Source organism: Urtica dioica, chromosome 6 (genome assembly GCF_054948205.1).
Source record: "Urtica dioica subsp. dioica isolate 48M chromosome 6, U.dioica_male_clone48M_v1_H2, whole genome shotgun sequence".
Classification (NCBI taxonomy): domain Eukaryota; kingdom Viridiplantae; phylum Streptophyta; class Magnoliopsida; order Rosales; family Urticaceae; genus Urtica; species Urtica dioica.
The window spans coordinates 29909858-29981946 of NC_142761.1; the positions used below are offsets into that span (position 1 = coordinate 29909858).

General features: G+C 44.0%; 1 protein-coding gene and 4 pseudogenes across 1 annotated transcript; 4 read left to right on the forward strand and 1 right to left on the reverse strand.

The window, feature by feature from the left end:
• The first annotated feature begins 12161 nt into the window (after positions 1–12161).
• On the forward strand, positions 12162–13798 carry LOC149393602 (cytochrome P450 78A5 pseudogene; annotated as a pseudogene).
• Positions 13799–28966: 15168 nt separating this feature from the next.
• On the forward strand, positions 28967–30603 carry LOC149393603 (cytochrome P450 78A5 pseudogene; annotated as a pseudogene).
• Positions 30604–36105: 5502 nt separating this feature from the next.
• Positions 36106–37742, forward strand: LOC149393604 (cytochrome P450 78A5 pseudogene; annotated as a pseudogene).
• Positions 37743–43248: 5506 nt separating this feature from the next.
• On the forward strand, positions 43249–44885 carry LOC149393605 (cytochrome P450 78A5 pseudogene; annotated as a pseudogene).
• A 13549-nt stretch (positions 44886–58434) lies between these two features.
• On the reverse strand, positions 58435–59157 carry LOC149393606 (uncharacterized). Its single transcript, XM_089618090.1, has 2 exons — positions 58812–59157; positions 58435–58475 (listed from the first exon to the last, which is right to left on the reverse strand). Exons 1-2 carry the CDS (start codon positions 59155–59157, stop codon positions 58435–58437), a joined length of 387 nt encoding a protein of 128 aa, XP_089474216.1.
• Between the last annotated feature and the right edge of the window lie 12932 nt (positions 59158–72089).

Genomic DNA, 72089 nt, shown 5'->3' on the forward strand with positions numbered 1-72089 from the left:
GTATAAATAGAAGCAGCGGCACAGAACGAAGCACGGACTTTTTACACACTTTCTTTCACTTGAAATCTCTAGAAAACACTGCTCTCTTGTATTAGATTCGTCTGTATAAAGAGAAAGTCTTGCCTAAATCACATCTGTACTCGGAGCCCTCGTACTCGGAGTCTGTGTATTTTCGTGAGATATTGTTGTACTAATTTTACAGGTCAACAATTGGCGCTAGAAGGAGGGGGACCAGCTGAAGAATATGGCTAGTTCGTCCGCACCCGTGAACGCTGTCTCTAACCAGGAGACGGAGATAGAGCACCATAACCGCACCCTGCCTCTCACCTCGGAAGAAATAGCTGAACTCCTTCCGGAACCCAGCCTCGAAGAACAATTCAGACAGATGCAAGAGCGTCTCTCGGTCTTAGAGGCAAATAACAGAGAATTGAAGAGAAGGCTGCAGGCGAAAAGGGTCACACTGCGAAGCGCGATAGTGATCCCAGATGAAGAGCCCTCACACCGATCAGGGAAAAAACCCATCGGGCAAGATCCGCAGGTTAAGAAACCTCGGAAACATGCTAGAGATCGGTATGAGAGGATGAAAGATGATTCTGAGTCCGAGAAGGAGCAGTACAGTCAGGAAAAGATTCCTGATCGGTACCAGCCCATCATGGACAAAGGACATTCAAGCACTTTCAGGCACAGCTTAGAAAGCTCGGAGACCGAAGACAGTGCAAGCACCAACAAAATAAATCTTAGAAGATTGGAACGTCGGATCGAAGAGGTAGCCCTAGGTCAGAAGGAGTCTGTTCCGAAAGTCGGAGAAGCTATCTCCCCTTTCACGGCCCGCGTGTTAGAACACCCGTTGCCTGATCGTTTTAGGATGCCAAGCATCCCAGTATACGATGGAAAGACCGACCCGGGAGACCATATAGACACATTTTCCTCTTGGATGCCGCTGCAAGGAGCCGGACCAGAAGTCATGTGCAGAGCTTTCTCTATCACTCTGACTGGCTCAGCCAAAAGATGGTACAGAAAATTAAAGCCAAACTCCATAGGATCCTGGAAACAGCTATCTAGAAAATTCATGGAACAGTTTGTCGGCTCCAGCTCAGGGAAAACTCCCAAAGAAAGACTGCTGGCGGTAAGACAAGCCCATGACGAGTCTCTAAAAGATTTTATTAATCGCTATTTGGAGCAAGCTCTTCAAGTTGACGATCTGAACAAAGACTTTAAGCTCTTCGGGATCTCCTCCGGCGTCCGAACAGAATCAGAATTCTGGTGGTCACTTCAGAAGACTAGTCCAAGGGATTACAACGATTTTCTGAAGAGAGCTCAGAAATATATCAACGCGGAGGAAGCAAGGCTGGCGACAAGAAAAGCAAAGCCGCCAAAGAGCTACCGAGAAGAGCATAGGGAACGACATTCTGAGGACAACCGCCCACCGAAGAAGAGCCGGTCGGGAGCAGGACCTCTGAAACCTTTTTCTAGTAAGTTCGATAAATATCATAAGCTCAATGCCCCGATAGAGGAGATATTTAGTCTTACACAGGACAAGGAAGATTTCCCTAAGCCAAGGCCGATCAAGAAAGATATCTCAAGGAGAGATAAAACAAAATATTGCGCTTTCCACGCGGACATCGGTCACCGCACTGCCGACTGTTTCAACCTCAAAGAAGCCATAGAAGCTCTAATCCGAAGAGGAGCGTTGAAGAAATTCAAGGCCAAGCAAGGGGAACAAGAGGAACAGAAAGGTGAGGCGTATGCCGAAATCTCACTCATAGTCGGAGGACCACATGTGGGAGGAACTTCAAGGAGCGCTCAAAAGAGCTATGTAAGGGAAGCCTACGCAGGACCCCGGCAGATCTTGTTTACAGCCGAGCAGAGGCCTAACAAGATAGCCAAATCTAGCTCGGAGCCTATCACCTTCACAGAAGAAGATGCTCTTATCGGTGGGTGATGTATCCTCACAACGATCCATTGGTCATTTCGGCTCTTATCGGCAACAGGAATGTACACCGAATTTTGGTGGACACTGGAAGTGCTGTTGACGTGCTCTATGAAGACACGTTCAATAAGATGGGTCTTAAGCAAGACGCTTTGGCTCCCTCCCCTGAAAATTTCTACGGCTTCACAGGAGATTCAATCCAGCCTAAGGGATTAGTCTCACTCCCAATAACTGTGGGAGAGAGCCCGAGGAGTAAAACCACCAACACAACGTGGATAGTGGTCCCCGGAAAATCTTCGTTCAATGCGATCATTGGCAGGCCGACCTTGCAGTCCCTCGGGGCCGTCGCGTCGATGGAATATTTGAAGATGAAGTTCCCTACCGAGCACGGGGTAGGTGAAGTAGTCGGAACTCAGGCTATCGCAAGGAGCTGCTATGCGAATTATCTCAAAGAGAGTCAGGACAAAGATGTCCACAAGGTTATGATGATCGACTCAGATTTCGACCCACGCCTCCCGAGCCGAGAAGAAATTGGCCCAGGAGACGAAATCGAGGAAGTCGCCCCAGATCCAAAGCAACCTGAGAAGAAGCTCAAGATTGGAAAATATCTTGAATCAGGTACCAAAAGTAACTTAATTACTCTCCTATCTAATAGCTTAGATATATTTGCCTGGTCACAGTCCGACATGACGGGGATAGATCCTCAAATAGCATGTCATAGGTTAAATATAGATCCTAAGAAAAACCTATCAGACAAAAGAGAAGGGCTTTAAACTTCGAAAGGTATACAACCCTAAAAGAAGAAGTAGACAAACTGATTTCTAACGGATCAATAAAAGAAACTAAATATCCTAAATGGGTAGCCAACCCCGTCCTGGTCAAGAAACCTAACGGGAAATGGAGAACTTGTGTGGATTTTACAGATCTGAACAAGGCTTGCCCTAAGGATAGTTTTTCTATGCCGAGAATAGATCAGTTAGTAGACGCCACGGCAGGCCATGAAATCCTAAGTTTTATGGATGCCTACTCTGGCTACAATCAAATCCCTATGTATGATCCCGACCAGGACCACACGACATTCATAACTGATCGGGGGCTATACTGTTACACGGTAATGCCTTTCGGGTTAAAAAATGATGGAGCAACATATCAAAGATTAGTAAATCGAATGTTCGCCGAATTACTCGGGATTACGATGGAAGCATACATCGATGACTTGTTAGTTAAAAGCCGAAAAATAGTTGAACATACGAATGATCTTAGAAGATCATTTGAACTTTTAAGGCAATATCGCATGAAACTAAACCCTCTAAAATGTACGTTTGGTGTCTCTGCAGGTAAATTCTTAGGTTTCATCGTTCATGAACGAGGCATTAAAGTGAATCCAGAAAAGATCACAGCCCTATGGAACATGAGACCACCACGAAACATCAAAGAAGTGCAAAAACTGACAGGATGCATAGTTGCATTAAGTCGCTTTATCTCTCGGTCTACCGACCGAAGTATTCATTTCTTCAATATACTCAGAGGCTCCAAGGAATTTGAATGGACCAAGCAGTGCGACGAGAGCTTCGAATCTCTAAAGGAACACTTGGCATGGCCTCCGACTTTAAGGAAAGTGCAGGAAGGAGAGCCCCTGGAGATCTACCTAGCCGTCTCGGAACATGCAGTAAGTTCAGCGCTGATCAAGAATGAGGGAAAACACCAGGTCCCGGTTTATTATACTTCGCGGCGCCTTAACGAGGCGGAAGGAAGATACCCGGAACTCGAAAAGCTAGCTTTCGCCCTCGTCACTGCTTCTCGGAAGCTAAAACACTACTTCCTCGCACATCCGATTACGGTCCTCACCAATTTCCCACTGCGCCAGGTGCTGCAAAAGCCTGACGTGTCCGGAAGGCTAATGAAATGGTCAATTGAGTTGACACAATATGACATACACTTCAGCCCCCGACCAGCAATTAAAGGGCAGGCAGTCGCTGACTTCATTGCAGAGTTCACATATAGGCCAGTTGAATTCCCGATTTGGGACATGTATGTAGACGGAGCAGTCAACGAAAAGGGGTCCGGGGTCGGAATTGCGCTATCCAGTCCAGAAGGAGACAAGGTAAAATTCGCTTTAAAATTCGATTTTAATACTTCGAACAATGAAGCTGAGTACGAAGCTATGATACATGGGTTACAAATAGCAAAAGATTTAGAAATCAAAAAGCTCAAAGTATATTCGGATTCTCAGTTAATTGTTAATTAAATGAAATGTGAATTTCAGGCAAAAGGCGAAAAGATGTCGCTATATGCCGAGAAAGCTAGAAACCTAGCAAGCAAATTCGAACTTTGCGAGATCACCCAAGTCCCAAGGGCCATGAACGAAGAGGCCGACGCATTAGCAAAGCACGCCACTCAAGGATCAGACTCGGAGTCAATCCCAGTGATCAAAATTGGGCAGCCCAGCATTGAGCAAGCCCCCCATGTGCTTCAGGTCGAGCGACGAAAGTATTGGCAAACTCCGATCAGGGAATACTTGCAGCACGGAACTCTACCCAAAGAGAAAAATGAGGCTAGAAGTTTGAAGTTCAGAGCTGCCCGATATTTCCTCGAAGGTCAGAATCTCTACAAAAGGGGATTTTCCCGAGCTCTACTCAAATGTCTAGATGAAGACGAAGCCGAGTACACTCTCAGAGAAATCCATGAAGGGATATGCGGAAGTCACATCGGATGCGAAGCATTGGCACAAAAGATCATCCGACAGGGACTCTACTGGCCAACATTAAAAACCGATGCTCGGCGCATGACGCAAAGATGCGTCAAGTGTCAAAAGTCTTCAAACATACCGAGGCTTCCACCTAACCCCCTCATCTCTCTCTCATGCCCGATCCCGCTCGCAGAATGGGGAATAGACCTAATCGGAGCTTTGCCAACAGGCCGAGGCGGATGCAGGTACGCGATTGTAGCCATCGACTATTTTTCAAAATGGGTTGAAGCCGAGCTCTTAAATAAAATAACGGCCCATGCAATTGAGAAATTCGTATGGAAAAATATCATTACTCGGTTTGGAATACCAGTCAAAATTGTATCCGACCACGGAACTCAGTTCGACTGTGATTCCTTCAAAGGTTTTTGTGAAAAATATGGCATTAACAAAGTTTTTTCTACACCAGTCAGACCACAGTCCAACGGATTGGTGGAGGCCGTCAACAAAACAATAAAACACGGCCTGAAAACTAAGTTAGACGAGCAAAAGTCAGAGTGGGTAGATATGCTCCAAGAAGTCCTCTGGTCATACAGGACCACCGAGCACTCCGCAACTGGCGAAACGCCTTTCTCCCTCGCATACGGTTCTGACGCGGCCATACCGACCGACGTCTTAATACCAACAATGAGAAGAGAAAATTACTCAACAAAGGTAAACAACGACATGCTTGAAATTAGTCTAGACCTGTTAGAAGAAAAAAGAGAAAACGCCATATTAAGAAATCTAGCTAACCAACAAAAGGTTTCTCGGTATTTCAACAGGAAAGTCCGACCAAGATCATTCAAAGTCGGCGACAAAGTCCTCAGAAGAGTTTTTCTCCACACCAAAATCCACCAGGAAGGAGCCTTCAACGCAAACTGGGAAGGACCCTACATCATCCGAGAAGACTTCGGAAACGGGGCCTACCGACTACAACAGTTGAGCGGCGATATGGAGAAAAACCCCTGGAATGCTGAGCACCTTCGCCGATTTTACGTTTAAGTTTTTTACTTGTTAAATTTTCAAAAAGCGGCTTGGTCGCATGTATCGCGTTTACATTTTCAAAAAGCGGCTTGGTCGCATGTATTGTGTTTACAATTTCGAAAAGCGGCTTGGTCGCGCGTACTTATAAATTCAAGTAATTTTCTATCTTTCGATCTTCTACTCGGAATTATATATGATTTCAAGTAATCACGTACTTATGATTTCAAGTAATTGTTTATCTTTCGTTCCTCTACTCGGAATTACTTATGTTTTCAAGAAATCACATTATGTATTATTTATCACATTATGTATTAATTATCTTTCATTTCAACAAAGTAAACTGGGCGGCTAGATAACTAACAAACAGTTTTTTAGAAAACTTAAGATTCAAAATATACCTAGTTATACTTTACTTTGCTAAAATTTTGAAACTCAAGTAAATTTACACAAAATATAGATCCAACCAAGGATCAATTGTTCAAAACCCGAAAGGGTAAAACAAAAATTACATAATAAAGATCCGACCACGGATCAATTGTTCAAAACCCAAGCGGGTTAGCAGAAATTGAAAAAACAACAAATATAAACTCTACTCCTGGTCGCCTTCTTCGCTGGCCCTTGACTCCGAGTCGAGATCGAGGTCCGTCGCATCCATAGTAGGATTCTTCGGACCAAGGAGCCGAACAGCCTCGGTCATTCCAGCGGTATAGAGATCATCGCGCATATCACGATAATCGTCGGAAGCTTTGTACTCTTCCACCGTCGCTAAGCGAGCAGCCTCAAGGTCTTCTCGGAACTTCCGGGTTAGCTCAGACCTAACCTTGGCCGTCTCATCCTTGGCAGCATCTCTCTCCTTGAGGAATCGATCATTCCTTTGTCTCAGGGAAGTGAGCTCGGAGCCTAGCAGTCCGACGAGACCGGTCATACTGACAAAACTATGCAACGATCAAAAGGTCTGCCACAATGAGTTATCAAAAAGGGGAAAAGATGCCGACTAGATGAGTAAAAACGTACCGAAACCGCCAAACTGGTGGCCTGGTTAAGCCTCTCCAAAGGCTCGAACCTGAGAACCTCCTGAACCTTCTCGGCAGGAAAACGCTCGCGGAGGAAAGTGACAACCGGAGCCAGAGGATCAGAGGCAGAAGAAGGCTCGGCCAGGTTCTTTACCGGAGAAGAGCTCGGAGGCTCCGAAACCTTCGAAATAGACGAGGCCGCCCGCTTGCTGACAGCCGAAGCCTTAGAAGCCTTGACACGTTTCGGATTGGGAGGGATCAGCTCGGGAGCGGATTTCTTTTTCGCCATCTGGGCAATCTCTGTTAAGAAAAAAAAATGAAAATGAGAGAAGAGTGGAACATATGCAAGTTGATAAAGGGCAAGTAGAATACTTACTTGAATAGGGGTAATAATAATATTGGTCGAGCAGGTCTGGGTCCGACAACAAAAACATCGACCGATCAGCCTCTGAAAGATAAAAAATCTCTGAGTGGAGTGGTCGCTCGTCCTCGGGGTATTGCGGAAGGGAACCTGGAACCAAACATAAAACATATGAGGAAACCAGAACAAAAACCTGGCTCAATTTATCAAATAAGAATTCTGAACCAGAGTCACACCCAGTTCCGAGAACGGAGCCCTTATGGGGCACCTTTCATAAGAAGCGTTCCCTTCAACCCAAAAGAAATGGTCTTTCCAATTTTTCTGGCTGGTCGGAAGGCGAGTAACCACCTTAGACTGATCATCATTGGCCCGAGCATAATAGTAACCATGCTGCCCTGGGGCCGACTTAAACGAGTAGTATTGCGAAAAATCTTGCAAAGTGACAGAGCGATCATAAATTTTCGCCCATAGCACGGCCATCCCGACGAAGATCTTATACACATTGGGGACGAGCTTGGTAGGAGAACAACCCAGGTCGGAAACGAACTGGGAAATGAGAGGATGCATTGGCAACCCCCCGATCACGTTCAAAATAGCCTTATTGAACGCAATCTTTCCGACAGGAGGCTGATCGGCTCTCTCGTGTTCCAAAGGTGCCGAGAGGATAATTCCATCAGCTATCTCAAATTCCTCCCTCAGCCCTTGTATATATTTCTCGGTAACCCGAGAAGTCCAAACCTTGGCCGAAAACTGGCCGTCTTTCCGTTCAAAGACCAAGGCCTCATCCTCTTCCTCTGGGAGATCAACCCCAAACGTCCTCCCACTTGGACCCGGAATGCCTTGAGAAGAGCCCTCTCCTCGGTCCTGTGAAAGAGATAGGCTCGTTGAATCTCGAGATTCCGACCCGCTCTCCCCCGAAGAGGCGGACGAAGACGATATCTCCACAACCATGGTGTCCCTACACGACAGGGAAGACGAGTAAAAAACCCTTTTCTCGTTATCAACCCCCTCGGACTCAAGACTGGGAGGCACGCATGATTCATCAAAGGCCATTACAGGGCGGTCCCATCCGATCTCTGGAATATGATACCAGACGCGACTCCTGAGAAAAGGAAACGAGGACCCATCCGACAAGATAACGCTATCGGGATCGGGCTCCGATCGTCGAACAACGCGAGGGTCAAAACTCAGATCAGGACGCGCAAGTCCTCCCATAGCCCTAAGGAAGTTAAGAAACTAAGATCCCTAAAGTCCGAAGGGTCCGAATACGAGAAGTAAAAGAAAATACAGATCGCCGAATAACGATCTCAAAGCAAAAGGGATGTATCAGATCAATGATAAAAAAGCCTTACCCACAAGATTGGAGGTCAGAAGATCCGAGTAAAAAGCGAGAGAGCTAATAGCACGGTCCGAATAAGCAGATCAAGCCGAGAACGCTCCGAGACTAAAATTTAGAAGAAAAAGCAAAATGAATTCAAAATTTGAGAAAAGGCCTTATATAAAGACCACACGAACGGCAGGGATTAAGCTTGTCCAAGAAGCCAAACACATCTGACCGTCAAAACAAAAGACGCTACGGTTCGGTAATGCCAAAAATCAAACGACGTCGTACGATGTCCTGCAAAAAGAAAAAAGAATGAGAATTCTACTCGGATCGTTCCGAGGCAAGTAAGCAAAGATGAACACGGTCATGAATTAAACCGAAATAGTTCCTTACCATTTTTGCTAATAATACTAAGAAACTGGAGGGCAGCTGTTACGGGATAAATTAGTCGGACTCCGAGCAGAATAGTCGGACTCCCGAGCAGCGAGAAGAATCCAGCACCGAGCTCGGGTTAAGTAAACCTAAGGGCCATCCATTGAAAAGGAACGAACCGTTCATAAGTTAAGAACGAAACCCACCGATCAGAACTTCGAAGAGAAGAGAAGAGCGTGGGTCAAAGACTAGTCAAAATCAATAGAAAACATGTTTCAAACTCTAAAACGCACACATTGACGGTTCAGGAACCATACGAAGAGTATTAACCGTCCACCTCAGCGTGGGGCAGTTACCCAAAACCGTCCAAAACGTGGGATTGATCACCCCACGTTCCTCAGAATAACCGTCAAAGACACGACCAGACGAGTATAAATAGAAGCAGCGGCACAGAACGAAGCACGGACTTTTTACACACTTTCTTTCACTTGAAATCTCTAGAAAACACTGCTCTCTTGTATTAGATTCGTCTGTATAAAGAGAAAGTCTTGCCTAAATCACCTCTGTACTCGGAGCCCTCGTACTCGAAGTCTGTGTATTTTCGTGAGATATTGTTGTACTAATTTTACAGGTCAACAAACAATATGGAAAATAAAACTCTTTTCATTTCAATTTTTGTGTATTTGTAATATATCTTATAATCACGAGTGGTAAAAAAGATAGTTCGCTCATGCTCTTAGGGATCCTAACGAGATCCTACGTTACGTATACTTTTTGGAATCCTGAACCATCAACTAAACTCTATACCTCTCTAAAAAAACGCCGTCTAAACTTTTTTTCTTTTACGTGGATCCTACAGGTATCTTAGCGGATGAATAGACAGCGATCAAAACGCACCGCTATACACTTTTTTTAATGCGTTTTATTAGAGCCTCAAAACCACTATTTTTCTCAATGGAAAATGGATATGCCTTGCCCAACCAAGTTTGTACAAAATATCGTTGGAAGTTAAGCAAAAATACAATGTACCGGATAATTAAAAATTTCGATATAAAAAAAATGATATAACTTACATTAATTTAGATCTACTACTACTTTTCACTAAAAACAAATACCATTTCCAGAAGTTTCAATAAAAAGGAAAGAAGCACAAAAGAACCAAACGTATACTGAACAAATTAAATTAGTAGAAGAAGGGAAAAAATATTACGGAAAAGAAATCATCGGCAATCATTACATTAATTGCAAGAGTGAAATGAGAAAAAAGATGTTGTGTAAAAAGAGGTGACACCAAGTTTTCTTATAAAACGCATGACTGGTGAGATTCGGCGCATTGAATCGCATTTGCACAAGTATATGCTCATTTACTAGATATACTATTAAGATTATAATCCTCGAACTTAGCGTCGCTAATTGAAATGATAACAATATAGCGACGTTAATATCGTCGCTAAATAGTTTCCCGCGAAATTACTGACGACAGAAAATAATTAGCGACAATATAATCGTCGCAAAATGTCTTCGCCGCCAAAATTTGGAATTTTTAGCACCAAATTTTCATACTATTTTAGCGACGATCTTATCGTCATTAATAGCATGATTAACGACGATATATTAGCGACGACTTAATCGTCGCTAATAGTTTCGGAGGTAAATGTTATATTTCTTGTAGTGAGTTCATATAAGTCCTTGTTTGTACTATTGACTACTTGATAGTTAAATCATTTCCCCTGGCTGAGAGCTCCCAGATGTAAGTGACGTTGCACCGAACTGGATAACCATATTGTGTGCTTTTATTTTTACGCACTGCTTATTTCACTATTCATTATCTGTGTTAGAGCAAGTTGTCAGACACATTAACTCTACATTGCGTGCGATCATCCTCTTCTAAAAAAGAATTTCATAAAGAAAAAAAATCTAAATACAAACACAAATAGTACACTAGAAAATGAAATAAAAAAAAGATAATATCAACAATATGGAAAATAAAACTCTTTTCATTTCAATTTTTGTGTATTTGTAATATATCTTATAATCACGAGTGGTAAAAAAGATAGTTCGCTCATGCTCTCACGGATCCTAACGAGATCCTACGTTACGTATACTTTTTGGAATTCTGAACCATCAACTAAACTCTATACCTCTCTAAAAAAACGCCGTCTAAACTTTTTTTCTTTTACGTGGATCCTACAGGTATCTTAGCGGATGAATAGACAGCGATCAAAACGCACCGCTATACACTTTTTTTAATGCGTTTTATTAGAGCGTCAAAACCACAATTTTTCTCAATGGAAAATGGATATGCCTTGCCCAACCAAGTTTGTACAGAATATAATTTCAAGTGTCGTTGGAAGTTAAGCAAAAATACAATGTACCGGATAATTAAAAATTTCGATATAAAAAAATGATATAACTTACATTAATTTAGATCTACTACTACTTTCACTAAAGACAAATACCATTTCCAGAAGTTACAATAAAAAGGAAAGAAGCACAAAAGAACACAACGTATCCTTAACAAATTTTTTTTTTTTGAGGGAGTATACTGAACAAATTAAATTAGTAGAAGAAGGGAAAAAAAATTACGGAAAAGAAATCATTGGCAATCATTACATTAATTGCAAGAGTAAAATGAGAAAAAGATGATGTGTAAAAAGAGGTGACACCAAGTTTTCTTATAAAGCAATGGTATATATTTTGAAATAAAAGAAACCTTGACTGGTGATATTCGGAGCATTGAATCGCATTTGCACCAGTATATGCTCATTTACTAGATATACTACTAAGATTATAATCCTCCCCGAGAGAAAGTATATACGGTAGTACTTGGCACAAACTAATACCATATCACAAGAGGAAACGAACACAAGAAATAGCCAACGACGTAAGTTGACTGGATTCACAAAGAAAGAAGAAGAAAAAAGAAAACGAATAAGCAATAATTGGCAATCATTCACTGATAGCAGAAGTAAAATGAGACACAAGTCAGTATGCATAAATCGAAGGAGTGACACCTAGTTTTCCTATAAAGCATGGTATTATTATGAAATTATAGAAGGCTTTAATGGTGTAATTCGGAGCATTGAACCGTATTTGCACCCATTTACAACATACTATTATGTATTAAGATTATGATCATTCCCGAGAGAAAGTAATTACCATCTATATAGATCTGCAAAGAAAGAAATAGAAAAGTAAAGAAAACGAAACGATCATAATTTATGTGAAGTAATAAAGGCAATAAATGAAATATGACCACGGTTAATTAGTAACAATAGAGGGCGTGCATGTTTTTGAGTCTAGGGTTAGTTGAAAGAAAGGCATGCATGAGCGAGCGAGCGAGCAGTATATAAAGAGCGCAGTGGAGTGATCTCAACACACACTCTTCTCTTCTCTTCTCGACTTATTCACTCATCTCTTCGCAACCCTAAAACCCAGCAGCAAGAGCCATGTCCACGTCGGACATCAACTACGACCTTCTTCTCCTCCCTCACATTGTTCAAACGGCATGGTCGTCGTCGTCGTTTGTGGCGTTGGCCGCGGCGTTCCTGTCGGTGGCTGCTCTGGGCCTGTGGCTGGCACCGGGGGGGCTTGCGTGGGCCCTTCTGAAGGCAAAGTCCAAGATACGGGGCCCGCACGGATGGCCCGTGACGGGGCTGCTCTCGGTGTTCACTCAGGCGACGCCCCACAGAGCCCTTGCCTCGCTGGCTGAGAGGCTGGGAGCGAAGCCGCTGATGGCGTTCTCGGTGGGTCTGACCCGGTTCGTGATATCGAGCCAGCCCGAGACGGCAAAAGAGATTCTGGGGAGCTCGGCATTCGCGGACAGGCCTGTGAAGGAGTCAGCTTACGAGCTTCTGTTCCACCGAGCCATGGGGTTCGCTCCGTACGGAGACTACTGGCGCAGCCTGAGGAGGATCTCGGCCACCCACCTTTTCAGCCCGAAGAAGATCGCGGACTTCGGAGGGTTCCGGCAGAGAACGGGGATGAAGATGGCGGAGCAGATCACGGGGTCCATGCTCAACCAAGGCCATGTCCAAGTGAAGAACATCCTCCACTTCGGCTCCCTTAACAACGTGATGATGACCGTGTTCGGGCGCACATACGACTTCTCGGGCGCGAGAGACGACGAGGCTGCCGAGCTCGAGGCCATGGTCGCCGAGGGCTACGAGCTCCTGGGCATCTTCAACTGGAGCGACCACTTCCCACTCCTCGCGCGCCTCGACCTCCAGGGAGTGAGGCGCCGATGCAAGACCCTCGTCGGCAAAGTCAACTCTTTCGTCGGCAACATCATCAAGGAGCACCGCGACAACCAGGTCGGCGACGACAGGGTCGGGGACTTCGTGGACGTCCTCCTCGATCTCGAGAAGACCGACAACACCAAGCTCAGCGAGTCCGACATGATAGCAGTTCTGTGGGAAATGATCTTCCGTGGGACCGACACCGTGGCCATCCTGCTGGAGTGGGTCCTGGCCAGGATGGTCCTCCACCCCGACATCCAATCCAAAGTGCAGGCCGAGATCAAGTCAGTCGCCGGAGACCGCCCCGTCACCGACTCCGACATCCCCAGAATGCCCTACCTCCAGGCCGTCGTCAAGGAGACCCTCAGAGTCCACCCCCCGGGCCCGCTGCTCTCGTGGGCCCGCCTCGCCATCCACGACGTCCACATCGGCGACGCCCTCGTCCCCAAGGGCACCACCGCCATGGTCAACATGTGGTCCATCACCCACGACCCCGCTGTGTGGGCCCAGCCCGAGCAGTACCGCCCAGAGCGCTTCCTCGACGAGGACGTCCCCATCCTCGGCTCCGACCTCAGGCTCGCTCCCTTCGGTGCCGGCAGGCGTGTCTGCCCCGGCAAGGCATTGGGCCTCGCCTCCGCCCATCTCTGGCTCGCCCAGCTCCTCCAGAACTTCCACTGGCTCCCCTCCGACACCCACCCCGTCGATCTCACCGAAGTCCTCAACCTCTCCATGGAGATGAACACCCCTCTCCTCTGCAAGGCCATCCCCACCACCACCGCTTAATTACTTACTGTCTTTTCCTCTCGTCTCCCCTTATTTAAATTTTAAACGGGCTTATCTTGTCCTTTACCTACTTAGCTTGCTTGCTTGCTTTCTTGGCTTCTGGACTATCAAATTACCTCTTCGTGGGTATTAATATAAGCCTATATATGTCCCCTTAATACGCATATCAATGGAAATGCTTTTTGTTTTCTTCTTTTAATCTTATTTTGATTGCTTTTTTATCATCTAACTTCTAAAATGCATATATCAAAATACACAAACATATAATGGCTCTGACGGCTTCGATAATGAGAGTGATGATGATGACTTCTCCCAACTGCTGCCCACTAACCTTCTTTCTCTATGGTCTATAACTTTCGAACTATTGTGTTTTATTGTTTGTTGATGTTATATGTTCCGGTTGAAACACCCCTACTATTATTTGTATTCAACCTCTGCTACATCTCTGGTATGTTTGTTCAAGACTAAGTTCAGACCTTGTTGTTTGTTGTTATATCGGCTGTTTGCTTTAGTTCTCTCATATACGATCAGAGTGTTTGCTGTTTCCTCCCTCTGTCTTGGTTGATCCTTGCCTTTTGTATGTTTTTGAGGCAATCAGAGGGAGAGGCGTCATGAGGGTCATTTATTTTGACATTTTTTTTTTTCTGGTCATGACGTTTGGTTGAGAGCTGCTCTGGACGTGCTTGCCTAAAAAATAGCCAAGGGGAAGATTGTTGTTACGTTATATGTTGGGTTTATTTTTTAGTGCAAGATGTAAGGAAAGATGTCGGTCTTCATGCTCCAGCTTCTGCTGAGACATCATTCCTCTTGTGCGCAGACTGTAATCCGGCAAGTTTTCGGTTTTTCCAGATTGCCTTGCTCGTGACTTTATTATGCAATATTCTTGCGAGTATGGGTAAGGAAACCTTAGATACACTGACAATATTCTTGCGAGTAATTCTGGCAAGACTGAATGTATTTTCTCAAAGAGTGGAATTGAGAAGGATCTCAAATTCAGGGGGAGTCCCTGGTCTAGGTATTCACTAGTGGTAATAGTTTCTAGGGCTTTGATTTTGTGTTGTAATCATATAAGACCTTGCTTGTATTATAGACTATTATATAGTGAAATCCTTTCCACTGACAAAATGCCCCCAGACGTAGATGATGTTGCACCGAACTGGGTAACCATATTGTGTGTCTTTTCTTTATTGCACTGTTTGTTGTTTATCCATTATCTGTGTTCAAGCAAGTTGTCGAACACATTGTATGCGACATCTTGTCTTTGTGACTAATCAGAATTTTACAAGCAGAGACAAAGAGAATTGAGGATTGAGAGAAAGAAATAGGGAAAAATTTAGATTTTCGATATCTAGCATAGAACTTGAATGTAACGGTATTTTTCGCTCAAATTTGGAGAGGCTGTTTTGTGTGTCGTTGCTTCCTTAATAAGGGTGATAAAGGTGATTGAATTCCTTCATAATCCGATTTTCTCTATAGATACCTAATTTGTGTATTTAACCAATTGGTAAGATTGTTCATCTTATATGCCACTTTTTATTGATGGTGATTATTCTTAACCCCTTTTTAATGGATATTACAGCTTTGCTTAAGTATTTCATTGATAAGTGGAAAGTGTCTTAAGTTCTCTATGGTCCCGTAATATTTCACTTTTTTTCTTGAGCATTTCCACCTTAACATTATTGTGTTCATTGTGTTTGATTGTTTTTGTTTTGTTTTTATTAACTTTGTTTGTATGTTTCGATTGAATTGCTTACCTTGACTGATTTGAAGGTGCACAATAAAGTTGGGAAAATCATATTCATCAATTTTTTATTTAACAAAGTATGTTTGGGTGGAAACTTGGTATGCATTCATACAACACAATAACATAAGTAGAATGCTTAAATTAAGCATCTCCCACTGCAAAACGTCTCCAACCTTTCTAAATTTGTAAAAAATTAGCTTAGGAACTACGATAATATATATATATATATAGCTTTTTATTAGTTATAAATTATTCAAATTTTTTTGTGTATTTCAAATATATCTCATAATAACGAGTCGTAAAAAAGAGAGTTCGCTCACACTCTCAAGAATATTACCGAGATCTACGTTTGCGTATACCTTTTTCAACCCTGAACCATCAACTAAATTCCAAAGCTCTCTAAAAAATGCCGTCTAGACTTTTTTGACTTAGATCCTATAGGTATTTTAGTATATGAATAGACTGCGATTTTTTAAAATTGCCATCTAAAAGTTTTAATACCACTTGTTTTGACAGCGACCAAAATAGGACGCTATGTACACCTTTTTAGGGCATGTTTGGTAGTTCACTCAAAATTTTTTTGTTTTCATATATTTGTAGTTTAAATTTTTTTTGCAGTTGTTTCCAAATAACTGTTTGGTAATGATTTCAGTTTTTTTTTTTTCAGTTTTTTATAATTATAGTGTAATAATTCACATAAGAATTAGGCGTCGAGATATATACTAATTGAAAGTCTTTGCTGCAAATATAATGGTCGTACCTTTAGTAATAATGATTGTTCACAAGTTCATCGAAAAACACCGTTTCTCTTTGTAGTCAATACAACAAATATCAAATTTTGATACCTAATGTTGACTAAAATTAGTAAAAACTCATGTGCTCGACGAGAGGATCACGACCAATTAATAGTTTGTAAAATGGAGTTCCGATTGTTTAAAGTTTGCCATAATTGTAAAACTTAAGTTTTACAGGGAACGAAAACAAATTCGATAATCAAACGTGAGGAAAATGAAATGATGTTGAGAGGAGAGAAGAAGATGTCAAGATGATATATTAAAAAAAAGAAAAAAAAAGTTAAAAAAGTTGAGTGAAAAAATTAGAAAACACCTAAAAACTGTTTTCTGATTTTCTTCAGTAAAACAGAAAACAGTTTGAAAACTTTTTGAGTTGTATTCTGAGAATCATCAAACAAACAGTCAATTCAGTTTTTTCAAAAAACTGTTCAAGTTAAAAAAAGTCAAAAACAGTTTTCAAATAAAGAAACAAACAAGGAATGAACCCTATTTTTTTAGTAGTGAATTTCTCAATGGAAAATGGATATGCCTTGCCCAACCAAGTTTATAGAGTATAATTTCAAGTGTCGTTGCAAGTTGTGCAACAATACAATGTACCGGATAATTAAAAATTTCGATATAAAAAAATGATATAACTTAAATTAAGTTTGATCTAATACTACTTTTCACTAAAAACAAATACCATTTCCAGAAGTTTCAATAAAAAGGAAAGAAGCACAAAAGAACCCAACGTATACTGAACAAATTAAATTAGTAGAAGAAGGGAAAAAAAATTACGGAAAAGAAATCATCGACAATCATTACATTAATTGCAAGAGTAAAATGAGAAAAAAGATGTTGTGTAAAAAGAGGTGACACCAAGTTTTCTTATAAAACGCATGACTGGTGAGATTCGGAGCATTGAATCGCATTTGCACAAGTATATGCTCATTTACTAGATATACTATTAACATTATAATCCTCGAACTTAGCGTCGCTAATTGAAATGATAACAATATAGCGACGATAATATCGTCGCTAAATAGTTTCCCGCGAACTTACTGACGACAGAAAATAATTAGCGACAATATAATCGTCGCAAAATGTCTTTGCCGCCAAAATTTGGAATTTTTAGCACCAAATTTTCATACTATTTTAGCGACGATCTTATCGTCGTTAAAAGCATGATTAACGACGATATATTAGCGACGACTTAATCATTTCCTGAAGTGAGTTCATATAAGTCCTTGTTTGTACTATTGACTACTTGATAGTTAAATCATTTCCTCTGGCTGAGAGCTCCCAGATGTAAGTGACGTTGCACCGAACTGGATAACCATATTGTGTGCTTTTATTTTTACGCATTGCTTATTTCATTATTCATTATCTGTGTTAGAGCAAGTTGTCAGACACATTAACTCTGCATTGCGTGCGATCATCCTCTTCTAAAAAAGAATTTCATAAAGGAAAAAAAATCTAAACACAAACACAAATAGTACACTAGAAAATGAAAAAAAAAAGATAATATCAACAATGTTACGGGATAAATTAGTCGTACTCCCGAGCAGCGAGAAGAATCCAGCACCGAGCTCGGGTTAAGTAAACCTAAGGGTCATCCATTGAAAAGGAACGAACCGTTCATAAGTTAAGAACGAAACCCACCGATCAGAACTTCGAAGAGAAGAGAAGAACGTGGGTCAAAGACTAGTCAAAATCTATAGAAAACATGTTTCAAACTCTAAAACGCACACCTTGACGGTTCAGGAACCATACGAAGAGTATTAACCGTCCACCTCAGCGTGGTGCAGTTACCCAAAACCGTCCAAAACGTGGGATTGATCACCCCACGTTCCTCAGAATAACCGTCAAAGACACGACCAGACGAGTATAAATAGAAGCAGCGGCACAGAACGAAGCACGGACTTTTTACACACTTTCTTTCACTTGAAATCTCTAGAAAACACTGCTCTCTTGTATTAGATTCGTCTGTATAAAGATAAAGTCTTGCCTAAATCACATCTGTACTCGGAGCCCTCGTACTCGGAGTCTGTGTATTTTCGTGAGATATTGTTGTACTAATTTTACAGGTCAACAATTGGCGCTAGAAGGAGGGGGACCAGCTGAAGAATATGGCTAGTTCGTCCGCACCCGTGAACGCTGTCTCTAACCAGGAGACGGAGATAGAGCACCATAACCGCACCCTGCCTCTCACCTCGGAAGAAATAGCTGAACTCCTTCCGGAACCCAGCCTCGAAGAACAATTCAGACAGATGCAAGAGCGTCTCTCGGTCTTAGAGGCAAATAAAAGAGAATTGAAGAGAAGGCTGCAGGCGAAAAGGGTCACACTGCGAAGCGCGATAGTGATCCCAGATGAAGAGCCCTCACACCGATCAGGGAAAGAACCCATCGGGCAAGATCCGCAGGTTAAGAAACCTCGGAAACATGCTAGAGATCGGTATGAGAGGATGGAAGATGATTCTGAGTCCGAGAAGGAGCAGTACAGTCAGGAAAAGATTCCTGATCGGTACCAGCCCATCATGGACAAAGGACATTCAAGCACTTTCAGGCACAGCTTAGAAAGCTCGGAGACCGAAGACAGTGCAAGCACCAACAAAACAAATCTTAGAAGATTGGAACGTCGGATCGAAGAGGTAGCCCTAGGTCAGAAGGAGTCTGTTCCGAAAGTCGGAGAAGCTATCTCCCCTTTCACGGCCCGCGTGTTAGAACACCCGTTGCCTGATCGTTTTAGGATGCCAAGCATCCCAGTATACGATGGAAAGACCGACCCGGGAGACCATATAGACACCTTTTCCTCTTGGATGCCGCTGCAAGGAGCCGGACCAGAAGTCATGTGCAGAGCTTTCTCTATCACTCTGACTGGCTCAGCCAAAAGATGGTACAGAAAATTAAAGCCAAACTCCATAGGATCCTGGAAACAGCTATCTAGAAAATTCATGGAACAGTTTGTCGGCTCCAGCTCAGGGAAAACTCCCAAAGAAAGACTGCTGGCGGTAAGACAAGCCCATGACGAGTCTCTAAAAGATTTTATTAATCGCTATTTGGAGCAACCTCTTCAAGTTGACGATCTGAACGAAGACTTTAAGCTCTTCGGGATCTCCTCCGGCGTCCGAACAGAATCAGAATTCTGGTGGTCACTTCAGAAGACTAGTCCAAGGGATTACAACGATTTTCTGAAGAGAGCTCAGAAATATATCAACGCGGAGGAAGCAAGGCTGGCGGCAAGAAAAGCAAAGCCGCCAAAGAGCTACCGAGAAGAGCATAGGGAACGACAATCTGAGGACAACCGCCCACCGAAGAAGAGCCGGTCGGGAGCAGGACCTCTGAAACCTTTTTCCAGTAAGTTCGATAAATATCATAAGCTCAATGCCCCGATAGAGGAGATATTTAGTCTTACACAGGACAAGGAAGATTTCCCTAAGCCATGGCCGATCAAGAAAGATATCTCAAGGAGAGATAAAACAAAATATTGCGCTTTCCACGCGGACATCGGTCACCGCACTGCCGACTGTTTCAACCTCAAAGAAGCCATAGAAGCTCTAATCCGAAGAGGAGCGTTGAAGAAATTCAAGGCCGAGCAAGGGGAACAAGAGGAACAGAAAGGTGAGGCGTATGCCGAAATCTCACTCATAGTCGGAGGACCACATGTGGGAGGAACTTCAAGGAGCGCTCAAAAGAGCTATGTAAGGGAAGCCTACGCAGGACCCCGGCAGATCTTGTTTACAGCCGAGCAGAGGCCTAACAAGATAGCCAAATCTAGCTCGGAGCCTATCACCTTCACAGAAGAAGATGCTCTTATCGGTGGGTGATGTATCCTCACAACGATCCATTGGTCATTTCGGCTCTTATCGGCAACAGGAATGTACACCGAATTTTGGTGGACACTGGAAGTGCTGTTGACGTGCTCTATGAAGACACGTTCAATAAGATGGGTCTTAAGCAAGACGCGTTGGCTCCCTCCCCTGAAAATTTCTACGGCTTCACAGGAGATTCAATCCAGCCTAAGGGATTAGTCTCACTCCCAATAACTGTGGGAGAGAGCCCGAGGAGTAAAACCACCAACACAACGTGGATAGTGGTCCCCGGAAAATCTTCGTTCAATGCGATCATTGGCAGGCCGACCTTGCAGTCCCTCGGGGCCGTCGCGTCGATGGAATATTTAAAGATGAAGTTCCCTACCGAGCACGGGGTAGGTGAAGTAGTCGGAACTCAGGCTATCGCAAGGAGCTGCTATGCGAATTATCTCAAAGAGAGTCAGGACAAAGATGTCCACAAGGTTATGATGATCGACTCAGATTTCGACCCACGCCTCCCGAGCCGAGAAGAAATTGGCCCAGGAGACGAAATCGAGGAAGTCGCCCCAGATCCAAAGCAACCTGAGAAGAAGCTCAAGATTGGAAAATATCTTGAATCAGGTACCAAAAGTAACTTAATTACTCTCTTATCTAATAGCTTAGATATATTTGCCTGGTCACAGTCCGACATGACGGGGATAGATCCTCAAATAGCATGTCATAGGTTAAATATAGATCCTAAAGAAAAACCTATCAGACAAAAGAGAAGGGCTTTAAACTTCGAAAGGTATACAACCCTAAAAGAAGAAGTAGACAAACTGATTTCTAACGGATCAATAAAAGAAACTAAATATCCTAAATGGGTAGCCAACCCCGTCCTGGTCAAGAAACCTAACGGGAAATGGAGAACTTGTGTGGATTTTACAGATCTGAACAAGGCTTGCCCTAAGGATAGTTTTCCTATGCCGAGAATAGATCAGTTAGTAGACGCCACGGTAGGCCATGAAATCCTAAGTTTTATGGATGCCTACTCTGGCTACAATCAAATCCCTATGTATGGTCCCGACCAGGACCACACGACATTCATAACTGATCGGGGGCTATACTGTTACACGGTAATGCCTTTCGGGTTAAAAAATGATAGAGCAACATATCAAAGATTAGTAAATCGAATGTTCGCCGAATTACTCGGGATTACGATGGAAGCATACATCGATGACTTGTTAGTTAAAAGCCGAAAAATAGTTGAACATACGAATGATCTTAGAAGATCATTTGAACTTTTAAGGCAATATCGCATGAAACTAAACCCTCTAAAATGTACGTTTGGTGTCTCTGCAGGTAAATTCTTAGGTTTCATCGTTCATGAACGAGGCATTAAAGTGAATCCAGAAAAGATCACAGCCCTATGGAACATGAGACCACCACGAAACATCAAAGAAGTGCAAAAACTGACAGGATGCATAGTTGCATTAAGTCGCTTTATCTCTCGGTCTACCGACCGAAGTATTCATTTCTTCAATATACTCAGAGGCTCCAAGGAATTTGAATGGACCAAGCAGTGCGACGAGAGCTTCGAATCTCTAAAGGAACACTTGGCATGGCCTCCGACTTTAAGGAAAGTGCAGGAAGGAGAGCCCCTGGAGATCTACCTAGCCGTCTCGGAACATGCAGTAAGTTCAGCGCTGATCAAGAATGAGGGAAAACACCAGGTCCCGGTTTATTATACTTCGCGGCGCCTTAACGAGGCGGAAGGAAGATACCCGGAACTCGAAAAGCTAGCTTTCGCCCTCGTCACTGCTTCTCGGAAGCTAAAACACTACTTCCTCGCACATCCGATTACGGTCCTCACCAATTTCCCACTGCGCCAGGTGCTGCAAAAGCCTGACGTGTCCGGAAGGCTAATGAAATGGTCAATTGAGTTGACACAATATGACATACACTTCAGCCCCCGACCAGCAATTAAAGGGCAGGCAGTCGCTGACTTCATTGCAGAGTTCACATATAGGCCAGTTGAATTCCCGATTTGGGACATGTATGTAGACGGAGCAGTCAACGAAAAGGGGTCCGGGGTCGGAATTGCGCTATCCAGTCCAGAAGGAGACAAGGTAAAATTCGCTTTAAAATTCGATTTTAATACTTCGAACAATGAAGCTGAGTACGAAGCTATGATACATGGGTTACAAATAGCAAAAGATTTAGAAATCAAAAAGCTCAAAGTATATTTGGATTCTCAGTTAATTGTTAATCAAATGAAATGTGAATTTCAGGCAAAAGGCGAGAAGATGTCGCTATATGCCGAGAAAGCTAGAAACCTAGCAAGCAAATTCGAACTTTGCGAGATCACCCAAGTCCCAAGGGCCATGAACGAAGAGGCCGACGCATTAGCAAAGCACGCCACTCAAGGATCAGACTCGGAGTCAATCCCAGTGATCAAAATTGGGCAGCCCAGCATTGAGCAAGCCCCCCATGTGCTTCAGGTCGAGCGACGAAAGTCTTGGCAAACTCCGATCAGGGAATACTTGCAGCACGGAACTCTACCCAAAGAGAAAAATGAGGCTAGAAGTTTGAAGTTCAGAGCTGCCCGATATTTCCTCGAAGGTCAGAATCTCTACAAAAGGGGATTTTCCCGAGCTCTACTCAAATGTCTAGATGAAGACGAAGCCGAGTACACTCTCAGAGAAATCCATGAAGGGATATGCGGAAGTCACATCGGATGCGAAGCATTGGCACAAAAGATCATCCGACAGGGACTCTACTGGCCAACATTAAAAACCGATGCTCGGCGCATGACGCAAAGATGCGTCAAGTGTCAAAAGTTTTCAAACATACCGAGGCTTCCACCTAACCCCCTCATCTCTCTCTCATGCCCGATCCCGTTCGCAGAATGGAGAATAGACCTAATCGGAGCTTTGCCAACAGGCCGAGGCGGATGCAGGTACGCGATTGTAGCCATCGACTATTTTTCAAAATGGGTTGAAGCCGAGCCCTTAAATAAAATAACGGCCCATGCAATTGAGAAATTCGTATGGAAAAATATCATTACTCGGTTTGAAATACCAGTCAAAATTGTATCCGACCACGGAACTCAGTTCGACTGTGATTCCTTCAAAGGTTTTTGTGAAAAATATGGCATTAACAAAGTTTTTTCTACACCAGTCAGACCACAGTCCAACGGATTGGTGGAGGCCGTCAACAAAACAATAAAACACGGCCTGAAAACTAAGTTAGACGAGCAAAAATCAGAGTGGGTAGATATGCTCCAAGAAGTCCTCTGGTCATACAGGACCACCGAGCACTCCGCAACTGGCGAAACGCCTTTCTCCCTCGCATACGGTTCCGACGCGGCCATACCGACCGACGTCTTAATACCAACAATGAGAAGAGAAAATTACTCAACAAAGGTAAACAACGACATGCTTGAAATTAGTCTAGACCTGTTAGAAGAAAAAAGAGAAAACGCCATATTAAGAAATCTAGCTAACCAACAAAAGGTTTCTCGGTATTTCAACAGGAAAGTCCGACCAAGATCATTCAAAGTCGGCGACAAAGTCCTCAGAAGAGTTTTTCTCCACACCAAAATCCACCAGGAAGGAGCCTTCAACGCAAACTGGGAAGGACCCTACATCATCCGAGAAGACTTCGGAAACGGGGCCTACCGACTACAACAGTTGAGCGGCGATATGGAGAAAAACCCCTGGAATGCTGAGCACCTTCGCCGATTTTACGTTTAAGTTTTTTACTTGTTAAATTTTCAAAAAGCGGCTTGGTCGCATGTATCGCGTTTACATTTTCAAAAAGCGGCTTGGTCGCATGTATTGTGTTTACAATTTCGAAAAGCGGCTTGGTCGCGCGTACTTATAAATTCAAGTAATTTTCTATCTTTCGATCTTCTACTCGGAATTATATATGATTTCAAGTAATCACGTACTTATGATTTCAAGTAATTGTTTATCTTTCGTTCCTCTACTCGGAATTACTTATGTTTTCAAGAAATCACATTATGTATTATTTATCACATTATGTATTAATTATCTTTCATTTCAACAAAGTAAACTGGGCGGCTAGATAACTAACAAACAGTTTTTTAGAAAACTTAAGATTCAAAATATACCTAGTTATACTTTACTTTGCCAAAATTTTGAAACTCAAGTAAATTTACACAAAATATAGATCCAACCAAGGATCAATTGTTCAAAACCCGAAAGGGTAAAACGAAAATTACATAATAAAGATCCGACCACGGATCAATTGTTCAAAACCCAAGCGGGTTAGCAGAAATTGAAAAAACAACAAATATAAACTCTACTCCTGGTCGCCTTCTTCGCTGGCCCTTGAGTCCGAGTCGAGATCGAGGTCCGTCGCATCCATAGTAGGATTCTTCGGACCAAGGAGCCGAACAGCCTCGGTCATTCCAGCGGTATAGAGATCATCGCGCATATCACGATAATCGTCGGAAGCTTTGTACTCTTCCACCGCCGCTAAACGAGCAGCCTCAAGGTCTTCTCGGAACTTCCGGGTTAGCTCAGACCTAACCTTGGCCGTCTCATCCTTGGCAGCATCTCTCTCCTTGAGGAATCGATCATTCCTTTGTCTCAGGGAAGTGAGCTCGGAGCCTAGCAGTCCGACGAGACCGGTCATACTGACAAACCTCTGCAACGATCAAAAGGTCTGCCACAATGAGTTATCAAAAAGGGGAAAAGATGCCGACTAGATGAGTAAAAACGTACCGAAACCGCCAAACTGGTGGCCTGGTTAAGCCTCTCCAAAGGCTCGAACCTGAGAACCTCCTGAACCTTCTCGGCAGGGAAACGCTCGCGGAGGAAAGTGACAATCGGAGCCAGAGGATCAGAGGCAGAAGAAGGCTCGGCCAGGTTCTTAACCGGAGAAGAGTTAGGAGGCTCCGAAACCTTCGAAATAGACGAGGCCGCACGCTTGCTGACAGCCGAAGCCTTAGAAGCCTTGACACGTTTCGGATTGGGAGGGATCAGCTCGGGAGCGGATTTCTTTTTCGCCATCTGGGCAATCTCTGTTAAGAAAAAAAAATGAAAATGAGAGAAGAGTGGAACATATGCAAGTTGATAAAGGGCAAGTAGAATACTTACTTGAATAGGGGTAATAATAATATTGGTCGAGCAGGTCTGGGTCCGACAACAAAAACATCGACCGATCAGCCTCTGAAAGATAAAAAATCTCTGAGTGGAGTGGTCGCTCGTCCTCGGGGTATTGCGGAAGGGAACCTGGAACCAAACATAAAACATATGAGGAAACCAGAACAAAAACCTGGCTCAATTTATCAAATAAGAATTCTGAACCAGAGTCACACCCAGTTCCGAGAACGGAGCCCTTATGGGGCACCTTTCATAAGAAGCGTTCCCTTCAACCCAAAAGAAATGGTCTTTCCAATTTTTCTGGCTGGTCGGAAGGCGAGTAACCACCTTAGACTGATCATCATTGGCCCGAGCATAATAGTAACCATGCTGCCCTGGGGCCGACTTAAACGAGTAGTATTGCGAAAAATCTTGCAAAGTGACAGAGCGATCATAAATTTTCGCCCATAGCACGGCCATCCCGACGAAGATCTTATACACATTGGGGACGAGCTTGGTAGGAGAACAACCCAGGTCGGAAACGAACTGGGAAATGAGAGGATGCATTGGCAACCCCCCGATCACGTTCAAAATAGCCTTATTGAACGCAATCTTTCCGACAGGAGGCTGATCGGCTCTCTCGTGTTCCAAAGGTGCCGAGAGGATAATTCCATCAGCTATCTCAAATTCCTCCCTCAGCCCTTGTATATATTTCTCGGTAACCCGAGAAGTCCAAACCTTGGCCGAAAACTGGCCGTCTTTCCGTTCAAAGACCAAGGCCTCATCCTCTTCCTCTGGGAGATCAACCCCAAACGTCCTCCCACTTGGACCCGGAATGCCTTGAGAAGAGCCCTCTCCTCGGTCCTGTGAAAGAGATAGGCTCGTTGAATCTCGAGATTCCGACCCGCTCTCCCCCGAAGAGGCGGACGAAGACGATATCTCCACAACCATGGTGTCCCTACACGACAGGGAAGACGAGTAAAAAACCCTTTTCTCGTTATCAACCCCCTCGGACTCAAGACTGGGAGGCACGCATGATTCATCAAAGGCCATTACAGGGCGGTCCCATCCGATCTCTGGAATATGATACCAGACGCGACTCCTGAGAAAAGGAAACGAGGACCCATCCGACAAGATAACGCTATCGGGATCGGGCTCCGATCGTCGAACAACGCGAGGGTCAAAACTCAGATCAGGACGCGCAAGTCCTCCCATAGCCCTAAGGAAGTTAAGAAACTAAGATCCCTAAAGTCCGAAGGGTCCGAATACGAGAAGTAAAAGAAAATACAGATCGCCGAATAACGATCTCAAAGCAAAAGGGATGTATCAGATCAATGATAAAAAAGCCTTACCCACAAGATTGGAGGTCAGAAGATCCGAGTAAAAAGCGAGAGAGCTAATAGCACGGTCCGAATAAGCAGATCAAGCCGAGAACGCTCCGAGACTAAAATTTAGAAGAAAAAGCAAAATGAATTCAAAATTTGAGAAAAGGCCTTATATAAAGACCACACGAACGGCAGGGATTAAGCTTGTCCAAGAAGCCAAACACATCTGACCGTCAAAACAAAAGACGCTACGGTTCGGTAATGCCAAAAATCAAACGACGTCGTACGATGTCCTGCAAAAAGAAAAAAGAATGAGAATTCTACTCGGATCGTTCCGAGGCAAGTAAGCAAAGATGAACACGGTCATGAATTAAACCGAAATAGTTCCTTACCATTTTTGCTAATAATACTAAGAAACTGGAGGGCAGCTGTTACGGGATAAATTAGTCGGACTCCGAGCAGAATAGTCGGACTCCCGAGCAGCGAGAAGAATCCAGCACCGAGCTCGGGTTAAGTAAACCTAAGGGCCATCCATTGAAAAGGAACGAACCGTTCATAAGTTAAGAACGAAACCCACCGATCAGAACTTCGAAGAGAAGAGAAGAGCGTGGGTCAAAGACTAGTCAAAATCAATAGAAAACATGTTTCAAACTCTAAAACGCACACATTGACGGTTCAGGAACCATACGAAGAGTATTAACCGTCCACCTCAGCGTGGGGCAGTTACCCAAAACCGTCCAAAACGTGGGATTGATCACCCCACGTTCCTCAGAATAACCGTCAAAGACACGACCAGACGAGTATAAATAGAAGCAGCGGCACAGAACGAAGCACGGACTTTTTACACACTTTCTTTCACTTGAAATCTCTAGAAAACACTGCTCTCTTGTATTAGATTCGTCTGTATAAAGAGAAAGTCTTGCCTAAATCACCTCTGTACTCGGAGCCCTCGTACTCGAAGTCTGTGTATTTTCGTGAGATATTGTTGTACTAATTTTACAGGTCAACAAACAATATGGAAAATAAAACTCTTTTCATTTCAATTTTTGTGTATTTGTAATATATCTTATAATCACGAGTGGTAAAAAAGATAGTTCGCTCATGCTCTTAGGGATCCTAACGAGATCCTACGTTACGTATACTTTTTGGAATCCTGAACCATCAACTAAACTCTATACCTCTCTAAAAAAACGCCGTCTAAACTTTTTTTCTTTTACATGGATCCTACAGGTATCTTAGCGGATGAATAGACAGCGATCAAAACGCACCGCTATACACTTTTTTTAATGCGTTTTATTAGAGCCTCAAAACCACTATTTTTCTCAATGGAAAATGGATATGCCTTGCCCAACCAAGTTTGTACAGAATATAATTTCAAGTGTCGTTGGAAGTTAAGCAAAAATACAATGTACCGGATAATTAAAAATTTCGATATAAAAAAAATGATATAACTTACATTAATTTAGATCTACTACTACTTTCACTAAAAACAAATACCATTTCCAGAAATTACAATAAAAAGGAAAGAAGCACAAAAGAACACAACGTATACTTAACAAATTTTTTTTTTTTTTTTTTGAGGGAGTATACTGAACAAATTAAATTAGTAGAAGAAGGGAAAAAAAATTACGGAAAAGAAATCATTGGCAATCATTACATTAATTGCAAGAGTAAAATGAGAAAAAGATGATGTGTAAAAAGAGGTGACACCAAGTTTTCTTATAAAGCAATGGTATATATTTTGAAATAAAAGAAACCTTGACTGGTGATATTCGGAGCATTGAATCGCATTTGCACCAGTATATGCTCATTTACTAGATATACTATTAAGATTATAATCCTCCCCGAGAGAAAGTATATACGGTAGTACTTGGCACAAACTAATACCATATCACAAGAGGAAACGAACACAAGAAATAGCCAACGACGTAAGTTGACTGGATTCACAAAGAAAGAAGAAGAAAAAAGAAAACGAATAAGCAATAATTGGCAATCATTCATTGATAGCAGAAGTAAAATGAGACACAAGTCAGTATGCATAAATCGAAGGAGTGACACCTAGTTTTCCTATAAAGCATGGTATTATTATGAAATTATAGAAGGCTTTAATGGTGTAATTCGGAGCATTGAACCGTATTTGCACCCATTTACAACATACTATTATGTATTAAGATTATGATCATTCCCGAGAGAAAGTAATTACCATCTATATAGATCTGCAAAGAAAGAAATAGAAAAGTAAAGAAAACGAAACGATCATAATTTATGTGAAGTAATAAAGGCAATAAATGAAATATGACCACGGTTAATTAGTAACAATAGAGGGCGTGCATGTTTTTGAGTCTAGGGTTAGTTGAAAGAAAGGCATGCATGAGCGAGCGAGCAGTATATAAAGAGCGCAGTGGAGTGATCTCAACACACACTCTTCTCTTCTCTTCTCGACTTATTCACTCATCTCTTCGCAACCCTAAAACCCAGCAGCAAGAGCCATGTCCACGTCGGACATCAACTACGACCTTCTTCTCCTCCCTCACATTGTTCAAACGGCATGGTCGTCGTCGTCGTTTGTGGCGCTGGCCGCGGCGTTCCTGTCGGTGGCTGCTCTGGGCCTGTGGCTGGCACCGGGGGGGCTTGCGTGGGCCCTTCTGAAGGCAAAGTCCAAGATACGGGGCCCGCACGGATGGCCCGTGACGGGGCTGCTCTCGGTGTTCACTCAGGCGACGCCCCACAGAGCCCTTGCCTCACTGGCTGAGAGGCTGGGAGCGAAGCCGCTGATGGCGTTCTCGGTGGGTCTGACCCGGTTCGTGATATCGAGCCAGCCCGAGACGGCAAAAGAGATTCTGGGGAGCTCGGCATTCGCGGACAGGCCTGTGAAGGAGTCAGCTTACGAGCTTCTGTTCCACCGAGCCATGGGGTTCGCTCCGTACGGAGACTACTGGCGCAGCCTGAGGAGGATCTCGGCCACCCACCTTTTCAGCCCGAAGAAGATCGCGGACTTCGGAGGGTTCCGGCAGAGAACGGGGATGAAGATGGCGGAGCAGATCACGGGGTCCATGCTCAACCAAGGCCATGTCCAAGTGAAGAACATCCTCCACTTCGGCTCCCTTAACAACGTGATGATGACCGTGTTCCGGCGCCCATACGACTTCTCGGGCGCGAGAGACGACGAGGCTGCCGAGCTCGAGGCCATGGTCGCCGAGGGCTACGAGCTCCTGGGCATCTTCAACTGGAGCGACCACTTCCCACTCCTCGTGCGCCTCGACCTCCAGGGAGTGAGGCGCCGATGCAAGACCCTCGTCGGCAAAGTCAACTCTTTCGTCGGCAACATCATCAAGGAGCACCGCGACAACCAGGTCGGCGACGACAGGGTCGGGGACTTCGTGGACGTCCTCCTCGATCTCGAGAAGACCGACAACACCAAGCTCAGCGAGTCCGACATGATAGCAGTTCTGTGGGAAATGATCTTCCGTGGGACCGACACCGTGGCCATCCTGCTGGAGTGGGTCCTGGCCAGGATGGTCCTCCACCCCGACATCCAATCCAAAGTGCAGGCCGAGATCAAGTCAGTCGCCGGAGACCGCCCCGTCACCGACTCCGACATCCCCAGAATGCCCTACCTCCAGGCCGTCGTCAAGGAGACCCTCAGAGTCCACCCCCCGGGCCCGCTGCTCTCGTGGGCCCGCCTCGCCATCCACGACGTCCACATCGGCGACGCCCTCGTCCCCAAGGGCACCACCGCCATGGTCAACATGTGGTCCATCACCCACGACCCCGCTGTGTGGGCCCAGCCCGAGCAGTACCGCCCAGAGCGCTTCCTCGACGAGGACGTCCCCATCCTCGGCTCCGACCTCAGGCTCGCTCCCTTCGGTGCCGGCAGGCGTGTCTGCCCCGGCAAGGCATTGGGCCTCGCCTCCGCCCATCTCTGGCTCGCCCAGCTCCTCCAGAACTTCCACTGGCTCCCCTCCGACACCCACCCCGTCGATCTCACCGAAGTCCTCAACCTCTCCATGGAGATGAACACCCCTCTCCTCTGCAAGGCCATCCCCACCACCACCGCTTAATTACTTACTGTCTTTTCCTCTCGTCTCCCCTTATTTAAATTTTAAACGGGCTTATCTTGTCCTTTACCTACTTAGCTTGCTTGCTTGCTTTCTTGGCTTCTGGACTATCAAATTACCTCTTCGTGGGTATTAATATAAGCCTATATATGTCCCCTTAATACGCATATCAATGGAAGTGCTTTTTGTTTTCTTCTTTTAATCTTATTTTGATTGCTTTTTTATCATCTAACTTCTAAAATGCACATATCAAAATACACAAACATATAATGGCTCTGACGGCTTCGATAATGAGAGTGATGATGAGTACTTCTCCCAACTGCTGCCCACTAACCTTCTTTCTCTATGGTCTATAACTTTCGAACTATTGTGTTTTATTGTTTGTTGATGTTATATGTTCCGGTTGAAACACCCATACTATTATTTGTATTCAACCTCTGCTACATCTCTGGTATGTTTGTTCAAGACTAAGTTCAGACCTTGTTGTTTGTTGTTATATCGGTTGTTTGCTTTAGTTCTCTCATATACGATCAGAGTGTTTGCTGTTTCCTCCCTCTGTCTTGGTTGATCCTTGCCTTTTGTATGTTTTTGAGGCAATCAGAGGGAGAGGCGTCATGAGGGTCATTTATTTTGACATTTTTTTTCTGGTCATGACGTTTGGTTGAGAGCTGCTCTGGACGTGCTTGCCTAAAAAATAGCCAAGGGGGAGATTGTTGTTACGTTATATGTTGGGTTTATTTTTTAGTGCAAGATGTAAGGAAAGATGTCGGTCTTCATGCTCCAGCTTCTGCTGAGACATCATTCCTCTTGTGCGCAGACTGTAATCCTGGCAAGTTTTCGGTTTTTCCAGATTGCCTTGCTCGTGACTTTATTATGCAATATTCTGCGAGTATGGGTAAGGAAACCTTAGATACACTGACAATATTCTTGCGAGTAATTCTGGCAAGACTGAATGTATTTGCTGAAAGAGTGGAATTGAGAAGGATCTCAAATTCAGGGGGAGTCCCTGGTCTAGGTATTCACTAGTGGTAATAGTTTCTAGGGCTTTGATTTTGTGTTGTAATCATATAAGACCTTGCTTGTATTATAGACTATTATATAGTGAAATCCTTTCCACTGACAAAATGCCCCCAGACGTAGATGATGTTGCACCGAACTGGGTAACCATATTGTGTGTCTTTTCTTTATTGCACTGTTTGTTGTTTATCCATTATCTGTGTTCAAGCAAGTTGTCGAACACATTGTGTGCGACATCTTGTCTTTGTGACTAATCAGAATTTTACAAGCAGAGACAAAGAGAATTGAGGATTGAGATAAAGAAATAGGGAAAAATTTAGATTTTCGATATCTAGCATAGAACTTGAATGTAACGGTATTTTTCGCTCAAATTTGGAGAGGCTGTTTTGTGTGTCGTTGCTTCCTTAATAAGGGTGATAAAGGTGATTGAATTCCTTCATAATCCGATTTTCTCTATAGATACCTAATTTGTGTATTTAACCAATTGGTAAGATTGTTCATCTTATATGCCACTTTTTATTGATGGTGATTATTCTTAACCCCTTTTTAATGGATATTACAGCTTTGCTTAAGTATTTCATTGATAAGTGGAAAGTGTCTTAAGTTCTCTATGGTCCCGTAATATTTCACTTTTTTCTTGAGCATTTCCACCTTAACATTATTGTGTTCATTGTGTTTGATTGTTTTTGTTTTGTTTTATTAACTTTGTTTGTATGTTTCGATTGAATTGCTTACCTTGACTGATTTGAAGGTGCACAATAAAGTTGGGAAAATCATATTCATCAAATTTTTATTTAACAAAGTATGTTTGGGTGGAAACTTGGTATGCATTCGTACAACACAATAACATAAGTAGAATGCTTAAATTAAGCATCTCCCACTGCAAAACGTCTCCAACCTTTCTAAATTTGTAAAAAATTAGCTTAGGAACTACGATAATATATATATATATATATATATATATATATAGCTTTTTATTAGTTATAAATTATTCAAATTTTTTTGTGTATTTCAAATATATCTCATAATAACGAGTCGTAAAAAAGAGAGTTCGCTCACACTCTCAAGAATATTACCGAGATCTACGTTTGCGTATACCTTTTTCAACCCTGAACCATCAACTAAACTCCAAAGCTCTCTAAAAAATACCGTCTAGACTTTTTTGACTTAAATCCTATAGGTATTTTAGTATATGAATAGACAGCGATTTTTTAAAATTGCCATCTAAAAGTTCTAATACCACTTGTTTTGACAGCGACCAAAATACACCGCTATGTACACTTTTTTAGGGCATGTTTGGTAGTTCACTCAAAATATTTTTATTTTCATATATTTGTAGTTTAAAATTTTTTTGCAGTTGTTTCCAAATAACTGTTTGGTAATGATTTCAGTTTTTTTTTTTTTTTTTTTTCAGTTTTTTATAATTATAGTGTAATAATTCACATAAGAATTAGGCGTCGAGATATATACTAATTGAAAGTCTTTGCTGCAAATATAATGGTCGTACCTTTAGTAATAATGATTGTTCACAAGTTCATCGAAAAACACCGTTTCTCTTTGTAGTCAATACAACAAATATCAAATTTTGATACCTAATGTTGACTAAAATTAGTAAAAACTCGTGTGCTCGACGAGAGGATCACGACCAATTAATAGTTTGTAAAATGGAGTTCCGATTGTTTAAAGTATGCCATAATTGTAAAACTTAAGTTTTACAGGGAACGAAAACAAATTCGATAATCAAACGTGAGGAAAATGAAATGATGTTGAGAGGAGAGAAGAAGATGTCAAGATGATATATTAAAAAAAAGGAAAAAAAAAATTAAAAAAGTTGAGTGAAAAAATTAGAAAACACCTAAAAACTGTTTTCTGATTTTCTTCATTAACACAGAAAACAGTTTGAAAACTTTTTGAGTTGTATTCTGAGAATCATCAAACAAACAGTCAATTCAGTTTTTTCAAAAAACTGTTCAAGTTTAAAAAGTCAAAAACAGTTTCAAATAAAGAAACAAACAAGGAATGAACCCTATTTTTTTAGTAGTGAATTTCTCAATGGAAAATGGATATGCCTTGCCCAACCACATTTATAGAGTATAATTTCAAGTGTCGTTGCAAGTTGTGCAACAATACAATGTACCGGATAATTAAAAATTTCGATATAAAAAAATGATATAACTTAAATTAAGTTTGATCTAATACTACTTTTCACTAAAAACAAATACCATTTCCAGAAGTTTCAATAAAAAGGAAAGAAGCACAAAAGAACCAAACGTATACTGAACAAATTAAATTAGTAGAAGAAGGGAAAAAATATTACGGAAAAGAAATCATCGGCAATCATTACATTAATTGCAAGAGTGAAATGAGAAAAAAGATGTTGTGTAAAAAGAGGTGACACCAAGTTTTCTTATAAAACGCATGACTGGTGAGATTCGGCGCATTGAATCGCATTTGCACAAGTATATGCTCATTTACTAGATATACTATTAAGATTATAATCCTCGAACTTAGCGTCGCTAATTGAAATGATAACAATATAGCGACGTTAATATCGTCGCTAAATAGTTTCCCGCGAAATTACTGACGACAGAAAATAATTAGCGACAATATAATCGTCGCAAAATGTCTTCGCCGCCAAAATTTGGAATTTTTAGCACCAAATTTTCATACTATTTTAGCGACGATCTTATCGTCATTAATAGCATGATTAACGACGATATATTAGCGACGACTTAATCGTCGCTAATAGTTTCGGAGGTAAATGTTATATTTCTTGTAGTGAGTTCATATAAGTCCTTGTTTGTACTATTGACTACTTGATAGTTAAATCATTTCCCCTGGCTGAGAGCTCCCAGATGTAAGTGACGTTGCACCGAACTGGATAACCATATTGTGTGCTTTTATTTTTACGCACTGCTTATTTCACTATTCATTATCTGTGTTAGAGCAAGTTGTCAGACACATTAACTCTACATTGCGTGCGATCATCCTCTTCTAAAAAAGAATTTCATAAAGAAAAAAAATCTAAATACAAACACAAATAGTACACTAGAAAATGAAATAAAAAAAAAGATAATATCAACAATATGGAAAATAAAACTCTTTTCATTTCAATTTTTGTGTATTTGTAATATATCTTATAATCACGAGTGGTAAAAAAGATAGTTCGCTCATGCTCTCACGGATCCTAACGAGATCCTACGTTACGTATACTTTTTGGAATTCTGAACCATCAACTAAACTCTATACCTCTCTAAAAAAACGCCGTCTAAACTTTTTTTCTTTTACGTGGATCCTACAGGTATCTTAGCGGATGAATAGACAGCGATCAAAACGCACCGCTATACACTTTTTTTAATGCGTTTTATTAGAGCGTCAAAACCACAATTTTTCTCAATGGAAAATGGATATGCCTTGCCCAACCAAGTTTGTACAGAATATAATTTCAAGTGTCGTTGGAAGTTAAGCAAAAATACAATGTACCGGATAATTAAAAATTTCGATATAAAAAAATGATATAACTTACATTAATTTAGATCTACTACTACTTTCACTAAAGACAAATACCATTTCCAGAAGTTACAATAAAAAGGAAAGAAGCACAAAAGAACACAACGTATCCTTAACAAATTTTTTTTTTTTGAGGGAGTATACTGAACAAATTAAATTAGTAGAAGAAGGGAAAAAAAATTACGGAAAAGAAATCATTGGCAATCATTACATTAATTGCAAGAGTAAAATGAGAAAAAGATGATGTGTAAAAAGAGGTGACACCAAGTTTTCTTATAAAGCAATGGTATATATTTTGAAATAAAAGAAACCTTGACTGGTGATATTCGGAGCATTGAATCGCATTTGCACCAGTATATGCTCATTTACTAGATATACTATTAAGATTATAATCCTCCCCGAGAGAAAGTATATACGGTAGTACTTGGCACAAACTAATACCATATCACAAGAGGAAACGAACACAAGAAATAGCCAACGACGTAAGTTGACTGGATTCACAAAGAAAGAAGAAGAAAAAAGAAAACGAATAAGCAATAATTGGCAATCATTCACTGATAGCAGAAGTAAAATGAGACACAAGTCAGTATGCATAAATCGAAGGAGTGACACCTAGTTTTCCTATAAAGCATGGTATTATTATGAAATTATAGAAGGCTTTAATGGTGTAATTCGGAGCATTGAACCGTATTTGCACCCATTTACAACATACTATTATGTATTAAGATTATGATCATTCCCGAGAGAAAGTAATTACCATCTATATAGATCTGCAAAGAAAGAAATAGAAAAGTAAAGAAAACGAAACGATCATAATTTATGTGAAGTAATAAAGGCAATAAATGAAATATGACCACGGTTAATTAGTAACAATAGAGGGCGTGCATGTTTTTGAGTCTAGGGTTAGTTGAAAGAAAGGCATGCATGAGCGAGCGAGCAGTATATAAAGAGCGCAGTGGAGTGATCTCAACACACACTCTTCTCTTCTCTTCTCGACTTATTCACTCATCTCTTCGCAACCCTAAAACCCAGCAGCAAGAGCCATGTCCACGTCGGACATCAACTACGACCTTCTTCTCCTCCCTCACATTGTTCAAACGGCATGGTCGTCGTCGTCGTTTGTGGCGTTGGCCGCGGCGTTCCTGTCGGTGGCTGCTCTGGGCCTGTGGCTGGCACCGGGGGGGCTTGCGTGGGCCCTTCTGAAGGCAAAGTCCAAGATACGGGGCCCGCACGGATGGCCCGTGACGGGGCTGCTCTCGGTGTTCACTCAGGCGACGCCCCACAGAGCCCTTGCCTCGCTGGCTGAGAGGCTGGGAGCGAAGCCGCTGATGGCGTTCTCGGTGGGTCTGACCCGGTTCGTGATATCGAGCCAGCCCGAGACGGCAAAAGAGATTCTGGGGAGCTCGGCATTCGCGGACAGGCCTGTGAAGGAGTCAGCTTACGAGCTTCTGTTCCACCGAGCCATGGGGTTCGCTCCGTACGGAGACTACTGGCGCAGCCTGAGGAGGATCTCGGCCACCCACCTTTTCAGCCCGAAGAAGATCGCGGACTTCGGAGGGTTCCGGCAGAGAACGGGGATGAAGATGGCGGAGCAGATCACGGGGTCCATGCTCAACCAAGGCCATGTCCAAGTGAAGAACATCCTCCACTTCGGCTCCCTTAACAACGTGATGATGACCGTGTTCGGGCGCACATACGACTTCTCGGGCGCGAGAGACGACGAGGCTGCCGAGCTCGAGGCCATGGTCGCCGAGGGCTACGAGCTCCTGGGCATCTTCAACTGGAGCGACCACTTCCCACTCCTCGCGCGCCTCGACCTCCAGGGAGTGAGGCGCCGATGCAAGACCCTCGTCGGCAAAGTCAACTCTTTCGTCGGCAACATCATCAAGGAGCACCGCGACAACCAGGTCGGCGACGACAGGGTCGGGGACTTCGTGGACGTCCTCCTCGATCTCGAGAAGACCGACAACACCAAGCTCAGCGAGTCCGACATGATAGCAGTTCTGTGGGAAATGATCTTCCGTGGGACCGACACCGTGGCCATCCTGCTGGAGTGGGTCCTGGCCAGGATGGTCCTCCACCCCGACATCCAATCCAAAGTGCAGGCCGAGATCAAGTCAGTCGCCGGAGACCGCCCCGTCACCGACTCCGACATCCCCAGAATGCCCTACCTCCAGGCCGTCGTCAAGGAGACCCTCAGAGTCCACCCCCCGGGCCCGCTGCTCTCGTGGGCCCGCCTCGCCATCCACGACGTCCACATCGGCGACGCCCTCGTCCCCAAGGGCACCACCGCCATGGTCAACATGTGGTCCATCACCCACGACCCCGCTGTGTGGGCCCAGCCCGAGCAGTACCGCCCAGAGCGCTTCCTCGACGAGGACGTCCCCATCCTCGGCTCCGACCTCAGGCTCGCTCCCTTCGGTGCCGGCAGGCGTGTCTGCCCCGGCAAGGCATTGGGCCTCGCCTCCGCCCATCTCTGGCTCGCCCAGCTCCTCCAGAACTTCCACTGGCTCCCCTCCGACACCCACCCCGTCGATCTCACCGAAGTCCTCAACCTCTCCATGGAGATGAACACCCCTCTCCTCTGCAAGGCCATCCCCACCACCACCGCTTAATTACTTACTGTCTTTTCCTCTCGTCTCCCCTTATTTAAATTTTAAACGGGCTTATCTTGTCCTTTACCTACTTAGCTTGCTTGCTTGCTTTCTTGGCTTCTGGACTATCAAATTACCTCTTCGTGGGTATTAATATAAGCCTATATATGTCCCCTTAATACGCATATCAATGGAAATGCTTTTTGTTTTCTTCTTTTAATCTTATTTTGATTGCTTTTTTATCATCTAACTTCTAAAATGCACATATCAAAATACACAAACATATAATGGCTCTGACGGCTTCGATAATGAGAGTGATGATGAGTACTTCTCCCAACTGCTGCCCACTAACCTTCTTTCTCTATGGTCTATAACTTTCGAACTATTGTGTTTTATTGTTTGTTGATGTTATATGTTCCGGTTGAAACACCCATACTATTATTTGTATTCAACCTCTGCTACATCTCTGGTATGTTTGTTCAAGACTAAGTTCAGACCTTATTGTTTGTTGTTATATCGGTTGTTTGCTTTAGTTCTCTCATATACGATCAGAGTGTTTGCTGTTTCCTCCCTCTGTCTTGGTTGATCCTTGCCTTTTGTATGTTTTTGAGGCAATCAGAGGGAGAGGCGTCATGAGGGTCATTTATTTTGACATTTTTTTTCTGGTCATGACGTTTGGTTGAGAGCTGCTCTGGACGTGCTTGCCTAAAAAATAGCCAAGGGGGAGATTGTTGTTACGTTATATGTTGGGTTTATTTTTTAGTGCAAGATGTAAGGAAAGATGTCGGTCTTCATGCTCCAGCTTCTGCTGAGACATCATTCCTCTTGTGCGCAGACTGTAATCCTGGCAAGTTTTCGGTTTTTCCAGATTGCCTTGCTCGTGACTTTATTATGCAATATTCTGCGAGTATGGGTAAGGAAACCTTAGATACACTGACAATATTCTTGCGAGTAATTCTGGCAAGACTGAATGTATTTGCTGAAAGAGTGGAATTGAGAAGGATCTCAAATTCAGGGGGAGTCCCTGGTCTAGGTATTCACTAGTGGTAATAGTTTCTAGGGCTTTGATTTTGTGTTGTAATCATATAAGACCTTGCTTGTATTATAGACTATTATATAGTGAAATCCTTTCCACTGACAAAATGCCCCCAGACGTAGATGATGTTGCACCGAACTGGGTAACCATATTGTGTGTCTTTTCTTTATTGCACTGTTTGTTGTTTATCCATTATCTGTGTTCAAGCAAGTTGTCGAACACATTGTGTGCGACATCTTGTCTTTGTGACTAATCAGAATTTTACAAGCAGAGACAAAGAGAATTGAGGATTGAGATAAAGAAATAGGGAAAAATTTAGATTTTCGATATCTAGCATAGAACTTGAATGTAACGGTATTTTTCGCTCAAATTTGGAGAGGCTGTTTTGTGTGTCGTTGCTTCCTTAATAAGGGTGATAAAGGTGATTGAATTCCTTCATAATCCGATTTTCTCTATAGATACCTAATTTGTGTATTTAACCAATTGGTAAGATTGTTCATCTTATATGCCACTTTTTATTGATGGTGATTATTCTTAACCCCTTTTTAATGGATATTACAGCTTTGCTTAAGTATTTCATTGATAAGTGGAAAGTGTCTTAAGTTCTCTATGGTCCCGTAATATTTCACTTTTTTCTTGAGCATTTCCACCTTAACATTATTGTGTTCATTGTGTTTGATTGTTTTTGTTTTGTTTTATTAACTTTGTTTGTATGTTTCGATTGAATTGCTTACCTTGACTGATTTGAAGGTGCACAATAAAGTTGGGAAAATCATATTCATCAAATTTTTATTTAACAAAGTATGTTTGGGTGGAAACTTGGTATGCATTCGTACAACACAATAACATAAGTAGAATGCTTAAATTAAGCATCTCCCACTGCAAAACGTCTCCAACCTTTCTAAATTTGTAAAAAATTAGCTTAGGAACTACGATAATATATATATATATATATATATATATATATATATAGCTTTTTATTAGTTATAAATTATTCAAATTTTTTTGTGTATTTCAAATATATCTCATAATAACGAGTCGTAAAAAAGAGAGTTCGCTCACACTCTCAAGAATATTACCGAGATCTACGTTTGCGTATACCTTTTTCAACCCTGAACCATCAACTAAACTCCAAAGCTCTCTAAAAAATACCGTCTAGACTTTTTTGACTTAAATCCTATAGGTATTTTAGTATATGAATAGACAGCGATTTTTTAAAATTGCCATCTAAAAGTTCTAATACCACTTGTTTTGACAGCGACCAAAATACACCGCTATGTACACTTTTTTAGGGCATGTTTGGTAGTTCACTCAAAATATTTTTATTTTCATATATTTGTAGTTTAAAATTTTTTTGCAGTTGTTTCCAAATAACTGTTTGGTAATGATTTCAGTTTTTTTTTTTTTTTTTTTTCAGTTTTTTATAATTATAGTGTAATAATTCACATAAGAATTAGGCGTCGAGATATATACTAATTGAAAGTCTTTGCTGCAAATATAATGGTCGTACCTTTAGTAATAATGATTGTTCACAAGTTCATCGAAAAACACCGTTTCTCTTTGTAGTCAATACAACAAATATCAAATTTTGATACCTAATGTTGACTAAAATTAGTAAAAACTCGTGTGCTCGACGAGAGGATCACGACCAATTAATAGTTTGTAAAATGGAGTTCCGATTGTTTAAAGTATGCCATAATTGTAAAACTTAAGTTTTACAGGGAACGAAAACAAATTCGATAATCAAACGTGAGGAAAATGAAATGATGTTGAGAGGAGAGAAGAAGATGTCAAGATGATATATTAAAAAAAAGGAAAAAAAAAATTAAAAAAGTTGAGTGAAAAAATTAGAAAACACCTAAAAACTGTTTTCTGATTTTCTTCATTAACACAGAAAACAGTTTGAAAACTTTTTGAGTTGTATTCTGAGAATCATCAAACAAACAGTCAATTCAGTTTTTTCAAAAAACTGTTCAAGTTTAAAAAGTCAAAAACAGTTTCAAATAAAGAAACAAACAAGGAATGAACCCTATTTTTTTAGTAGTGAATTTCTCAATGGAAAATGGATATGCCTTGCCCAACCACATTTATAGAGTATAATTTCAAGTGTCGTTGCAAGTTGTGCAACAATACAATGTACCGGATAATTAAAAATTTCGATATAAAAAAATGATATAACTTAAATTAAGTTTGATCTAATACTACTTTTCACTAAAAACAAATACCATTTCCAGAAGTTTCAATAAAAAGGAAAGAAGCACAAAAGAACCAAACGTATACTGAACAAATTAAATTAGTAGAAGAAGGGAAAAAATATTACGGAAAAGAAATCATCGGCAATCATTACATTAATTGCAAGAGTGAAATGAGAAAAAAGATGTTGTGTAAAAAGAGGTGACACCAAGTTTTCTTATAAAACGCATGACTGGTGAGATTCGGCGCATTGAATCGCATTTGCACAAGTATATGCTCATTTACTAGATATACTATTAAGATTATAATCCTCGAACTTAGCGTCGCTAATTGAAATGATAACAATATAGCGACGTTAATATCGTCGCTAAATAGTTTCCCGCGAAATTACTGACGACAGAAAATAATTAGCGACAATATAATCGTCGCAAAATGTCTTCGCCGCCAAAATTTGGAATTTTTAGCACCAAATTTTCATACTATTTTAGCGACGATCTTATCGTCATTAATAGCATGATTAACGACGATATATTAGCGACGACTTAATCGTCGCTAATAGTTTCGGAGGTAAATGTTATATTTCTTGTAGTGAGTTCATATAAGTCCTTGTTTGTACTATTGACTACTTGATAGTTAAATCATTTCCCCTGGCTGAGAGCTCCCAGATGTAAGTGACGTTGCACCGAACTGGATAACCATATTGTGTGCTTTTATTTTTACGCACTGCTTATTTCACTATTCATTATCTGTGTTAGAGCAAGTTGTCAGACACATTAACTCTACATTGCGTGCGATCATCCTCTTCTAAAAAAGAATTTCATAAAGAAAAAAAATCTAAATACAAACACAAATAGTACACTAGAAAATGAAATAAAAAAAAGATAATATCAACAATATGGAAAATAAAACTCTTTTCATTTCAATTTTTGTGTATTTGTAATATATCTTATAATCACGAGTGGTAAAAAAGATAGTTCGCTCATGCTCTCACGGATCCTAACGAGATCCTACGTTACGTATACTTTTTGGAATTCTGAACCATCAACTAAACTCTATACCTCTCTAAAAAAACGCCGTCTAAACTTTTTTTCTTTTACGTGGATCCTACAGGTATCTTAGCGGATGAATAGACAGCGATCAAAACGCACCGCTATACACTTTTTTTAATGCGTTTTATTAGAGCGTCAAAACCACAATTTTTCTCAATGGAAAATGGATATGCCTTGCCCAACCAAGTTTGTACAGAATATAATTTCAAGTGTCGTTGGAAGTTAAGCAAAAATACAATGTACCGGATAATTAAAAATTTCGATATAAAAAAATGATATAACTTACATTAATTTAGATCTACTACTACTTTCACTAAAGACAAATACCATTTCCAGAAGTTACAATAAAAAGGAAAGAAGCACAAAAGAACACAACGTATCCTTAACAAATTTTTTTTTTTTTGAGGGAGTATACTGAACAAATTAAATTAGTAGAAGAAGGGAAAAAAAATTACGGAAAAGAAATCATTGGCAATCATTACATTAATTGCAAGAGTAAAATGAGAAAAAGATGATGTGTAAAAAGAGGTGACACCAAGTTTTCTTATAAAGCAATGGTATATATTTTGAAATAAAAGAAACCTTGACTGGTGATATTCGGAGCATTGAATCGCATTTGCACCAGTATATGCTCATTTACTAGATATACTACTAAGATTATAATCCTCCCCGAGAGAAAGTATATACGGTAGTACTTGGCACAAACTAATACCATATCACAAGAGGAAACGAACACAAGAAATAGCCAACGACGTAAGTTGACTGGATTCACAAAGAAAGAAGAAGAAAAAAGAAAACGAATAAGCAATAATTGGCAATCATTCACTGATAGCAGAAGTAAAATGAGACACAAGTCAGTATGCATAAATCGAAGGAGTGACACCTAGTTTTCCTATAAAGCATGGTATTATTATGAAATTATAGAAGGCTTTAATGGTGTAATTCGGAGCATTGAACCGTATTTGCACCCATTTACAACATACTATTATGTATTAAGATTATGATCATTCCCGAGAGAAAGTAATTACCATCTATATAGATCTGCAAAGAAAGAAATAGAAAAGTAAAGAAAACGAAACGATCATAATTTATGTGAAGTAATAAAGGCAATAAATGAAATATGACCACGGTTAATTAGTAACAATAGAGGGCGTGCATGTTTTTGAGTCTAGGGTTAGTTGAAAGAAAGGCATGCATGAGCGAGCGAGCAGTATATAAAGAGCGCAGTGGAGTGATCTCAACACACACTCTTCTCTTCTCTTCTCGACTTATTCACTCATCTCTTCGCAACCCTAAAACCCAGCAGCAAGAGCCATGTCCACGTCGGACATCAACTACGACCTTCTTCTCCTCCCTCACATTGTTCAAACGGCATGGTCGTCGTCGTCGTTTGTGGCGTTGGCCGCGGCGTTCCTGTCGGTGGCTGCTCTGGGCCTGTGGCTGGCACCGGGGGGGCTTGCGTGGGCCCTTCTGAAGGCAAAGTCCAAGATACGGGGCCCGCACGGATGGCCCGTGATGGGGCTGCTCTCGGTGTTCACTCAGGCGACGCCCCACAGAGCCCTTGCCTCGCTGGCTGAGAGGCTGGGAGCGAAGCCGCTGATGGCGTTCTCGGTGGGTCTGACCCGGTTCGTGATATCGAGCCAGCCCAAGACGGCAAAAGAGATTCTGGGGAGCTCGGCATTCGCGGACAGGCCTGTGAAGGAGTCAGCTTACGAGCTTCTGTTCCACCGAGCCATGGGGTTCGCTCCGTACGGAGACTACTGGCGCAGCCTGAGGAGGATCTCGGCCACCCACCTTTTCAGCCCGAAGAAGATCGCGGACTTCGGAGGGTTCCGGCAGAGAACGGGGATGAAGATGGCGGAGCAGATCACGGGGTCCATGCTCAACCAAGGCCATGTCCAAGTGAAGAACATCCTCCACTTCGGCTCCCTTAACAACGTGATGATGACCGTGTTCGGGCGCACATACGACTTCTCGGGCGCGAGAGACGACGAGGCTGCCGAGCTCGAGGCCATGGTCGCCGAGGGCTACGAGCTCCTGGGCATCTTCAACTGGAGCGACCACTTCCCACTCCTCGCGCGCCTCGACCTCCAGGGAGTGAGGCGCCGATGCAAGACCCTCGTCGGCAAAGTCAACTCTTTCGTCGGCAACATCATCAAGGAGCACCGCGACAACCAGGTCGGCGACGACAGGGTCGGGGACTTCGTGGACGTCCTCCTCGATCTCGAGAAGACCGACAACACCAAGCTCAGCGAGTCCGACATGATAGCAGTTCTGTGGGAAATGATCTTCCGTGGGACTGACACCGTGGCCATCCTGCTGGAGTGGGTCCTGGCCAGGATGGTCCTCCACCCCGACATCCAATCCAAAGTGCAGGCCGAGATCAAGTCAGTCGCCGGAGACCGCCCCGTCACCGACTCCGACATCCCCAGAATGCCCTACCTCCAGGCCGTCGTCAAGGAGACCCTCAGAGTCCACCCCCCGGGCCCGCTGCTCTCGTGGGCCCGCCTCGCCATCCACGACGTCCACATCGGCGACGCCCTCGTCCCCAAGGGCACCACCGCCATGGTCAACATGTGGTCCATCACCCACGACCCCGCTGTGTGGGCCCAGCCCGAGCAGTACCGCCCAGAGCGCTTCCTCGACGAGGACGTCCCCATCCTCGGCTCCGACCTCAGGCTCGCTCCCTTCGGTGCCGGCAGGCGTGTCTGCCCCGGCAAGGCATTGGGCCTCGCCTCCGCCCATCTCTGGCTCGCCCAGCTCCTCCAGAACTTCCACTGGCTCCCCTCCGACACCCACCCCGTCGATCTCACCGAAGTCCTCAACCTCTCCATGGAGATGAACACCCCTCTCCTCTGCAAGGCCATCCCCACCACCACCGCTTAATTACTTACTGTCTTTTCCTCTCGTCTCCCCTTATTTAAATTTTAAACGGGCTTATCTTGTCCTTTACCTACTTAGCTTGCTTGCTTGCTTTCTTGGCTTCTGGACTATCAAATTACCTCTTCGTGGGTATTAATATAAGCCTATATATGTCCCCTTAATACGCATATCAATGGAAATGCTTTTTGTTTTCTTCTTTTAATCTTATTTTGATTGCTTTTTTATCATCTAACTTCTAAAATGCATATGTAAATATACACAAACATATAATGGCTCTGACGGCTTCGATAATGAGAGTGATGATGACTTCTCCCAACTGCTGCCCACTAATCTTCTTTCTCTATGGTCTATAAATTTCGAACTATTGTGTTTTATTCAAAATCTATTCAAAATCAAGCAAAACAAAGCAACTCTATTCAAAATCTCAAATCAACTATCAACACCACAAATATTCAATCAAACTTCAAAATCTAAATCACTAGCATAAATCCAACTTCGATAAAACTCAAATCCAAGTTGAAATATCCAAAAATAACAAAATAACTTTAAGTCTTAGAAAGCAAGCATGAAAACTACAAGTATGAAAATAAGGAAGATTGAGATGAAGAGGTAACAAGGAATGAGGTAGAGGATGATCTAGTGGGGTGTCACTCATTCCTTCTCCTTATTCTTCACTCCAAAGCTTCTTCTACTCCTTCAATGGCTCTCTAAATATCTAACTATGTGTCATTTTGCTTATGGGTCTCCTTTGAATTTAGACCAGATTAATACTATATGGCATAGGATACCATATTTTTTTGGAGCCTTCTAAACCGTTGTATGAAATCCAAGGGTCAAGAATAGCTCATAAATGAGCTCTATTTAAAATATGGTCCATCGTCATGCACGTCGCACACGGTCTTTGCACGTTGCGTTACCGTTTTACGCGACACGTGGAGGTCTGCACGCCCATCGCGCTAGACTCTGAGCGTCGCGCTCCTCTATTGCCTACCCCGCGACGCGCGAGACTTTGGTTGACTTCTTCTCCAGCTTTTACTTTATCTCCGGGGTGTCGTTTCTTGCGCTTTAAACTCCAATTCTGCTCGTTTTCGCACCATAACCCTCGTTTTCTCTCTTGAACCTGAAAAGTGTAAGCATAATATAGACAATCCTAAATAGCCAAGATCTTAGAACTAGATGATTTTCACATATCATTAGAAATCAAGAAGACTTACCTCGATCCATGATGAGAGCGACGACGGCGATGGCGGAATCACCGAAATTAGTTTCTCTCTCTTGACTCTTTAGACTACAGAGATTTCTACTAATGGCAGAGGAAAACAACATAATCGGTTGAGAGATGACCAATCCCTAGGGTTTCACTTTATATAGACCCACCATAAGGGTATGTAGGAAAATTACCTTAATTTAATTAACCAATAGGATTTAATATGATTATATATTAAGCCCACTAATTGGTATTATACTTGGGTCACACACATACGTGAGCTTTATAAAATAAATTCTAACATCCTTCCACTTGGCCCATGGGTCATTAGATACCATATGGCTTAATAATAAACGTAAGTGCACATAGTATAAGATAAATCCAGCATAATATTGGTTACATCATAAAGTCATCATTAAGCATGAAAGCTAATAAAGATCATAGCGATTGTATGTCAATTTGTCGACATAGTCCCTTCCATGTATCACAATAATAGTTTCACAGTTAACGTGACACATAATAAGTGTTAACGCTCGGAATCGGGTCAACAAACGCATGAGATTCCCGACCTCCAAGTGATAGTCAAGGGTCTATTATGTTCGTCACATGTGAAATGAAACAAACATGCACTAGATGGACTCGGAAGGTTTCCCTTCGGCGGCACTCTGACGCTGAAGTATTGGTGTAATGTAAGCGTGTATGGAGCGAGTGTCCTCTAAGCTCGAAAGCGTACTAGAGCGGATTTAGTGATTTAGAGTGAGGATCACAGAGAGTATGGACCTGCTTAGGTAAAGAATGGCTTTACAGATTGTGAGGCGAGGACTCCTACTTATAGAAGTTAGAGCACGTACTGGGCCGTGAGGAGAAAGCCCATGGAGAGCCCATGGTGGACGTTGCACGGGACCTTACCCGTCTAGGCGGGGACTGTGCGACCAATCAGCAAGGCCCGCGGGGCCTTGGCGAGTCCTGCGGGGCCGTGACGTGAAGTTGGCAGAGTGTTAGGCTCTTAGACGGGGCCAATGGGCTCCGGGCGGACCCCCCGTGTGGGTTCACCAGTTTGGCACGTGAGGCCTGCCACAGGCGGGCTACGCCTCGCTGGACGGTGTGCAAACCCCTAGGGCTTCGCCCTTGCAGTCCGCAGAGCTTGCTCCTTTAGAGCTTGGTCTGCGCGTCCCCTTGCCGAGGCTTCCGGGCCCCACTCAAGGCATGCGCAACCTATCCTCGTGGGATGGGCCTTGCTTGAGGCTCACGGGGTCTGCTCGGACCCAAAGTGATGCGGTCTAGTCATTCGGGCCTTGCAAGAAGCCCCCGAATCCTGCCTCGTGCGGGCTGCACTTCGCCTGTAGCTCGCGAGGTCTGCCCGAGACTCGTCTTAAGTTCAAACGGACTTGGGCTAGGATTTGTTGTGTTTTGCCTTTTTTCGGGAGAAGATTTTGATCCTATAACAATAAGGTATTCATAGCGGTCCAACAATAATGTTTTTGTCAGAGACAAAATGAATCTTGATCACATAATGCATTCATGTGTATATTAATCATAAGATACAAGATTCATTACTTCATATCAGAAACAAAATAAATGAGCTCAAAATTTCAATCACATAAAACATAAATTACATCAAAGATGACATCCAAAGATCTCCATTCTTTCAAATTGATTTGTAAATGCCTTAGGTTTAATGCTTTCTTTGTTGGATTTGCAACCATAAAATAGGACAAAAAGTACTTTAGTCGCATCCAAAAGTCTATTAGTCGCATCGATCCAAAAGTCCAGCCTTTTGGATGTGAGTTGTTGCATCCATTATCGCATCAGTAGTTATTCCTCCATATTCACTTTGACGAGATATTAGACTGTTGGATGCAACTTGTTGCATCCAATGTTGTTCCCGCCAAAAAGCGGGAACTTTTTTTTTATGCGACTTGTCGCATCCAATATGCTTTCTCGCATTTTGGCAGGCATAGCATTGGATGCAACAAGTCGCATCCAATGGTATTTTTTTAAAAAATTTAATTAATATTTAGTAAATAAATAAGAAGATATTATTAATCGTAATAGAAATTCGAATAGAAAATAAAATTCATATAAACGTAATAGAAAATATTTTACATTCGAGATGTTTTGTAAAATAATATTAAACTAAAGTTTTGTTCGCTAACAATAAACAAACAAGTACTTCTTCCGCGCTTAAATCCATTTTTCCATAGTGGCTGATCCTCTTCTGCCTTTGCATCGGGATACGTTGTTGCCTCCCTTGTACCAATACTGCTAGGACGCTCTCGCTGGAACTCTACAGAAGCTGGCGTCTGGTCATCAGCCTTTGTAGCTGGTGGCCGCATAGTTTGAGGTTGCGGTATCAAGGGCGATGGCTGAGTCTACATGGGTGACGACTGACTCGGTCTTATGCTCTATGTAAGCTCGAAGATCTGTCGCTGCATCTGCTCTATCATGGCTTACTGGGTTTGCACCGTAGACTGCAACTCGTTAACCGATGGATCGTGCTGAGTACGGGAAAACGAACCTGAAAGAAGGTCAATGTTCATTCACGTAAGGGTTGATTCCAGAACCGATTGATTGTGCACACTTTCGTAGTAAGTACGTAGGAAAGAATCTTCCGTTGGAGAAGCAACGATGTTTAGGGCTCATATGTATAAAAAAGATATGAGGGAATAATTGACCATTCTCGGTACGAGTTGAACCTAGAGGATTAAGCTCACGAAATGACTATATCAATGGACACTCTTACGATGAGTAAAAATAATTCTAGTAATAAGAAGAGTACAATCTCGATTCATGTTGTGGAGTGACGTCAAGATTGACAAATCGTTTAAATATGAGAAATGATTTTTTCCGTCTATTTATTCTGTTTTGTGGGAGCTTCTGTTACTAGGTCCATTGTCTTTGAGTCGGCTCTGGTAAGGATGAATAAGAACTCTCAAGTATTATTTCGAAAAATTATCTTTTTTCGTATTAATTATTTATTGTAGAATTAATTATTTATTTTTAGAACAAGTATTTAATTAATTGAATTTTACGTCAGGCCTTTAGGACACTGTAAAATTCAAAATTCTTAGGCCTAATTCTAGCTAAAGTAGGTGCCTACTTTAGGGTTTCAATATCCAATATTCTCCCTTTAATTAGTTACTAGATTTGTTGAAAAGAAATCAGGTAACTAAATAATTAAGAGAGAGAGAGAGAGAGAGAGAGAGAATAATGGTTGAGATATTCTCTCTCCATTAAATAAGTAAATAAGATATTGTCATTAATAATCTCTCATAAGGGCGTTTGGGTCAGAGTTGGGCATAGCCCTCCGAGCTTCATGCGCTCTAGGGTGGTTTTGAAGGTTATGTTGATAGCACTGTCGTTGTCGATGATAATCCTTCTCACTAGTTTATTTCCCACGTGGGCCTTGAGAACTATGGCGTCATTATGCGAATGCACAACTAACTTGGCTCTTTTGTTGGTGAAGTACATCGTCTCGTGAGACACGGACGGAGGTTCCTCGTAAGTGAGGTTGACGTGCTGAGTGGCACCTTCTTAAGATGCGGCCCTTAGGAATTTTTTCATTTGTCGGGCCAAATCTCGACCTTGCGGGCCACCCAATATGGTGGTCACAACATGGAGTTACTGATTGCTGGCAGTAGTCACTGCGGTTCGGTCGGTAGCAGCGGCTGCTCCTCCTCATTTGTTAGATTGTGGTCTGCTCGAGGTGGGGCCCGCAGCGCTAATCATGCGCAACAGGAACTCTTTTAGCTTACTCCGTTGGATCATGGCCTTGATTTGCCTTTTGAGATTGTAGCATTCAGAGGTCAGGTGATTGTATTCCTGATGGAACTCACAATATCTAGACATGTCGCGACTCGCGAGGCCTTTTTCACTGGAGCCGGGGCGGTGAACTTGTCACGGGCCAAAGCCAGGATTCGATCCAGCGTTGTGTTCAATGGTGTGAATGACGAGTAATCCTTGAAGTCTTCTGCAAGTCACGGCTTCTGGGGCATCAAGGGTTGGCTATTGGAAGCCCGACTCCTTCATTTTGCCTTTTGTGGGCGTCGCCTTGCTCGTGGCTAGGTTCGTCTCGACGACGAGAGCTTTGATTGTTGCTCTTGTGGCTGTCGAGGTAATCTTTGACTCCCATGAAGGTCTTGGCTCGAGTCATTAACTCGGCCATGGTAGAAGGGACACGGCCGATGAAGGACTTGAGTAAGTCGCTCGTGCGCAAGCCTTCAACGATTGCGGCGATTGCGACATTATCGTCAAAGCGGTCGACCTTATTGAATTTTTCAGTGAATCGGGCAAGGTATCGTCTAAGAAATTCACAAATCTACTTCCTGATTGATCACAAGTACATCTTGGTCTTTTTTTGGACCATAGATGTAGCGAAGCTTGCTAGGAACATGTCCTTCAGGTCTTTGAACGATTGGATGCTTCCGAGCCTTAAGTTCTTGAAGCACTCGACGCCAGGTCCAGCGAGGGTAAGACTAAAAGCTTGGCACATGGCGCCGGTAGCGACACCCTGCATCATCATCCAGGTTTTGTAATGGTGCATATGGTAAGTGGGATCCGCTTTCCCATCATAAGGAGCGAGGTTTGGGAGTTTGAAATTTCTTGTGCATACCTAGGCCAATATTTGGGCTGTGAAAGGCGAGGAGTTCTCCTCGACAACCCCGTAGGTGCTTCCATCTACTCTGTATTCTCGAAAGTCTCATACTTCATTTCAAAGATTGTGTATCATGGTGACCACATCAAGACTGATAGTCGAAGTAACTCCCTGTTCGGGAGGAGTCACCTGCCGCCTTTCGTTGGACCCTTGACCCGTGAGGTGATTCCCATTAGTTGGGGCTGCCGGAGGGATATTTGGATGAGAGATTAGTCGCTCTCTTAGGTCTTCGCCACACTCTCTGCGTTGGGCGATGATGCGATCCCTAAGATCCGATTTGCAGCACGGAGCGCAAGAAATACTCTATGGTCCCGATAGCGTTATCGGGGTTGTTAACGCTCTCAAAACGCGTGGGTGGTTGATTACTCATCTTTTCTCAGGTTTGAGAAAGAGGAGTTTTAAGAAGAAAAGAAGAAGATGAATATGTGGGATTCCGGGCTGTGCAAGTTAGGAAGTGCCATCCTTCTAGAGCCAAAATGTTGTCTCACGAAAATGAACAACAATTTAAAGCTTCAGGCGGTTCAACCCAAGGTCAGACCAAATGGCCGCACTCGAGCCAAATTTGTGAACTCGAAAGTCTCGGAACCTCCAGTCGGAGGCGTTCTCTGAGGAGAGAAAGGCGTGCTGGGGGGTGTGATTGTGCTTCTTGTGAGCTGCCTACATACCCGAGTTGCGGGATCATGTCATGATGTAGTTCAAGGCATGTGTATAAGCTGTTTGATGCGCAGAGCCTAGAGGGTGTGCTCGACAGAAGAGATGGAGCGCATAGGAGTCCTAGACGATGTCTCAAGACTCTAGAATCGAGTGACCCGAGAGGAAATGTGTGTTTTCTCTTTGGAGATGTGGTAGATTTCCAATGGAGAATTCTGGGCGCAGCCATATGCACTGGAGATGAGGAAGATTCTCAGTATAGAATCCGGGGCACAGCTATGCGCGGGAGATTAAGCGCTCGATCAAAGGAAATTTTGCGCAGAATGTCAATGGCAGTGTTTCAAAACTTTGAGAGTAAGTAATATTGAGGAGGAATGAATTTCTCTTTCTCCATCACTGAGAAGGGGTATTTATAGTGGATGTAGAGGCATATAAGGTCCTTTGGATGCACCGCGCAGTGATCATTGAGCACATGGGTGCACGGCGAGGACGCGCGGCGCGACCGCGCACTAGCGCGCCGCACCCGGTCATGTCTTGTGCGCGCCGAACACGCACTCTTTTCAAGAGTGCGTGGAGCATGCGCTTCTTTCGAGGAGCGCGCGATGGTGAGCTTTGCTTCATGTGTGATCTTGGTCTCGGACTTTCGGGCTGTTTTGAGTAGCCGTTTTTGTCGCACGAAAATGAACAACGATTGAAAGCTTCAGGCAGTTCGACCCAAAGTCGGACCAAGTGACCGCACCCGAGCCAAAGGTGTGAACTCGAAAGTCTCGAGCTGGGTTTTCTCCAAATGACACGCCTCTCAGAGGAGAGAAGAGGTCAGGATGAAGAGTGATCGTGCCTTTTTTGATGTAGGCTGCCTACGTACCCGTGTGTGGGATCAGGTCAGAACGTAGTTCAGGCCGTATGTAACGCAGAGTGAGGCGCGGAGCCTGGGGGAGAGCATTCTCGATGAAGGAGACGTAACGCGAAGGAGTCCTCGGCGACATCTCAGAACTTCGGAAATCGCGGACGCGTCTAGTGAGTTAGATGCGAGGGGAATTCTCAGTGGAGAACCCTAGGAAAAAGCGTGCCTGGGCACGAGCTTCGGCGTTCGATCATGGGGAGTGACGTCCGGGAGTCCCCGAGAGTGCTTCAGAACCTCTGAGAACGAGAGAAACTTGTAGAGAGCGCTTCAGGCGAGAGATGGCATTAAGAGAAGCAAAAGAGAGAGAGAGAATTCGAGCGTATCGATAGGAATTAATTGGATTCCTTCCCTCTCAATGAGAGGGGGTATTTATAGTTGTTTGAGGGCCTTAGGAGGCTCCTTTCTCGTCCATGTGGGACTAGGGATGCACCGCACTGCTAGAGGCGCGGGCTCAGCCCGGCGTGACGCGCGCCTGGCGGGATCTTCGTGAGCCTTCGCGGCCTTTTTCTATCGGGCCCGTTGGGCCGTTTGGGCTTTGGATATTGCGCTTTTCGTGCGAAATATGAAAATCTTTATTCGACGAGCAAGATTTGACTCGAGGAGCATGACCCGAGGCTCGACTTGAGGAGCAATGCTCGACTTGAGGAGAGCGACTCGAGGCTCGACTCGAAGAGGATGTCCTGAGCTTCAATTCGAGGAACGAGGCTCGACCCGAGGAGGACGACTCGACTCAAGGAGCGAAGCTCGACTCGAGGAAGATGACTCGACTCGAGCAGGATGACTCGACTCGAGGAGGACGACTCGACTTGAAGGATTGAAAGTCTCGGCACGAGGGCTTGCCGGTGACTCGCGGCGGAAGGCTTGCCACACTAAAGGACCTCCGGCCTGACCATCGGCCCTCTAAGTAACGCGTCTTTTCGACGTTCCGGGTTTTCTAAAAACGACCGACAACATTAGCCCCCCAAGTTTGTCGCTCGGGAGGCTCCCCATGATGAAATTTAACTTCCTTCAGTTGGGTGTTTGAGGAAACTTCATTTAAAAGTCCTCACCGTCACCCACATTTTTTTTGGCGCCCCAGATGGCGCGGCGCGCGTCTCGCACACGGGAGTGACGCTTTTGCACGGGGAATTCGACTTTTGGGGTTCTTTTCTTTCTTTGCTCTCCTTGTGGGAGTAGGATTTGGACTCCTACCCCCCAGGAGTCTATAAATAGTGGCTCCCCCTCCCTTGTTCTCCACTTTATTATTTTTTTTCTCTCTTTCTCTACACTTTTCCTCTCTCTCTACACTTTTGCATTATGGATATTCCTTCCCCTTCTCAACTGAGGATCCCGATATTGATTTCTCTCTCTTGTTTCAGGACTCTGAGCATGTAGAGGATGACCTCTTCGCGGGATTAGGGGAGGTTCCTTTGCACGTGGAGGAGAATCCAAGTGGAGTGGAGCAGTGGTTTGAAGAAGGCAAGCTGGGCGCGACTGTGTCCGTTCCTCAGCCTCGGGAGGAGTGCGCGCCGACTGGGCGCGACGCGGACGGGGGCGCCGATGAACCTGCTTCCGGGGAAGCTGCGCCCTGCCTCGTGATCAACTTGGTTGGCGAGGGGGCACGTGACATGCCCCTTCTCGACGTTCCAAAGTCCGACTTGGATGTTCACGGCGTGCCGGGAGAAGTTGTTAGCATGGCCATGATGACCCCGCTAGAATCGGTCCTCGACGAGATTGACTGCGTGGGCGACTTTGGGCCAGAGTCAGAAGATTTCAGAGGTGAATCAGAGACATGCTCGGGGGCGAGGGCCCTTCAACGTAGCATCCCGAAGGGCTGCTAGCGACCGTCGCGGCCGTTTTGGTGGATGGAGGCACTCTCTTGGAGCCAGAAGGTGCTCGGTTTGAGACCCCTAACGCGGAAACGATAGTGTCGGTGAGGTCTCTTGCTAGGACGGAGTGGTATCCCGAGGAAGGCTTTGCTGCTCCCAAGGGCTTCGATTGTTTGGGGATCGATGCTTCGAGCTCTCTCATCTACCGATCATTCATCGGCCTCAGGAAGGCATACACCATTCCGACGTCCGTGGCGCTTCTTCGTCCTTTGCCGAACGATCGCCCTTTCCGTCCATGTCGTGGATTAACCGCAGTTTCGGTCGTAAGTCTCAACTGCAGGTTGCGGTTGCCGTTTCAGCCCATCGTCCAGCAGCTCCTCACGCGATTTAGGGTGCATGCTTTTCAGATGAGCCCCGCGTTTTACCGTATCGTGGTGATGTGTCACATGGAGTGGCATTGTCAGACTGAGTGGGCGATGACCGTGAGTGACTTCCGCAATCTTGTTGCGGTCTTCCCTGCGCCCGAGCAACCCAGTTTCTTCATGGCTCGCGATCGCCTGAACACCAAGCTGATCACGGACTCGGAGAAGCACAACCGGAGAACGTGCGTGTAGGTCTCAGTGGAGGCCTTTGGAGATGCGTCACTCCGGTTCGGTCCCTTGGTCGACTTCTTTGCCGATGCGGGAGCTGATGATCTCGACTTTGTGAAGGAGATCCGGGGAATGGCGGTGGCTCGGAAAGCTGGGAAGTGATTTCTCTCACCCGACTTGATGGCGTCCACTGGGTGGTTCCCGCCTTTCCCTTTTGGCTGCGACGACAGTCAGCGGGCGGAGAGTGCCCCTAGCGCTGTTTCATCTCCCTCGAGCAGTGGCCTTCCAGGTACTTTTGGTGTTTGCTCTCTCCTCTTTCTTTTGGTTTTAGTCTTTTTCAGCTAGAGCTTTGACTCTGTTTTTGTAGCTTCTTCGGCTAGGGTGAGGGCTCGAGCGCGCCTGGAAAAATCTTCTCGAGACCTAAAGTCGTTGGCGGCAATCCATTTTCAGATCGCGGCGTGGAACGTCCGGGAGAAATCCGACACTGGTCATTCGGCGGAGTGTGGTCCCCGCACTTCATTGAAGCGACCCTCATCCTCAGCTCTTCCGGACACGTCTTCGGATTCGAAGCGTGCGAACTCGATGATCGAGGCGGAGGCTGTAGAGGTCAGAGGGGAATGTTCCCAGGGGCTTGCGTAATCTTCGATGAAGATGTGGAAGGGCATCGTGGCCAGCATCGATGTGGAGTTCTTCCGCAATGGCGTCTCTGACGCACAGAGAGTAAGCTCCCTCTGTTTTATCCTTCGCTTTGTTTTGCTAGGATTTTGTCTTTGCCGACTTGTCTTTTTGTCCTCTCAGGTGCTCGCACGTGCGACCCGAGGCGAGAAAATTCTTCATGACCTCATTCCACGTATTGGTCTTGTCTAGGAGGAGCTTGCTCAAGCAAAATCTCAGCTAGCTCGTGCCGAGCGAGGTTCTCACTCAAAGGTAGAGTTTGCGAGTCTCCACGAACAACTTCAAGAGGCTCGCGTGGAACTGGGAGTCACCCAAGGCAAGTGTGACCGTGCTCAGTCAGGAGTGGCGAAGATGACCGATGAGTTAACAATGGAACGTCAAGCTCTCGAAGTGGCAACTCGATCGACGAAAGTTTTCCGGAGCGAGGTGCGAAACCTTCGACGCCAGTTGGAATCGCGTATAGAAGAAGTGGACATTCTTCAGGGTCAGCTCTCATCGAGCGAGGTCGCCTCTGTCTGCGCAGAGCGCGAGCGCGACTCTTTGGCGGAGGAAGTGGCTCGGGTCACCGTGGAGAAGGTTTCCGCAGAACAGCTCGCGTCTGACCTACAAGATGACTTCGATGTTGGGATCGAAGAAGCGAGGCACGCGGCGGCGGTGGAGTGTAGGGAAGCTACTGCTACCAAGAATGTTTCTCGAGGGTGAGCTTCGACTTCTTCGACTCTTTGTTCCCACGGCTTGACGGGGTCGAACCCCTGGGTGAGGACTTTGTCGAGTGAAAGTTTTTATTTTTCTTTTCTTGTTTCCCGCGAAAGTGTTTAGCGCATCGCTTTTCTTTTAGGAGTTTCTTTTCAACGCACTTGCTTTAGCGCTTGCTTTTTAAGATTTTTGGGGTGGTTTCCCTCTTTTTATGAAACATTATTCTCTTTTATAAACACGTTTGCTCATTCTTTGTCTTGCGTTCTTTTCTTGAATGCTTATGGCATGCTTTGATGGACATGCAACTCTTACCAATGGAAGGTCCTTTGTCTTAACAGGGGTTTGCCTTAGATACGCCGACCATTTGTACCGTTTGCGTTCTATAGGTGTTTCAAATGCGAATTGATTGCACCTTGTAGGCGTCTTTAGTGCCCCATGTAGGCGTCTTGGGCGCGCCATGTAGGCGTCTTTGGTGCTCGCGAACGACGACTTGGTTGCGCCATGTAGGCGTCTTACGTGCGCCATGTAGGCGTCTTAGGTGCGCCATGTAGGCATCTTTGGTGCGTCGCGAGGGACGACTTGGTTGCGCCATGTAGGCGTCTTACGTGAGTCATGTAGGTGTCTTAGGTGCACCATGTAGGCGTCTTAGGTGCGTCATGTAGGCGTCTTTAGTGCGTCGCGATGGACGACTTGGTTGTGCCATGTAGGCGTCTTACGTGCGCCATGTAGGCAACCTTGGTGCGCCATGTAGGCAACATTAGTGCGTCACGAGGGACGACTTGGTTGCGCCATGTAGGCATCTTACGTGCGCCATGTAGGCGTCTTAGGTGCGTCGCGAGGGAGGACTTGGTTGCGGCATGTAGGCGTCTTAGGAGCGCCATGTAGGCGTCTTAGGTGCGTCGCGGGGAATGACTTGGTTGCGCCATATAGGCGTCTTAGGTGCGCCATGTAGGCGTCTTTGGTGCGCCATGTAGGCGTCTTACGTCCGTCATGTAGGCGTCTTAGGTGCGCCATGTAGGCATCTTAGGTGCGTCGCGAGGGACGACTTGGTTGCGCCATGTAGGCGTCTTAGGTGCGCCATGTAGGCATCTTAGGTGCATCGCGAGGGACGACTTGGTTGCGCCATGTAGGCGTCTTAGGTGCGCCATGTAGGCGTCTTTGGTGCGCCATGTAGGCGTCTTTGGTGTGTCATGAAGGACGACTTGGTTGCGCCATGTAGGCATCTTACGCGCGCCATGTAGGCGTCTTAGGTGCGCCATGTAGGCGTCTTTGGTGCGTCGCGAGGGACGACTTGGTTGCGCCATGTAGGCGTCTTACGTGCGCCATGTAGGCGTCTTAAGTGCACCATGCAGGTTTCTTTGGTGCGTCGCGAGGGACAACTTGGTTGCGCCATGTAGGCATCTTAGGTGCGCCATGTAGGCATCTTAGGGTCCTTGTTCCCGTTTGTGTTCGGGTTGAGACTTAATAATTTCTTGTTGGAGCGTGTTTTCTTGAGGGTTTCCTTACTGTCGCTAGCCCCCCGAGTTTTCGGGTTATGAGTTTTACTTTTGATAACCGAAAAACTTGTATAAATTGGATTTTGAAAGGGAAATCTCGAACTTTATTATGATTGCGAAAAATTTAAAATCCTAAAACATTGGCTCGCAGGCCTTATTGAAAATGGACAATGAAAGCAATAAAACGGGGAAAATGCTAGCTACTGGTAGTACTGCCTCAAGTGTTCCGCATTCCATGGGTGGCGGATCGGAGTCCCGTCCGTGTGCTCGATGTAGTAGGTCCCGTCATGAATGACCTTGCAGACTCTGTAGGGGCCTTCCCAGTTTGGGCCTAGGACGCCGGCACCTTGCACTTGTGTATTCTGAAACACCTGCCTGAGTACGAGGCTTTCGACGACAAAGGTTCGCCTTTTGATCTTGGAATTGTAGTATTTTTCGACCTTGCACTTCTGTGCGGCGAGGCGATTGAGCGCCTTTGACCTCTTTTCGTCGATTAAGTCTAACTCTAGGCGCATGGTCTCGTCGTTGTGTTCTTCGTTGAATGTCTCAACTCGGAACGCGGGGAACTCTGTTTCGATTGGCACCACGGCTTCGATCCCGTATGCGAGGAAGAACGGCGTCTCACCGATGGCGTTTCGCGCGGTCGTTCGGTATGCCCATAGTACGAATGGTAGCTCTTCGGCCCAGGCGCTTTTTTTTGCCTTCGAGCTTCGTTTTAAGATTGCTCTTAATAGTCTTGTTGACTGCTTCGACCTGGCCGTTGGCCTGCGGATGACGCGGCGATGAGAATGTCTTACTGATCTTTAGTTGATCGCAGATATTTCTTACCCGCGCGTTATCGAATTGTGTGCCATTTTCGGTCACAATCGAGGCAGGGATGACGTGCCTGCATATGATGCTTTTCCAGATGAAATTCGTCGTATTCGCTTCGGTTAGTCAGGCAAGCGGCTCGGCCTCTACCCACTTGGTGAAGTAGTCTATGGCAATTATGGCATACTCATATTGCCTTTGCGCTCTAGGGAGCTTGCCAATAATGTCCACGCCCCATTTAGCAAAGGTTCGCGGGACAATGATGCTGCTTAGTGGGGTCGGCAGTTGTCTCGGGACTTCGGAGAAGCATTGGCACTTGTCGCAGCTCCTCGCCCACTCACAAGCATCTCTTTTCATGGTAGGCCATAAATAGCCTTGTTTAAGCGCTTTGAGCACGAGGGAAACTCCAGCGGCATTGTTCCCAGAGATGCCCTCGTGTATTTCGCGGAGGACCTTGGTCGACTCGACGCTATTGAGGCATCGGATTAGCGGTGTTGAGTAACCGCGCTTATAGAGTATGTCATCTCGAAGCGAGTACTTGGATGCCAAGACTCTCAATTTATCTACTTCTTTGCTGTCTTTGGGAAGTTCCCCTCTTCGCAGAAACTCAATAATTGGGTCCATCCAGGTAGGCTGAGACACAATCTCTATAGTTCCGACTTCGTCTCGAGAGACAGACGGCCGTGGGAGAAATTCGATGGGTACAGTTCCTAATCCGTCTTCGTCGATGCCAGATCCGAGGCTAGCAAGTGCATCAGCCTCTGAATTTTGTTCTCTTAGGATTTGGAGAATTTCGATCCAAGAGAAGGCATCGAGTTTGGAGTTTTTCTTTGCAAGGTATGCAACCATATTAGGTTCCTTGGCAGTATAATCTCCTTTATCTTGGTTTACGATCAACTGCAAGTCGCAGTGTATTCGCAGGTTTTTTGAGCCGAGCTTTTGTGCCAGCTCTATTCCTACAATGAGGGCTTCATACTCGGCCTCATTATTGGAGGCTTGAAAGCCGTAGTGGAGGGCATATCGCAACTTTCCCCGTCGGGTTAATCAAAACGATTCCGCCGCCAGCCCCCCGAGCATTAGATGCTCCATCTACGTGTAACTCCCAGATGGGACCCGTTGGGTCAACCTTTCCTTTTCGCATCATCGCGTTATCAGCTAGCTCCCTTTCCGCTCTTCCCACATCAAGAGTGTAGAAGAATTCTCCCACAAAGTCGGCTAAGGCCTGACCCTTTATAGCCGCTCTTGGGTGGAAACTCAATCCCGTACTCGCTCAATTCTTGGGACCAGATCGCCATGCGAGTCGACATTCCCTTTTGAAGAGCTTTACCGATCGGGTGCTCAATCCCGTAGCTTTTCGGCGGCCGTCACGATAGCCAGAGAAAGTTTCTCTATCTCGGTGTAGCGCTTTTCCGAGTCGAGTAAGGCTTTGCTCACATAGTAGATTGGCCACTGGACCCTATCTTCTTCACGGACAAGAACTGCACTTACGGCTCTTTCAGAGACGGCAAGATATACGTATAGTATCTCGCCCACTTTTGGTTTGGAGAGGAACGGTGGGGACCCGAAGTAAGCCTTCATCTCTTGAAAGGCTTTTTCACATTCATCAGTCCACTCAAAGCCGTCCTTCTTCTTTATAGCATTGAAGAACGGTTGACACTTGTCGGTGGCTTTCGACACGATGCGCGTCATAGCAGCAATTCGACTGGTCAGGCTTTGCACCTCTTTGACTCATCTTAGAGACTTCATCTCAAGGAGTGCCTTGATCTTTTCCGGATTCGCCTCTATCGCTCATCGGCTGACGATGTATCCAAGGAATTTCCCGGATTCGATCCCGAACACGCACTTGTTGGGGTTGAGTTTCATTTTGTATCGGCGGAGGATTGTGAACATCTCCCTTAGCTCGTGTATGTGATTAGTTGCCAGTAGGATTTTAATGAGCATATCATCCACGTACACTTCCATGGTCTTGCCGATTTGATTGGCGAAGATTCGATTAACCAAGCGTTGGTAAGGTTGTCTTAATTTGATCGGGTTCGTGCATTCGAATTTTGTTGTAGCCCGAATAGGCGTCCATGAAGCTGAGAAGTTCATGGCCAGCCGTGGCGTCGACGAGCTGTTCGATGCGCGGGAGTGGGAAGCAGTCCTTAGGGCAGGCTTTGTTAAGATCTTTGTAATATATACAAATACGCCACTTCCCATTAGGTTTTTTCACCATTACCACGTTGGCGACCCACTTGGGGTACTTAGCCTCTCGGATGAAGTTTGCGGTGAAAAGTTTCTCGACCTCTTCATTTATGGCCAGGTATCGTTCTGGATTGAACGTTCGTCTAGCCTGCACCTTTTCGGCGACCCTTGGGTCGTCGTTTAATCGGTGCTCTATTATCTCGGGATCAATTCATGGCATGTCTGCATGAGTCCATGCAAAAATATCCTTGAATTCCAGGAGGAAGGCAGTGAGCTGAGTCTTGATGGCGAGTGGAAGTCGGGTGCCGCTCTTCACAACTGGTCAGGTTTAGATTCGTCTAGCATGATCGGCACGAGATCGTCAGAGGTTTCTACTTTGAGTCTCTCGACTTTGTACCGAGGATCGAGTTCTCCGAACTTCCTTGCGTCCCTTAGGTCGCATGGGTAATCGTCTTCCAGTTGGAAGATTGTGTGACCATTTTTCCGCGGACTTACCATCGACCCCTTGCACGTAACATATCCTAGCCTAGGATTGGTCTCCGGCCATGATGCCAATTCCCTCTTCAGTGGGGAATTTCACCAGTAGGTGATACGTAGAAGTAATGGCCCTCAGCCGATTCAGCGTGGATCACCCGATGATTACCTTGTAGGGCGACTCCTGATCAACCACTAGGAATGGGACCATGTGAACAACTTCAATGCCTCCGGGAGTCCCGAATGTGATCGGCAGATCGATGACACCTTCGGTCATGACTCTTTCTCGAGTAAATCCAAGCAAGGGTGTTTGGGTTGGAGCTTCATGCGCTCTAGGGTGGACTTGAAAATTATGTCTGTGGCACTGCCGTTGTCAATGAGAACCCTTTTCACAAAGTTATTAGCCACTTGGGATTTGAGTACTATCGCATCATTGTGTGGATGCACAACTCGCTTGCCCTCTTCGTTGGTGAAATACATCGTCTCGTGAGGCACGGACGGAGGTTCCTCGTACGTAAAGTTGACGTGCATAGCAGCGTCTTCCTGAGCCACGGTCCTAAGGAATTTCTTCCGTTGTCGGGCTGAATCTCCATCCCGCGGACCTCCCAATATAGTGCTCACAACGTGGAGTTGCGGATTGGCGTCGGCAGTAGCAGCGGTTCGGTTGGCAGAAGCGGCTGTTCCTCCTCCCTTGCCAGACTGTGGTCTTTTCGTGGTGGGGCCTGCAACGCTGATCATGCGTAACACGAACTCTTTTAGCTCACCCCGTTGGATCAATGCCTCGATCTGCCTTTTAAGATTGTAGCATTCGAAGGTCAAGTGACCGTATTCCTGATGGAACTCGCAATATATAGATCGATCACGAGTCGCGGTATCTTTCTTCATTGGAGCCGGGGAAGTGAACTTTTCACGTGCCGAAGCCAGGATCCACTATGGCGTTGTGTTCAGCGGTGTGAATGACGAGTACCCTTTAAAGTGTTCCGCAAGTCGCGACTTCTGGGGTGCAGGGGGCTGGCTGTTGGAAGCCTTATTCCCCTTATTTCGTCTTTTACGAGATTAGCCTTGCTCGTGGCTAGGTTCATCCCGACGATGAGAGCTTTGATTGTTGCTCTTGCGACCGTCGAGGTAATCTTGCACATGGCGTCGGGAGAAACACCTTGCATCGTCATCCAGGTTTCATAGTGCTGGATGTGGTAAGCAGGATATGCTTTTCCATCGTAGGGAGCGAGGTTTGGGAGTTTGAAATTTCCCGTATAAACCTCGGCCAATATCTGAGCTATGAAAGGCGAGGAATTCTCATCAACGAATCCATAGGCACTTCCACCTATTCCGTACCCCCGGAGATCTCGTACCTTATTTCAAAGATTGTGGATCATAGTGACCACGTCGAGACCGGTAGTCGGAGTAACTCCCTGTTCGGGAGGAGTCACTTGCCGCCTCTCATTAGACCCTTGACCCGTGAGGCGGTTCCCGTTAGTTGGGGCTGCCAGTGGGATGTTGGGCCAAGAGCTCAGTCGCTCTCTCAGATCATTGCCACGTTCATTGCGTTGTGCAGTGAGATGGTCCCTGAGATCAGGGCATGTCACACTGAGGCGCAGGCTTCGTCTACGACGGTGTGCTCTCCGCGTGCCCTGACTTTCCGCAACATTCTCCCTTTGACCAAGTCGGTCAAGGGCCAAACGTCAGGAGTTCCCTTCTTGGGAGGCCGCAGGTACGTCCCCTGTCTTGGGTAAGGGGTTCGAAGGACCGGCTTCAAACACGGCGGGGAGTCCCCCATCCTTCGTGAGAGAAGTCTCGATATCCTCCGAATTGCCAGTACCCTCGTAATCAGGGTCACGGTCGCGACTTTCCTCGTTGAGGTTCTCGGGATACCTATTGGGGACCACCGCGTTATGCGTGGGTCACTTCGTAGCCAGTCGGTTGTGATACCTCGCGTTCTTCTCCTTTAGTTGGCGGATATTCTCCTCCAACTCCATGATGCGGTCGTCCCTGCTATCTGGAGATGGAGATGGCGAGCAAGTTGAGCTCTCCTCAGGGAGCGACTCTTTGTCGCCATGCGCTCGGGAGCGCAATAAATATTTATTGGTCCCAGTGACGTTATCGGGGTTGTTAACGCCCTCAGAACGCACGGGTGGCTGACTACTCATCGTTCCTCGAGTCTGAGAAAGTCGAGTCTTCAAGAGAAGAGAAGAAGATGCACAGAAGGGATTTCTGGATGAACAAGTCGGGAAGCTGCCCCTCCTTCTAGCGCCAAAATGTTGTCGCATGAAAATGAACAACGATTGAAAGCTACGGGCGGTTCGACCCAAGGCCGGACCAAGTGGCCGCACCCAAGCCAAAGGTGTGAACTCGAAAGTCTCGAGCTGGGTTTTCTCCAAGCGACACGCCTCTCAGAGGAGAGAATGGGTGAGGAGGAGGAGTGACCGTGCCTTTTTGATGTAGGCTGCCTACGTACCCGTGTGTGGGATCAGGTCAGAACGTAGTTCAGGGCATATGTAACGCAGAGTGAGGCGCGGAGCCTGTGGGAGAGGCATTCTTGACGAAGGAGACAGAACGCGGAGGAGTCCTCGGCGACGTCTCAGAACTTCGGAAATCGCGGACGTGTCTAGTGAGTTAGATGCGAGGGGAATTCTAAGTGGAGAACCCTAGGAGCGTGCATAGGCACAAGCTTTGGTGTTCGATCAGGGGAAGCGACGTCCGGGAGTCCCCGAGAGTGCTTCAGAACCTCTGAGAATGAGAGAAACTTGTAGAGAGCGCTTCAGGCCAGAGATGGCATCAAGAGAAGCGAAGGAGAGCGAGAATTCTGGCGTATCGATAGGACTTAATTAGATTCCTTCCCCTCAATGGGAGGGGGTATTTATAGTTGTTTGAGGGCCTTAGAAGGCTTTTTCCTCGTCCATGTGGGACTAGGGGCACGCGCACCGTCAAGAGGGGGCGCACGGTGTACGCGGCGCGCGGTCTGTGGCGCACGGCACGCGTGCGCGCGACGCGCAACCCGTAGCGCACGGGATGCGCCGCACTGCGTGAGGCGCGGGCTCAGCCAGGCGCGGCGCGCGCTTTGCTGGATCTTCGTGGGCCTTCGCGGCCTTTGTTCTATCGGGCCCGTTGGGCCGTTTGGGCTTTGGATATTGCACTTGTCGCGCGAAATATGAAAGTCTTTATTCGACGAGCGAGATTTTACTCGAGAAACGTGACCCGAGTCTCGACTTGAGGAGCGATGTTCGACTTGAGGAGAACGACTCGAGGCTCGACTTTAAGAGGATGTCTGGAGGTTCAGTTCGAGGAACCAGGCTCGACTCGAGGAGGACGACTAGACTCGAGGAGCGAAGCTCGACTCAAGGAGGACGACTCGACTCAAGGAGCGAAGCTCGACTCGAAGGATTGAAAGTTTCGGCACGAGGGCTTACCGGCGACTCGCGGCGGAAGGCTTGCCATACTAAAGGACCTCCGGCCTGACCATCACCCCTCTGAGCAGCCGTTGTTGGCCTTGATGGATTTTTTGGTGACCCGGCCCGTTGTTGTCAATGGTGCCCATAAGAAGAGTTGTAGTCTTTATTTAGTACATTTGATGTAATAAAGTCTCACATAGACTCTTGCTTGTAATTGCTTATTCATTAATAAAAAGTTGAAACGTTCATTCATTCTTCCTTGTTTGTTTGAAGCTTTATGATAAAACATTAGTCTTTTTAGTCCATAAACAAACCTAACAACTTACGAAGAGACAAATGTAGATTTGCATGAACAAACTCTTCGTAGTTTGCTTAAAACGATATATTCGCAATCTAAGGGTCAAAGGACTATTGACCTCAGTACGATTGTTAGGAGAATCTATGATGTCTGGTTATGGGGCATTGAGAGTTGGAGGCTCTATATTTCTTCTAGGTATCTTCCGAAGGTACTGAATTGACCAGTGCACTTCTAGAGACAAAATAAGAAAAAAACCATTTAACCTCTTATGTCTCGAAGTCACTATGTATGAATTGCATCGTGCTTACCTTAATCCTAAAATGAGACATGCCATTTCACAGCTTACGTATTCTCATTTGAGAAAGTCAGAGTTCGGACTCACTATGTGATTCTGAACAGGACCTATTGGTGAAGTACTAAGTTGTGAAGATGCCATGAGTAACTTTGCGAAGTTCTCATAGATATGGAATTCATGTACAAGATTGCTGAAATGCAATGTATATCATCTCATGCTTTGTTCCTTGGAATGTGAATAAATGAACTGGCCAGTGTCCAAATTGAGTCCTGACTCTTTTGGATGAAATAATGTGACTTGTGAGCTCCTCGTCAATACATTGTTTCTAACTTATTCACAAGCGACAAAGGAGTTGAGGAAATAACAGCTAGAAGGGTAAAATGGTAATTTCGTAAATCCCGACTAGCCGATGATATTCATGAAGGGTAAACAAAGATAATATTCAGTGGATCCGCTCATCATAATTTGGTTGAATTCTTGAGTAGAAAATAAATTAATTTGAACCGAGAGATTTTCAGTGTCAACTCTTTAGTGGAGTCAGTTGATATTAAGCTAAACTTGGAAAAGGTTTGTGAACTTTTGAGTCCAAGTGTTTAGCTCAAGCTTTGTTCATTTGGATCCATGAGGTCACTGTCACAAATCACATCGAGTAGGAATAGTTAAACTAGAAGCTAAGTCAAAACAAGAACGAGACAAGTATTACGAAAATTGTCAAAAGGGTATTTTTGTCTTTTGAGACATAGGATGAAATGAATGTCAATAAATTTTTTGACATGGTCATTTGATGACATGTATCACTCGGCCAATATTAGTTTTATTGGGCCTTGTGGATTAATTTCATTTTATAAGAATTTTATTGAAAATTCTTAATGGGCCTTTTTCATGTTGTCATGAACAAATGAAAAATCTTCTAGAAGGCCTTTCTAGAATTGTTTAAGGCGCCCACTACCCAAAGGAAAGGAGAGAATATTTTGTGCATGAATGTGTCAAGATACTTGCCAAAAGAAAAAGAGGAAACAAATTTCCTCTAAGAGGAATAAGGGGAAATCGGCCAAGTAGGTAAAGGGAGAAGCAAATAAAAGAGGAAACAAATCCATGGCTATGCATGGAATCTCTTGGCCGCCCAAATGAAAGAAGAAATAAGGCAATATTTGCTCATGAATATGTGATATTCTATAAAAGAGGAAACTAGTTATTGAAAGTAAACCCTCTCCTATAAATAGGAGGCTTATTCTCCTCATTTCATTAATCCAAGTTTTAGAGATTTGAGAGCTTCTCTCTCTAGCTTGGCCGACTCCTATCTCTCTCTCGCTACTCAATTTCGTTTTTTTTTTTGGCATCTAGGTCCTCATTTGACCTAGCGTTTTTATCTCTTCGACTTTAAGAGCTGTTCTTGAGTCGTAGTGTTTAAAAGTGCCGACTCACTAATTCATTCTCTCTCGAGTGATTTAGTGATAGAAACTTTCGTGGTTGCTCGAGTTGCCGAGAAAAGAAGAGAGACGTGCTGCGAAGGGGGAGACAAACGTTGCAACTTTTCAAAAGCTTCTTAACGTTCAAGCTTCTAAAAGGTTAGTAATCTTTTATGCTCATAATAGTTTTTATTTACATGTACTTGTTCTTTGTCTAGGTTAGTAAAAACGTTTTACTAGTTAAAAGAAATTTTTTAAAATTCCGCCGCTTACCGAAGAGTTAAACTTTTTCTTAAACCCTAGATCAATTCCAACTAATGGTATAACAGCTATGGTCAAAGATATGCATGTACATGTATTTAAAATTATGAGCTTGAAAATCGTTTTCGAAATTTACTAATTTTCTGACAAGTTAGAATTGTTTTTTTAGATTTTTTTTAATTTATTGCTCTTGCCTTTAAATTAAAAATCATGTTGATTTTCTATGAGTTTGGGATGTTATTAAAACACATTAGAATCAGTTCTAAAAGTTTTTAATTTTTTATATTGAAAAACGTGTTTTAGAAGTTTGAGAAAATTTCGAGTAAATTTTGTGACTAGTTTTCTTGTCTTACTAGTTTCTTTTATTTGCTTGAATCGTTTTATGGTTGTTGTTATTTCTTTTATATCATGTTATTACCATGTTAATAAAACACAAATAAAAGCTTTAACAACTTCCTAAAACGTTCCGTTACCCTCGATTCTTTTTACGCACTAAAATAACGAACTTTAATTATTTCTGTTTTCTTTGAGCTGGAGTGAAACCTGCAGTAAACGTGGCATAGTTCTCTGCACAAAAATAGAAATTTAATGATTCTTAAATCAAAATAAAGGTCTGTCTATCCTCTTTTTAATGCCACCGGTTTTGGGTCAAAACGACATCGGAGCCGTTAGTTATGTCTATTTGACTCCGAGGTGCGCGGCTGTTCCGAAAGTCCAGTTTTTTAGAAATCCGGATTTTCAGCCCCACTACCATGAGTTATAGAACTCTAATGAGAAAATTTTCTTGAGCAAAAATGTTTTTTATAAGATTATAAACATAATGTGTAAGATTAAAATGTTTTGATTTTTGAAAATTTAACTTGAAATTGATTTTTACAAAACTAGTTTGATTTTTGAAAAACCGTTTTCATTTTCAAACTTGAAAATATTTTGTCATCCAAATCAAATAAGTTTTCAAAAAATTTTCAAAACAATATCTATATCACATATGTTCAAAATTTATATGCTCTTGAAAATTTGAGTGGGAGGTCTCTTCGTAGACAAAGCCGAAAAATAAAAAGATGTGTAATCTCAAACTTTCAAGTGTTCGAGTGAGTTGAAGTTCACACTTCCCTCATGCACTTTTCCGAATAGAAAATAGGAAAAGATCCGAGTATGTACCTTGTGCCTTTATGCACTAACACTGCTCTGAACATGAAAATCTAGGATTCTTTTCAAGTTGTCCGCTCTATCTAGGATTAATGCGGCCTTCTGTTGAGGGAGTAAATTATCGTTTGGTTTATAACACCTTTGGATTTTATCAAGTCTTAAAGAAACTTAAATCCTAAACTAAAGACTAATCATAAACTTGTTTCAACTTTTATAGGCAAAAATGTCTCTCAAACCTCTCTCGATCATCATTTCCTCGAACAAACTTGAAACCAAAAACTACGTTAATTGGTAACATAACCTCGACATAATACCTACCTTTAACAAGCACAAATGGGTACTCACTACCCCGTGTCCTCCTCTGACGAATGATGATTCAACACAAGAGGACAAAGACGCCTTGGCGGCCTGGCTCTGCTCTGATGAGATTGTGAGGTGCTATATCTTAGCATCAATAAAAAATGTGTTGCAACAACAACATCGTGACATCGAGACTGCCGCCGACATGCTCAACAATCTTCATGAGATGTTTTGAGAGCAAAGGTGTCAAACAAGGGTACAAGCAGTCCGACAGTTTATGAACTGTTGCATGAAGGCTAGGACTCCTGTCAGGGACCATACGATGTTGATCGTTAGTTACCTGAATGAGATGGAAATCCTAGGATCTAAGATTAACGAGGAGATCAAAATAGATATGATCTTGGAAACTCTCCCCGAATCTTTTGATACCTTCAAGTGGAACTACTCCATGAATAAACTAGAGTACATTGTTACCGAACTTGTGAAGGAGCTTCACACTGCTGAAGGTCTCACTAAGAGAAAGAGGAATCAAGGAGAGGCACATGCTACTCATCACAAAGCCTCCGCCTCTAGAACTAAGAAGAGACCTCACAAGGTCGATAAGAAGAACTGTCCTGCCTATCTCAAAGCAAAGGAACATAGTATTGTACTAATTACCGAAGCATGCTTAGTAGCTGATAATGTATCATCGTGGATTATTGACTCCGCTACTACTAACCATATTTGCTGTTCCTTGACTGGTTTTAAGAAAACCAAAAGCTTAGAGGAAGGCGACTTCTGTTTCAAATGGGGTGATGGGAGCCTGGTGTCTGCAAAGACTGTGGGATCCATGGCGCTGTCTTTTGAAGACCGTACTTTAAACTTGAATAATGTTTATTTTGTTCCTACCTTTGGGAAGAACTTAATATCCGTTGCTCGTCTTCTTGAGCAAGATTATTGTTTAAAGTTCATTAAGAATGGAATTCGTATTTCGTTTCCTGAAAATTCTTTTGTCACTGATGCATGTATGAAGAATGCTCTTTTCTACATCTATCCCACTCAACCTTCTCTTTTAGACACCGAAATAGATAATGATATAATTAGGGAGCCAAAGAGGATCAAACTTTCTGAATCCTCCGATCTAACAAAATCAACATACCTCTGGCACTTAAGACATGGTCATATCAGTCTAGATAGGATTAAGAGACTTGTGAGGGACGGTCCACTCCAAGCCTCTGCAATAGGTTCACTACCTACTTGTGAATCCTGCATAGAAGGAAAAATGACTAAGCGACCTTTCTCCGATAAGGGTCGAAGAGCCACTGAGTTGCTGGAACTAGTACATTCTTATGTATGTGGTCCGCTCAGCCAACAGGCACGTGGAGGATACGAATACTTCGTTACCTTCACCGATGATTACTCGCGGTATGGTTTTGTCTATTTGCTCAAACACAAATCCGAGACCTTTAACGTATCTAAGGTCTTTAGGGCTTTAGTGGTAAAGCAAACTGGCAAAGTGATCAAAACCCTTCGATCTGATCGAGGTGGTGATTATATGTCTGGAGAGTTCGATGACTTTCTTAAAGAAGAAGGTATCGCTTCTCAGCCTACTGCACCTGGCACACCTCAACAAAACGGAGTATCAGAGAGAAGAAACCGAACTCTCATGGAGATGGTTAGATCAATGATGAGTTACTCATCAATCCCTCTTTCCTTTTGGGGATATGCCCTCGAAATAGCCGCTTACATTCTGAACCAAGTTCCGTCCAAAACGGTTCCTGGTACTCCTTATGAACGATGGACTGGCCGTAAAGTAAATCTTCGCTGCATCAAAATTTGGGGTTGCCCCGCACACGTTCTGAGGCAAAAGACTAGCAAGTTGGCTAGTAGGTCAGAATTGTGCCTGTTTGTGGGATATCTAAAGGAAACAAAAGGTTTCACATTCTATAGTCCCGAGGACGATAAGACTTTCGTTAGCACGAATACTCGTTTCCTTGAGGAGGGCTTTATGAAGGATGCAAAACCTAGAAGCAAAATTGTGCTTGAAGAAAAGTTGGGTGAGGAAGCTTCTACCTCATCTGTAAGAACTGTTCTTACCCCAACTGAAACACAACCTCACTCTTCAGAATCTCGTCAAGTAGTACTTCGAGGTAGAGGGAGGGCTACTTAAAAGCCTGACAGGTACATGTCCTATGGAGACTCTCTTGTAGCCGTCTCTTACATGGATGGCCCTGTTTCCTATAGCCAAGCAATCAAACCTTTCGCTTGACGCCATGAAAGTTGAAATGCACTCGATGTATATCAACAAAGTCTGGAAACTTGTAGACCTTCCTGAAGGGATTAAACCCGTAGGGTGTAAGTGGATATACAAGAAGAAAATGGGTCCGGATGGGAACGTCGAGACGTTCAAAGAATGGCTTATGGCTAAGGGTTATACCCAACAAGAAGGAATTGACTATGAAGAAACCTTCTCGCCAGTCGCGATGCTTAAATCCATCTGAATATTTCTATGCATAGCTGCAGCTCTCGACTATGAGATCTGGTAAATGGATGTCAAGACAGCCTTCGTGGAAAAGGGTCAAGAGACCAAGGTTTGTGAGTTACTTACGTCCATTTATGGACTAAAGCAAGCATCTAGGTCATGGAATATTAGATTCGATGAAACTGTGAAAAGCTTCGGCTTTGAACAGTCAATAGATGAGCCTTATGTTTACAAGTTAATACACGAATGCAAAGTTATGTTTCTGGAACTATATGTCGATGATATATTACTCATAGGTAACGATGTGGGTAAATTATCTGAGGTTAAGGTCTGGCTAGCAAAGCAATTTTGGGGATCTAGGAGAAGCCGCGTACATTATGGGAAAGCCGCGTACATTCTGGGGATTCAAATCTTTCGAGATAGGAAAAGCCGGACCCTATCGCTCTTTCAAGCATCTTATATTGATAAGGTGATGGATCGCTTCTCGATGCATGACTCCAAGAAGGGCCAAACACCCTTTAGGCATGAAGTCTCACTCTCTAAGGACCAGTCTCCCAAGACTACACGAGAGATTGAAGACCTGAGGAAAATTCCTTACGCCTCTGCAGTATGAAGCCTAATGTATGCTATGCTTTGCACTAGACCTGACATTTGTTTCGCCGTTGGCGTAGTTAGCCGTTTCCAATCCAACCCTGGACCCGAGCACTGGATTGCTGTTAAGCATGTTCTTAAGTATCTTCGAAGAACTAGGAACTTGATGCTTACATACTCAGGTACTGACCTGACTATGACGGGATGTACCGACTCCGATTTTCAAGCGGATAAGGATTCCAGGAAATCCACTTCGGGATCTGTGTTCATCCTTAATGGTGGAGCTGTTGTGTGGAGAAGTATTAAGCAATCTTGCATTGCTGACTCCACAATGGAAGCAGAATATGTGGCTGCTTGTGAAGCATCCAAAGAGGCTGTATGGCTTAGAAAATTCCTTAAATATTTGGAAGTTGTTCCAAACGTCGTCGAGCCCATGACCCTTTATTGTGATAATAATGGTGTTGTCGCTAACTCAAAGGAACCTCGAAGCCATAAGCGCTCTAAACATATTGAGAGGAAATACCATTTCATTCGAGAGATCGTGCAACGCGGAGACGTGGAAGTGAAGAAGATCTTAACGGTGGACAACCTGGCAGATCCATTCACCAAGGCCCTAGCGAACAACGTCTTCTACCAACATCGAGAGGGATTAGGCATGAAGGACTACACACATCTTCTTTGAGTCAAGTGGGAGTTTGTTGTCAATGGTGCCCACAAGAAGAGTTGTAGTCTTTATTTTGTACATTTGATGTAATAAAGTCTCAGGAAGACTCTTGCTTGTAATTGCTTATTTATTAATAAAAGTTAAAACGTTCATTCAATCTTCCTTATCTGAAGCTTTATGATAAAACATTAGTCTTTTAGTCCATAAACAAACCTAATAACACATAAAGAGACAAATGTAGATTTGCATGAACAAACTCTTCATGGTTTGCTTAAAACGATATATTCGCAATCTAAGGGTCAAAGG

What these genes read in the sequence shown, in the direction of transcription:
- LOC149393606 (XM_089618090.1), bottom strand. Translation starts at nt 59,157, where the DNA reads ATGGTTGCATACCTTGCAAAGAAAAACTCCAAACTCGATGCCTTCTCT. An exon ending in TGACATACTCTATAAGCGCG is followed by an intron (nt 58,476 to 58,811) that starts GTTACTCAACAC and finishes TAATTGCCATAG; the next exon opens with ACTACTTCACCAAGTGGGTA.